This window comes from Mus musculus, chromosome 14, assembly GCF_000001635.26.
Source record: "Mus musculus strain C57BL/6J chromosome 14, GRCm38.p6 C57BL/6J".
Taxonomy (NCBI): Eukaryota; Metazoa; Chordata; class Mammalia; order Rodentia; family Muridae; genus Mus; species Mus musculus.
In genome coordinates, this window is record NC_000080.6 from 86,396,830 (window position 1) to 86,468,918 (window position 72,089).

The following is a 72,089-nucleotide window of genomic DNA, read 5'->3' on the forward strand; positions in this document are numbered from 1 at the left end:
TTCCAGTCTTTTTTGTTTTTGTTTTTGGTCTTGTTTGTTTGTTTGTTTGTTTTTGTTTTTGTTTTTTTTCCAGACAGGGTTTCTCTGTATAGAGCCCTGGCTGCCCTGGAACTCACTTTGTAGACCAGGCTGGCCTCAAACTCAGAAATCCGCCTGCCTCTGCCTGGGATTAAAGGCGTGCCCTGCGCCACCACTCTGTGCTCAGTCATTTTCTTTGAACTGGCTTCTTTCATATGTTAATCTTGAGGGCTTTCTCTTGTCTCAATACTCCAGCCATTAGAGAATTCTGGCATTGGCTCTGCCCTCCAAGACCCACAGGTACAAGGGGCTATCAAGGTCTCTCAGCTCCCAGGATGAAAGCTTTTATGGCTAAAGTAGCTAGGCAAGGCTTACCCTCCAGCAAAATAGAGAACCCCTGTTTTTCACACCCCCCCCCTTTTCATCTTCTGAGCAGCCAGTCAATGTGCAATAGCTCTGGAGTGACTCATAATGGCAGAATAACCAACACAAGTCTTACAGAGCTGGTCATTTGGCTACATATGCTTCCTGCTATGGAATTCTCCTCAGGAGGCAAGGTTAGCCCACTAAGCACAGAATCAGAACAAATAGAGTCTGGGGATGTCCTGAAAGGGCCTTTCCATCCATCACAGTATCCTGAAAGTGTAATGTCAGAAATATAGAATACATTTATGTGTTTCTCTGAAGCACACAATGTATTAAATAACAGCAAATACTCAAGCTACAGCAGTTTCAGCTGCAGTCATTTACTAGATATCCCTGTTTTCCTTGGTAACATAGATTCTTTTATCCCAATTTTAATTGCTAGTGTTAATTTTCAAGTCACTATTGTGCATCACATAGTAAATCTGTCTTTGTATGTATGTATGTATGTATGTATGTATGTATGTATGTATGCATGCATGTAGTATGTGTGTGTATGTAAGTTACAGAATGGTTGTAAAGGATTAAAGGGGAAAGCAAGAATTTTCACAAAGCCCCGAGAAGCAAAGCTGGAAATCTGACACTATGCAGAAGTCTGTATTGGTCAGATAACAGACCTAAGCAGGTTCTGTTATCCTGAGTCTCTGGGTCAGCAAGGTTTTGTTTGTTTGTCTGTTTGGTTTTTGTCTTTTGTTTTTGAGCAAACCTTCAAAGCCGAGTCCAGCCGCAATAATAAAAGAGTAGGGATGGGGCTGCTGTTAGATAAAGAGACAGACAGACAGACAGATTGAAAGCGGTTTACATAGGCAAACAGGAATATGGATGAACAACAATTGAGCAGGCACATTGTTGGGAGCCGCCCCCACATTCGCCGTCACAAGATGGTGCTGACATCCTGTGTTCTAAGTGGTAAACAAATAATCTGCGCATGTGCCAAGGGTATTTTACGACTACTTGTACTCTGCTTTTCCCGTGAACGTCAGCTCGGCCATGGGCTGCAGCCAATCAGGGAGTGATGCGTCCTAGGCGAAATATAACTCTCCTAAAAAGGGGACGGGGTTGCCGCCATTCTCTCTCGCTGGCATCTCTCTGGCTCTGCGCGCCCTGCGCTCGCTCGCTGCCTAAAGATGTAAACAATAGAGCGCGCTCTGCGCTTTGGCGGCGCCGGAGCTCTGGCTCCTAAAGATGTAAGATAGAAGGGGCTTTTCGCTTTTGGGGCTGGGGGTTTGCGCTCCTAGCTCCTGAAGATGTAAGCAATAAAGTTTTGCCGCAGAAGATTCTGGTTTGTTGCGTCTTTCCTGGCCGGGCGTGAGAACGCTATTAAGAGCACATCAACAAGGAACAAGCTCAACTGAAGACCCTGGGAGAGTGGGAAATTCTCAGCTTGTGGGTCCATCCCTTAACATAACAGATAGTCAGATGACAGGTCAGTGGGGACCAATGTCACCACAGAGTGTCTGCTTTTTCCTGCAGTCTAGGTGAGGGAATTACACCCCTTTCTTTGTCTGTTGTGCCTTTGGGCCTAATTTGCCTGACAGCTGCCCATGTGTTCTCATAGCCCCGATTCTCACATATAAATCTATAGAATGGCACCCTTTATCCTATCACAAATGGCATTAATCAGTCTCTGCCCTGTAGATAGTTCCACACAGGTAGAACCAGACAGATAGTGCCCTTCATATCCCCACCCAAGTGCAGAATCATTGTCCTCAATGTGAAGTCAATAGTTGGTTGTACAGTGGAGTCTCTCAGGGCAAGGCACAGCCTGAAAAGAACTATTTTACCATATGGACTAAGTTAACTCAGATTAGATCAGGGCACAGTCTGACTTCAGCATTTAATTATTTTATTCTGGGGGTGCCTTGTCTCTCAATCTGATTCTCGTTTACATCAATTCGTGACAACGTAGACACACCAATAATGATTGATTTCTACCTATTTCTTAATCTCTTAAGGTAGCAGCAGAAAAGACTTGGTAGAAGTTTGAAGAGTTGTATTAAGTCAAAGATACTCTCCTTGGTCAAACTCACACCAGGCTCTCTGAGCTTTCTTCTTAACTAGGTCCTCGGGTTGAGAGTTGGTCTCTCCATCACTCAGCTGAGCTAGGATTCCCCCTTCTTCTGTGTCTGATCACCCTGGTTATCTTAGCCCATGCTCAACAAGAGTCCTGTATGTTCAGTCAGGAATCCCGAACCCTTCTCCTTGAGGCTTTCTCTCAGTAATTTTCTATTTAGGGTCTCTCCACCCTGTCCCTTGTTCTGAATTCCTACACTCCTTTACTGCATTCAGAATTGAGTCCAGTGTATCTTGCCTACTGTGAAACTAACTCCCTTCCCTAGCTCTCTGCACCTATTGTGGTATTCCTGAATAAAATCTATTTAATTGTTCTTGAACATGCATTGCAAATATTTTTTTTATTAGCAGGCTCTTGTTTTTAAACTTTATTATTTTACTTCTGAGGATTTAAAAGCATATACATGAAATATGATATCTACTCCTCTACCTCCCTCCATAATCCCCAAATATGCTTTCCTCTCAATTTCATGTTTTTTCCCCATATAACCCACTAAGTACAGGAAGCTTATATATGCATGGTTGCGGGCCCATCAGCTGTAGCATGGAAAACCTATCTATGGCCATATCTTCAATAAAGAATGACTCTCTCTCTTCACCAACATCCTCTGCTCTTCAGTATGGCATGGAGCCTAGAGATGCCATACCCCATCTATCAGCGAATCGGGGCTGTATTGATCATGTGTAGGTCTTCTTGCAACTACATGTGCACAGAGAAGCTTCATTTTACAGTAGATATTAGTCAGCGAAGAGAGACTTATCTGGACAAAGTGCTGAGGATAAAGAATTTGAGTGTTCAGTCCTAAACGGGACATTGATTCCACCTCCACCAAGATCACAGAAGATGAGGTGCAGTAAGGTAAGAGCTGGAGGATGAGAAGGAAAGTTACGGAACCCTGTCATCTGGATGCAATGAAGTCCTGATTTTTCCACTTGCCGTCCCTTACACAAATCACTTAATTTCTCTGCAACCTGGTTTCCTCTCTTTTAAGATGAACAAAGAAGCTTCTAAGATTCCTTTTAGTCTCAGCGTAAAAGAAATTAAAACAAGAGTTTAATGGACAGTAATATCATGCAAAGTGGACCACTTTGAAAGGAGGTGAGTGAAGGCCAAGGTAAATGCAGCAGAAATTCCTCCCTTCAGTGCTTTGTCATCCATCACTGTAAGCATATGTCACTAAACCTGAGCCAGTCTCTAAATCTGTAAAAGACAGATACCAACAAATGTACCTGAGGGCTCTTAGGAGAATTAAATGCAGGGTTCTGAAAAGTATTTTTGCAAATTACAGATTTTGCAACCCATTGTTACTAATGTGTTAATTGAGATGAGATTTAAATTACAAATATTAACAAGTAGGATGCAGTGGAATGTTCCTTTTATTCATTGATTTCCAGAGGAGGGAAGGGAGAGAGGGCCTGCCTCCAATGGGATTTAGTCCTGTCTAGAAATATTTTTGATTGTTACAATAGGAAGGTGGTACTTCAGAGGAAAGGAAAGAGTTACTACTGGCATCCACTGATAAGTTGTGGCCAAAGATGCTGCTAAATGTTCCACATAATACAAGAAGAGTGAAAACAAAGAATCACCCTGCGTAATGGTAAAGTTACTATTCAAAACCCATCCTAAGGACAGGAGTTGGAGCCCAGTGGGTAGAGTCCTTACTTAGAATGCACAAAAAGTTCATTATGTCCCCTAGCATGGCAGAAAGTCTGGTATATGGGTACATTCCTATAATCCCAGCATTCAAGAGGTAAGAGGCAGGAAGATCTATGGATGAGGTTAACTTCAAGATACATAGAACATGTGAAACTAGCCTAAATTACTTGAGACCATGTCTTAAAAAAAAAAATTCACCATGCTAAATAATGACTGTGTTTTCCCAAGGAGTAACACAAGTCCTCTCTAGGCTGAATAATTAGACTATCAGAAACTTCCACGGCCTGGATAGAGCTCCAGCCAAAAACATCCTCCCTCAGAGATATTTATCACCAAGCATTTGGCTACTGGAGTATGGATAGAGACTGTGCGATGAACAAAGGTCCCCGAAACACATGTGCAGACTGAAAGGGCCATTGTGCTTAAGTGGATGATGGGAGTTGGAAATGGAATGTGTGAAGACTATCTCGATGTGTCATCTGTCACATGCTGCTAGCTCATGGGATCTGTGTGTATTTCATTTCCAAGCACACAGTTAGGATGGAGCTGTAAAGATTAACCTTTCTGGAAATCTGTGAGTCCAAAGCAGTGCAAGGAACACCCGTGGTATGGGGATAAATTGTCTGCTACAATAGATATTGCTTTTAGTTATCTCTTTTAAAGTGTTGGCTCCCTAACTGGGTGTCACTTATTGTGAGGCATGGCTGGTGCTGTGGGTGTCTGGGAGCCTTGGCTCTGGAAACACAGCTTGTGAGGCAAGGTGTTCACTGCAAGTGATTCGCTTAAGCCTTTTAGTGGGTTGATAGTCTCAGTCTCCTACTTGTTCCATTCTTGAGATGTGACAAACAGATTCAGAAGCAAGAAGCATTTATCTCACATTTAAATAACAATGCTTTGCTCAAAGGGGGAAAAAATCCTTTAAACTCATTGATATTATGTCTCACTGTAACCTGTAAGGAGGATGTCACAATAAACGCCTTAACAAGGTTGCAAGGAATAACAATGCTTTGAAGAGAGAATGGAAACTCTTAACCTATAAGTTATTTAAACTCAGACCCAGAAGCCTGGAAGTACAGCTGTTACCCTCTACCCGTTCCCCTCAAATCTGTTTTTTTTTTCCATATTCCATGCAATACCAATATTTTCTCTAAAGGAGTTTGCATTGCACAGAATTGGTAGGGGGTGGTTTTACAAGGCTTGACTGTATGGATGTGATTTGCCTGGTTCATACATTTATCTATCCTGAGCCAGTTTTGTTAAGGTCTTGGAATTCTGATATCTCTGAAAGAAGCAAGGAGTCTTCTCTTTGCCTCTTGAAATGCTGTAGGGGCACAGCCAGGGACTCCCTCTGCTGGGATAAGAGCCTTGCAATGCACTAGCGAAGAAGAGGTGAAGCCCTTAAAACACAGAGCTCAAGCACAATCGGTTTACGGTGAGCAGAGGTTACTGTCCCTAAGAGTCCAGAGAGGTGGCACTAATAACACCTACAGAAACCTAGGTTTTGTATCAGGTCAGTAATTATAGTCCCTTTGTAAGAACATTTATGTAGATAATATTCCAGACTTTCTCTGTGACTGAATACAAGTTTCACACTATTGAAAATGTTATGAAATCTGTCAAGTCACCAGGGTGCCATTTTTTTAAATTACTATTACAATGAACTAAGTGGCCCCTCACAGGATTTACCCTATGTTCAACTCTGTTCTTATAATTAAAAGATAAAACCATTAGACAAAAATCTTAGAAATAATTTAAATTCTAGAGGAATCCAACTATTGTGGGCCTGTGGTTTTTTGTTGGCTTTTTTTGATTTTTGTTTTTGTTTGTTTTCTTTTTCCATGTACTTTCCTCAAGACGCAAATGAACTCTAAAATCTTCTTTTTTAAAAATTTATTTTATTTTTATTATATGTAAGTACATTGTAGCTGTCTTCAGACACTCCAGAAGAGGGAGTCAGATCTCATTAAGGATGGTTGTGAGCCACCATGTGGTTGCTGGGATTTGAACTCAGGACCTTTGGAAGAGCAGTTGGGTGCTCTTACCCACTGAGCCATCTCTCCAGCCCCACTCTAAAATCTTCTAATTAAGAATTCATTCTAAGCCAGGCGGTGGTGGCACACGCCTCTAATCCCAGCACTCGGGAGGCAGAGGCAGATTTCAGAGTTCGAGGCCAGCCTGGTCTACAGAGTGAGTTCCAGGTCAGTCAGGGCTACACAGAGAAACCCTGTCTCGGGAAAAAAAAAAAAAGAAAAAAGAATTCATTCTAAGAAATTCTTGAAATGTATTATTCTCAGTTCATTGTCAAGCACTTGTACATGTACACACACACACATACATTCTGTATAGAATTCTTATCTGGGGTTTCTACTAAAGGACAAGCCTAGCTTCAGGAACTGGCTTTTTGGATTGATACACGTATGAGCTGTCTTTTCAGATCAATAGATTATTGCTATTCAGGACATGATATTTGAGTTCAGAAAAGTAATGGCTGCAGGCAAAAACATGAAGGGATTATTCTCTAAAACCTGGCAATGGTTAGAATGGAAGAGGGAGGTTTTCATTAGTTCCTCGTTTACAGAAAGTTAAATAAACTGCCAAGGATCTTTCTATAAACAACCGAAGCTTCCACATGGTGGGTGACTTAAGCTAGGCGACCCTGCTTACACTTGGCACTGCAGAGCTTGAAAGCCTTCTGTCCAGACTCCTCAAACTGCCAAAGCCAAAGGGAGAGAAATCGTCTGACTAAAAGTAGTGCTTTTCCAAAAGTATTCCCAGAACCTTTGTGTACTTCAAGAAGAATGGATTTGATGGTCTTTTTCTTTGACATATCGAAGAAATTGAGGTTCTCACTGGCGGAGCAGCTAAGGTAAGACAAGCTCCATAGGACCTGGCCCAGCACCCACAAGACTCCCAGCCTTCACTTGTGCGCTGGGTTAGAATGGGGGCTCTGGAACAAGAAATCAGCAACCATTCCTGTGATGTCGATCTAGGATGAGAAGAAAACACCAGCAGCAATGTATCAGAGCCCATGGCACCCCAGAACCGGTTGCCTCATTCTTACTCAAGTTTTATACGGAAAATAACTACTGATGTGCCACTTGATTGAAAAAGTATTTCAAATTGGAGTAAACAATTCTAAGAAACAAGGAAAAGACAAGAAGATATATAGTTACTCTTCTGCTTTTTTTTTCCCCTGTAGACTTAGGCTAAAGAGTTCCCTTTCTTCCAGAGACCTAAAATGTTCCATATTGATTTATGTAACTAAAATATTCATTTAAAAATAAATATTCAGAGATACTGAGATACCCTCATTTTGTTTCCCCTGACATGAAATCTATGTGATACTTGGTGTTATCCAAGTTTATCCAAGTATATTCAAATCTATGCTATCCTGGTGAAATGTTTAAGGTCAAGCAGTGTTTGATAATTTTTTTTCATGATTCTCTGAGGAAAGCCATGCCTCTACCCCTGTCTTTTCATTTGCCACCTTTCTCCCTCGTAAGGAACGCCATATCAGAACAAGCCATTTTAAAAATACACAAAGCTCTGTGGGTAACTGGTCTTAGCCTGTGACTAGGATGAGATGAGAACCATCTTTGGCTCAGCCTTACTTTGTGTTGTTTTCCAGGCCTAGTGCTTCACCCTCTCCTCCCCTCCCCTCCGCCCATGGAAAACACTCACCAACAAAACAGGAAATCTGTCTTTCAAATGGCCCAGAAAGTTCCTTTTCAACATGAATATTCACATGATCTCTTTGGGTCCTGTTGACTCTAACTCTATTATTTTGATTGGGAACAGATACTGTTGTAAAAATAACAGAAAGAAAAAATAAACATAAAAAAATACTTTTTTCAAAATCTTCATTTAGATCACTTAGACATAAACATCTATAGATAAATGCGGGACTAAAGTAATAAAACACACACACACACACACACAAAACAGAACAATTCAGATATAGCTTATTCTTACAATGTGTTTTATCTTCTAGAAAAAGAAGCAATCAATATTGCCAAAAATTGATTGTAAATTAATTACAAAATTCTATGACTTAAATCAAATAAGAAGTTATGACAAAACAGGTACTGTTCCATATGAGCAAAACTAGTTATATTTGTTTTTTACTCAGTGTTAGATATATATATATATGTATATATATATATATATACAAATTAATGCCACTTGTTTTAGTACACGTTTGCTTTTGTTTTATATATAAGGACACAAAAAATTCAAACACACATAGTTCTATGAAAACATCGAATATTTGATGTATTACCTAATAGCAAATGACAGGCAAAACACTTTGTGGAGATAAGCAAATAAAATGATGCATCTTAAAGTTTTGATTAAACAGTGACATCCATGACCCACGCAGAGAGCTTCTTCTTGAGATGCCAGTGGGCTACGGCACAGACTCTTTTCACTGAGATAAGAGCCTGGCAGAGCAGTAGCACAGTGGAGATAAAAACCTTTCTAAATCACAGGGCTCAGAGCTTAGACAGAATGGTTTGAAGGTGAAAAGGTTACGGCTCCCGAAAGCTCAAAGAGGTAGTAGCATTGACAATGTCTACAGAACTCTCGGCTTTGTGATATGTTAGTATTTATAGTTTCTGTAAGAAGTAGCTGATTATAATCTTTGTAGTTAACATCCTGGATTTTTCTCTCCTGTCTAAGTATACTGAATTGACCAATACAGAGAATGTTGAAAGGTTTCAAATCAGTATGCTACACTAAGACCAATTGGATAGATGTCTATCCAAAACCAATCAGTATTAAAGCCATGTTAATGGGTCATAAAACAAATAAGGTATAAGCAATTTGGATTAAGCTATTAAGTACTTAATAATAGTTACAAGACATCTGAGATGGCTTTTGGTTGTCAAATTGACTATATCTGGGATGAAATTCAATCCAGGAATGGAGGCCACAACTGCGATCCAGATCTTGAATCTGGAAAGCACAGGCTTTGGTTCAGATATCAAAGCAGGAAGACACACCTTTAATCTGGGTCACACCTTCTTCTGGAAGCCTATCTAAGAACAATGGAAGAAAGAAGGTTTTGTTCTTTGCTGGATTGCCCTTGCCTTGCTAGCATAAGCATTCCTTCATTGTCATTGGCACCTACTTTGGGATTTCAGCATATACAGAAGACCGGCTGAGACACCCAACATTGTGGAACTGCACAACTACTAGCTTCTTGGATTTTCTACTCACATCTAGTTATTGTTGGACTAGTTGGACTGCAGCCTGTAGGGCATTCCAATAAATTCCATACACATGGAGAGATCCATACAGTAACTTTTGTGACTCTAGAGAATCATGACTGATACAATGTCTAACAGGGGAAGTTTGAAACATGCTCTAATATGAGAAGGATTTAAAGAGATACCAAAGATCAAGGCCAACTGTCCTGGACAGGATTCATCTGCTTCATCTCAGCTCTGCTTCCTGTAACACCCAGCCCTCTTCTTTATATTAAGAACAACTTGAAGGGTTTAGAGATTTTGATGTACAATCAGGAGGAGTTGATAAGAAGCCAGGCATGGTCTCATGGACATCTGTAATCCCCGCACTGAAACAGGCAAGAGAGAAGAGGATAGCTTCAGTTTGCTGTTTGTCAGCATAGCCAAAGAATACAAACCCTGGGTTTAGGAAGAAATTCTGCCTCAAAGGAGTAAGGTGAAGAATGATAGGTGGGAACACCAGACACCTTCCTTTGGCCTCTACATATACAAACAAGTATGGGGACCTGTGTACACAAGCATGTATACACACCACACACACACACACACACACACACACACCTTAAATTTTGTGCTCTTGAAAAAAAATTTAAAGCTTTAAAAAAATGTGAAATAATCAAAGAGACACATCATATCTTAGCAAAAAAAAAGTGAGAGGTGGTAATAATATAAGGTTAAAAGTAGTTCCATATCTGGTCTATCTGATAGGGATATGTCCCATTAAAGTATTTGTAAAAGGAATGGTTATTAGAGATGGATTTATGTGGTAGCAAGTTGAACCTCAGAAGTTATTTTTTTCAGACACAAAAAGACATCTAGGGTATCTAGCACAACTTTTTTATTTACAGATTAAAAGAAAAAAAGCAAACAAACCAGTGATTTACTTGAAGACAAATGTTTGCTCTAAGTTCACACAGTGAGTCACTCTAGGCAGGTAGGCTTGTGATTGTGTGGCTGTGTGTCCATCTTCCCCATTGGTGTGGTATGATCATAAGTATGTTTCTTATTGTCTTTTTGTTTCTACTCTTTCATATGGACTGAGACGGTTGTAGTTATATACTTACATGTGTCATGATTTGAATGTGTGTGGCCCAGGGAGTGGCACTATTTGGAGGTGTGGCCATGTTGGAATAGGTGTGTGGTAGTGGGTCTGGGCTTTGAGACCTTTGTCCTAGCTGCCTGAAAGTCAGTATTTGGCTAGCATCCTTCAGATGAAGATGTAGAACTCCCAGGTTCTCCTGCACCATGCCTGCCTGGATACTGCCATGCTCCGGCCTTGATGATAACGAACTGACCCTCTGAACCTGCAAGCCAGCCCCAATTAAATGCTGTCCTTATAAGACTTGCATTGGTCATGGTGTCTGTTCACAGCAGTAAAACCCTAAGACAATATGTATATATAGTATATATTTAAAATATATTTTATCATATACATACATATATATATATATACATAAAACATACATACATACATACATACATACATACATACATACATACATACATATAAATCAACTATTAGAGAAAAAGACCATGCATTTGAGAGAAATCAAGAGAGAAACGCATGGAAGCAGATGGAGGGAGAAGAAACAAGGTAGAAAATTATGTAATTGTAATTTCAAGAGATAAACAATTATTGTAAAATACATGACTTCATGTTGTCCTTGTTTTTAATAGCTGAGTAATATTTCATTGTGTAAGTGAACCACATTTTCATCAACCGTTCTTTAGTTGAGGGACATCTAGGTTGTTTCCAGCTTCTGGTTTATTACAAATAAATCTGCTATGGACATAGTTGAGAAAGTGTCCTTGTGGGATGGTGGAACATCTTTTAGATATATGCACAGGAGCAGTATAGCTGGTTATACCACATTAGGTTGAACTATTCCAATTTTCTGAGAATCACCAAGTTGATTTCTAAAGTGGTTTTCCAAGTTTACACTCTCATCAGCAATGTAAGAGTGTTCACCTTGATACTTAATTTTTTAAAAATCATATTAATCCTCCTAGTATACCTTACTTTAAAAATATTTAGTTTTTATTTTTTTAAGTTTTGTGTAAATGTGTCCATTTATGTGTACATGTGGCTGTAGGCCCCCAGAAGAGCCCAGAAGTGGGCACTGGATTCCCTGGAGCCAGGCTGATAGGTGATTGAGTGCCACCCAATAAGGATTCTGAGAATCCAGCAGTCCTCTGGAAGAGCAGTTTGTACTCTTAGCCACTGAAAAGTCCTTCCAGGCCCTTGGACTTAACTTTTTATATAAAATGTATTATAATACTTACCTGGCAGAGGATATATGATCATGTAGGTGTCCCCATGCCGAGACTTACTTTTGACACTCCAGGATATGCTGACTCCTGGCATTTCCTATGCATAATTTGTGGTAGTGGAAAGACTGCATTCAAGGCTTTCCTGAAAGAAAAAGAAAGAAAAAAAGAAAGGCAGGCAGGCAGGAAGGAAGGAAGGAACAAACAAAGGTTATTCTATGAAGTCTTTATTTTATCAAAATATGTTCTCCTTAATGGAAGTATGTAACTGAATTAGTTACATACTCACGAAAGCTGCTCTAATTACACTGGGTTCAAATACCCCTGACTTTCGATATGATGGACCAGAACAAAAGAGATCATCTTCCTGAAGAACTGTCAATGTGTCTGTTCATTTCTGGGGTTGTCAATGGTCTGTAAGTGACAGTGCACTTTGCTGAAGAACTGCAAAGCCTGTTATCACTTCAACTCAAGTGGTCAGGAAGTTCCACCCAAAGCCCACAGAAAAAGGCCACCACACTTACCAAAAACACCACCAAAAGTGTAGCTATTAATATACAAACTTTGCACTCATTCCTCCTGAATTCTTGTCAGAAAATAGACATTTGTAAATAAAAGGGATCCTTTCTTTGGACCATTTTTGTATTGACATATATTCTCTATTATTAACTTAAATAATTAACACTTATTTCCTATTAACTTCATTCATAAATTTTACAAATGATTAAATTAAATAATCTATTAAATATTAAGAGATCCATTCTAGACTTATACTAAATACAGTCTCTATCATATAAAAAGTAATATTTTTTTACCTTCAGTGCAAAAATTATTAAATCAAATGAGACATTAGATATTCTGTTATAAAATGGGCTTTGTGCTAGGTGATGTTTTTCCAACAGTACACTAATGAGAGGTTCTAAGCACACTTAGGGTGATCTGGTCTAAATTGTCCTGGTTATATAGGTCCATGGACGAAAGACAGATTCAGCACGCTATATTTTGAACTTACAATGAGTTCATTGGATACAATTAACGTCATCATAAGTGAGGAAGTACCTGTGCTCAGAGCACAGATGATGCTGGAATTCCCATCCCAGTTTTATTTGGTACTGTATGCCTTTCTAATAGTTATAAAGATTCAATTTAGTACATATGAAGTGATACCTCATTTATTTTTTTCAATTTTCTTTTTCCCCATTTTTATTTTGAAAATTTTTATATATAATATATTCTGATTATGGATTCCCCTCTCTACTCCTCCAAGTTCTTTCTTATCTTCCCTCTTATCCAAGTCCACCCCCTTTCTGACTCTCATTATGAAACAAGCATGCTCCTAAGGAGTAATAATACCATATAGTACTGTACTGTACTGTACTGTACTGTGCTATATAACAAAAATAACACATTGGAATTGGGCAAAACAAACAAATCAAACAAAACAAAATTAGGCACAAGAAACAGAGACCCAGTGGTTTTACATGAAACTCTAAACCATAATATATATGAAAAGAACCTGTAGTGCAAAAAGAGAGAAGAAAAAGATATAAATAAAATAAAGATAAGATAAAACTGTTTAAAAAGGAAAAGCCCTGACATAACGTTATGAGACAAGAAACCTTCAAAGATGCCTTTGAGTTTGTTGGAAAATCTTTTTTATTTAGTAATTGGTTTCTGTTTTTCTGCAAATTAAGTTTAAAATTTGAATGCTGTGTTATTCTAAGGTAAAAAGTCACCCAACATTTTAATATCATCTTTGAAAACCTGAATGCGCATTTAATGTCCCTGACACCTTATAATTGCAGCATACCAGGTGGCGGTCATAACAAAGTGACACTGTCTGCACATTTGTCCCCCTGAGGTACCTACATCAAAATTCAGAAGTGACAGCAACTTGAAAGCAAATTGCAGAATCAATAGCGTATTACTCTTTTCAGAGTTGCTCTATCACAGTGATCTGAGAGGCACGAAAGGGGCAAACTATACGGGAATACGCATGCCCAGACAGCCTGGAAGGATTGCAGGAGACTCTGGACTTTCAAACATTTACCAGTTCATTTTACATATAGTTTTGCTTTTTGGTGATGCACAGGAATGATGTGTATTTAAAAAATCATATCCCCACATCTAAAAACTAAATATATATTTCCACTATTTATGTTATTTAGGATCGGGCACATCCGTGGACAGCTAGAAGCATCACAGGCAGTTCCCAGACCCAGTGGTGTGCCACCATCTCTAAGTGACTGCATCACTCGTGTATATGTCATCTCTAGGCAACAGCATCGTCACTCCTGCATCTGTCCCTTTGCACATGCTCCATGGCCCCGCCGCACATCCCTCTGTGCATACACCACTGCCCAGATAAAAGACTCACGCTCCCTGACCCCTCTCTCTTCTTTCTTTCCACCCTCTTCCAGAGGCTGCCTCTGCCCTTCTCCCAATAAAACTACCACATGAGACCTGTCTCTTGGTGTGATTTATCTGGGATTGCATAGCTTATTCTAACAATTTATTTTCACCGGCTTAATATAGTATTGTAAATATTAACAATAGCAACTGAGCAATAGAAATAAATAAAAAGCAAGCAGATTAAAAAAAGACAAAGAATCCATAAGTGAAAATCACGTGAATTTATAAATGGAAAAAAATATAAATATGCTATCAAAGAGCTGTTAAAACTGAAAAATGAATTCACTAAAGTCGCAGGATACAAAATCGACATACAGTAACAATTTTATTTGTCAATAGTGCACTTGCTGGAAAAGAAATTAAAAAATGAATCTTATTTTAAAAGGTTACAATAACATGAAATATTTGTGAATGTGTTTAACCAAATGTTAGGCCTAATTTGGCCAAAAATCTAAGGCCCTAATGGAAATCCCTGAGCCTGGCTAGGGCCTGGGAACCTGCCTTGCTCACTTCCATACTAGAGTGACTCAGCACAGCCCACTTTTGCCTAGCTACTGCTGATGTAAATAGCTTGATTGGCCTTGGCAATCACCCTATACCCTCCATTACCCTTCCCCAACTCCTACCCTACCTCCTACATCATCTCACCCCACCAAAAAGTCCCCACCTTCTCCCTCAACCCTATATAAGCAAGAGGCTAATTTAATAAACCGAGTTCCTGCTTTAATAAGACTTCCAGCCCAGTATGTTTCCTTTTTTGACGTTATTTATTTATCTATCTATCTATCTATCTATCTATCTATCTATCTATCTATCTATCTATCTATCTATCTATCTATTTATTATTAGATATTTTCTTTATATACATTTCAAATGCTATCCCAAAATTTCCCTATACCCTCCCTCCGCCCTGCTCCCCTACCCACCCACTCCCCCTTCTTGGTCCTGGCATTCCCCTGTATTGGGACATATAAAGTTTGTAATACCAAGGGGCCTCTCTTCCCAGTGATGGCCGATTAGGCCATCTTCTGCTACATATACAGCTAGAGACACGAGCTCTGGGGGTACTGATTAGTTCATATCATTGTTCCACCTATAGGGTTGCAGACACCTTCAGCTCCTTGGGTGCTTTCTCTAGCTTCTCCATTGGGGGCCCTGTGTTCCATCTTATAGATGACTGTGAGCATCCACTTCTGTATTTGCCAGGCACTGGCATAACCTCATACGAGACAGCTATACCAGGGTCCCTTCAGCAAAATCTTTCTGGCATTGTGCAACAGTGTCTGGGTTTGGTGGCTGATTGTGGGATGGATCCCTGGGTGGGGTAGTCTCTGGATAGTCCATCCTTTTGTCTTAGCTCCAAACTTTGTCTCTGTAACTCCTTCCATGGGTATTTTGTTCCCTATTCTAAGAAGGAATGAAGTATCCACCCATTGGTCTTCCCTCTTCTTGATTTTCTTGTGCTTTGCAAATTGTATCTTGGGTGTTCTGTTTCAGGGCTAATATCCACTTAACTTATCAGTGAGTGCATATCTAATGACTTCTTTTGTGATTGGGTTACCTCACTAAGGATGATGTCCTTCACATACATCCATTTGTCCAGGAATTTCATAAATCCATTGTTTTTAGTTGCTGAGTAGTACACCATTGTGTAAATATACCACATTTTCTGTATCCATTCTTCTGTTGAGGCACATCTAGGTTCTTTCCAGCTTCTGGCTATTATAAATAAGTCTGCTATGAACATAGTGGAGCATGTGTTCTTATTACCAGTTGGAACTTCTTCTGGGTATGGCCATCCTGCTCAGCCCCAGACAGACCCAGCTGGTCCAAGTTCTCACCTCTCACTTAGACCTGCCGGTAAAGAGCTGACAACCAAAGTAGTAAAAGATCTCTACAATAATATTATTTAAAAATAATGATAGAAACTATAGAAGACATAACCAATTGGAAGATTCACTCTTACTACTATGCATGTGGTCAAAGGAGGCATAATCATTATATTAAAGAGTTCCCAGCATTCCTATATCTATGACAATATCATTCATAGTACACAACGCACAGATTCAAACAAGGTATCCATCTCAATGAATGATGAATATAGAAAGTGTGATTTATTGCATCATGAAAAATAATGGAATTCTGACATTTTCAGAAGCACTGATGAAACTGGAAGTCATTGTTTGAGCAAAACAAATCAGAAGACATTGAAGATGAATAATACAAATCCCCACTCATCTGTGAAAATAAGCAGTTGATCTCAGAAGAAAAAATGAGATAGTGGACAGAGAGATGGAAACATTATAAGAAATGAGGTAAGGGGGGCCAAAGCAGAGGAAGCAATGAAAAATTACCTCTTACTTTTCATGACACAGTAGGGTAACTGCTGACCACAACATCCACATAATTCAAAATGATTGAATATATAAAGGTTCCCAACATACAGAAAAAAGTTTAGAGTTTGTGAAAATAGAAGCCCTATGGCGTAAACATGACCGTTACCTATATACATGTATCTATTTTCATACTGTGCTTAATTAAGATTTGCAAATATTATTATGAACAAAATTTGAACTGACATCTACGATACTGGGGCATTATTTTTTATAAATATTTTTTATTACGTATTTTCATCAATTACATTTCCAATGCTATCCCAAAAGTCCCCCATACCCTCCCCCCAACTCCACTACCCACCCATTCCCACTTTTTGGCCCTGGCGTTCCCCTGTACTGGGGCATATAAAGTTTGCAAGACCAATGGGCCTCTCTTTACAGTGATGGCCGACTAGGTCATCTTTTAATACATATGCAGCTAGAGTCAAGAGCTCCAGGGTACTGGTTAGTTCATATTGTTGTTGCACCTACAGGGTTGCAGATCTCTTTAGCTCCTTGGAAACTTTCTCTAGCTCCTCCATTGGGGGCCCTGTGATCCATCCAATACCTGACTGTGAGCATCCACTTATGTGTTTGCTAGGCCCCGGCCTAGTCTCACAAGAGACAGCTATATCAGGGTTCTTTCAGCAAAATCTTTCTAGTGTATGCAATGGTGTCATCGTTTGGAGGCTAATTATGGGATGGATCCCTGGATATGGCAGTCTCTAGATGGCCATCCTTTTGTCTCAACTCCAAAATTTGTCTCTGTAACTCCTTCCATGGGTGATTGATTCCAATTTTAAGAAGGGGCAAAGTGTCCACACTTTGGTCTTCATTCTTCTTCAGTTTCATGTGTTTTGCAACTTGTATCTTATATCTCGAGTGTACTAAGTTTCTGGGCTAATACCCACTTATCAGTGAGTACATATCATTTGACTTCTTTTGTGATTGGGTTACCTCACTCAGGATGATGTCTTCCAGGTCCAAACATTTGCCTAGGAATTTCATAAATTCATTCCTTTTAATAGCTGAGTAGTACTCCATTGTGTAAATGTACCACAGTTTTTGCATCCATGCCTCTGTTGAGGGGCATCTGGGTTCTTTCCAGCTCCTGGCTATTATAAATAAGGCTGCTATGAACATAGTGGAGCATGTTTCCTTCATACCAGTTGGGAAATCTTCTGGATATATGCCAAGGAGAGGTATTGCGGGATCCTCCAGTAGTACTATGTCCAATTTTCTGAGGAACAACAGACTGATTTCCAGAGTGGTTGTACAAGCTTGCAATCCCACCAACAATGGAGGAGTGTTCCTCTTTCTCCACATCCAGGCCAACATCTGCTGTCACCTGAATTTTTGATCTTAGCCATTCTGACTGGTGTGAGATGGAATCTCAGGGTTGTTTTGATTTACATTTCTCTGATGATTGAGGATGCTGAACATTTTTTCAGGTGCTTCTCAGCCATTCAGTATTCCTCAGGTGAGAATTCTTTGTTTAGCTCTGAGCCCCATTTTTTAATGGGGTTATTTGATTTTCTGGAGTCCACCTTCTTGAGTTCTTTATATATATTGGATATTAGTCCTCTATATGATTTAAGATAGGTAAAGATACTTTCCTAATCACTTGGTGACATTTTTGTCTTATTGACAATGTCTTTTGCCTTGCAGAAGCTTTGCAGTTTCATGAGGTCCCATTTGTCAATTCTCGATCTTACAGCACAAGCCATTGCTGTTCTATTCAGGAATTTTTCCCCTGTGCCCATATCTTCAAGGCTTTTCCCCACTTTCTCCTCTATAAGTTTCAGTGTGTCTGGTTTTATGTGGAGTTCTTTGATCCGCTTAGATTTGACCTTAGTACAAGGGGATAGTAATGGATCAATTCACATTCTTCTACATGATAACAGCCAGTTGGGCCAGCACCATTTGTTGAAAATGCTGTCTTTCTTCCACTGGATGGTTTTAGCTCCTTTGTCAAAGATCAAGTGACCATAGGTGTGTGGGTTCATTTCTGGATCATCAATTCTATTCCATTGGTCTACTTGTCTGTCACTATACCAGTACCATGCAGTTTTTATTGCAATTGCTCTGTAGTAAAGCTTTAGGTCAGGCATGGTGATTCCACCAGAGGTTCTTTTATCCTTGAGAAGAGTTTTTGCTATTCTAGGTTTTTTGTTATTCCAGATGAATTTGCAAATTGCTCTTTCTAATTCGTTGAAGAGTTGAGTTGGAATTTTGATGGGGATTGCATTGAATCTGTAGATTGCTTTTGGCAAGATAGCCATTTTTACAATGTTGATCCTGCCAATCCATGAGCATGGGAGATCTTTCCATCTTCTGAGATCTTCTTTAATTTCTTTCTTCAGGGACTTGAAGTTTTTATCATACAGATCTTTCACTTCCTTAGATAGAGTCATGCCAAGATATTTTATATTATTTGTGACTATTGAGAAGGGTGTTGTTTCCCTGATTTCTTTCTCAGCCTGTTTATTCTTTGTGTAGAGACAGGCCATTGACTTGTTTGAGTTAATTTTTTTTCCAGCTACTTCACCGAAGCTGTTTATCAGGTTTAGGAGTTCTCTGGTGGAACTTTTAGGGTCACTTATTTATACTATCATATCATCTGCAGAAAGTGATATCTTGACTTCATCTTTTCCAATTTGTATCCCCTTGATCTCATTTGTTTTCAAATTGCTCTGGCTAGGACTTCAAGTACTATGTTGAATAGATAGGGAGAGAGTGGACAGCCTTGTCTAGTCCCTGATTTTAGTGGGATTGCTTCCAGCTTCACACCATTTACTTTGATGTTGGCTACTGGTTTTTTGTAGATTGCTTTTATCATGTTTAGGTATGGGCCTTGAATTCCTGATCTTTCCAAGACTTTTATCATGAATGGGTATTACATGTTTTCGAGTGCTTTTTCTGCCTCTAACAAGATGATCATATGGTTTTTGTCTTTGAGTTTGTTTATATAATGGATTACGTTGATGGATTTCCATATATTAAACCATCACTGCATCCCTGGAATAGAACCTATTTGGTCAGGATGGATGATTGCTTTAATGTGTTCTTGGATTCGGTTAGTGAGAATTTTATTGAGGATTTTTGCATCAATATTCATAAGAGAATTTGGTCTAAAGTTCTCTATCTTTGTTGGATCTTTCTGTGGTTTAGGTATCAGAGTAATTGTGGCTTTATAGAATGAGTTTGGTAGAGTACCTTCAACTTCTATTTTGTGGAATAGTTTGTGCAGAACTGGAATTAGATCTTCTTTGAATGACTGATAGAACTCTGCACTAAACCCATCTGGTCCTGGGATTTTTTTTTTTGGCTGGGAGACTATTAATGATTGCTTCTATTTCTTTAGGGGATATGGGACTGTTTAGATCGTTAACTTGATCCTGATTTAACTTTGGTATCTGGTATCTGTCTAGAAATTTGTCCATTTCGTCCAGGTTTACCAGTTTTGTTGAGTATAGCCTTTTGTAGAAGGATCTGATGGTGTTTTGGATTTCTTCAGGATCTGTTGTTATGACTCCCTTTTCATTTCTGATTTTGTTAATCAGGATGCTGTCCCTGTGCCCTCTAGTGAGTCTAGCTAAGGGTTTATCTATCTTGTTGATTTTCTCAAAGAACCAATTCCTCATTTGGTTAATTCTTTGAATAGTTCTTCTTGTTTCCACTTGGTTGATTTCACCCCTGAGTTTGATTATTTCCTGCCATCTACTCCTCTTGGGTGAATTTGCTTCCTTTTTTTCAAGAGCATTTAGATGTGTTGTCAAGCTGCTAGTATATGCTCTCTCTAGTTTGTTTTTGGAGGCACTCAGAGCTATGAGTTTCCCTCTTAGAAATGCTTTCATTGTGTCCCATAGGTTTGGGTATGTTGTGGCTTCATTTTCATTAAACTCTAAAAATTCTTTAATTTCTTTCTTTATTCCTTCCTTGACCAAGGTATCATTGAGAAGAGTGTTGTTCAGTTTCCACGTAAATGTTGGCTTTCCATTATTTCTGTTGTTATTGAGGATCACCCTTAGTCCATGGTGATCTGATAGGATGCATGGGACAATTTCAATATTTTTGTATCTGTTGAGGCCTGTTTTGTAACCAATTATATGGTCAATTTTGGAGAAGGTCCCGTGAGGTGCTGAGAAGAAGGTATATCCTTTTGTTTTAGGATAAAATGTTCTGTAGATAACTGTTAAGTCCATTTGTTTCATAACTTCTGTTAGTTTCACTGTGTCCCTGTTTAGTTTCTGTTTCCACAATCTGTCCATTGATGAAAGTGGTATGTTGAAGTCTCCCAATATTATTGTGTGAGGTGCAATGTGTGCTTTGAGCTTTACTAAAGTGTCTTTAATGAATGTGGCTTCCCTGGCATTTGGAGCATAGATATTCAGAATTGAGTGTTCTTCTTGGAGGATTTTACCTTTTTTGAGTATGAAGTGTCCCTCCTTGTCTTTTTTAATAACTTTGGGTTGGAAGTCAATTTTATTCGATATTAGAATGGCTACTCCAGCTTGTTTCTTCAGACCATTTGCTTAGAAAATTGTTTTCCAGCCTTTCACTCTGTGGTAGTGTCTGTCTTTTTCCCTAGATGGGTTTCCTGTAGCAGCAGAATGTTGGGTCCTGTTTGTGTAGCCAGTCTGTTAGTCTATGTCTTTTTATTGGGGAATTGAGTCCATTGATATTAAGAGATATTAAGGAAAAGTGATTGTTGCTTCCTGTTATTTTTGTTGTTAGAGTTGGCATTCTGTTCTTGTGGCTGTCTTCTTTTTGGTTCGTTGAGGGATTACTTTCTTGCTTTTTCTAGGGTGTGATTTCCGTCCTTGTATTGCTTCTTTTCTGTTATTATCCTTTGAAGGGCTGGATTCGTGGAAAGATAATGTGTGAATTTGGTTTTGTCGTGGAATACTTTGGTTTCTCGGTCTATGGTAATTGAGAGTTTTGCCGGGTATAGTAGCCTGGGCTGGCATTTGTGTTCTCTTAGTGTCTGTATAACATCTGTCCAGGCTCTTCTGGCGTTCATAGTCTCTGGTGAAAAATCTGGTGTAATTCTGATTGGTCTGCCTTTATATGTTACTTGACCTTTCTCCCTTACTGCTTTTAATATTCTCTCTTTATTTAGTGCATTTGTTGTTCTGATTATTATGTGTCAGGAGGATTTTCTTTTCTGATCCAGTCTATTTGGAGTTCTGTAGGCTTCTTGTATGTTCATGGGCATGCCATTCCTTAGGTTTGGGACGTTTTCTTCTATAATTTTGTTGAAGATATTTGCTGGCCCTTTAAGTTGAAAATCTTCATTCTCATCAACTCCTATTATCTGTAGGTTTGGTCTTCTCATTGTGTCCTGGATTTCCTGGTTGTTTTGAGTTAGGATCTTTTTGCGTTTTGTATTTTCTTTGATTGTTGTGTATGTTGTGTATGGAATCTTCTGGACCTGAGATTCTCTCTTCCATCTCTTGTATTCTGTTGCTGATGCTCTCATCTATGGTTCCTGTTTTCTTTCCTAGGGTTTCTATCTCCAGCGTTGCCTCACTTTGGGTTTTCTTTATTGTGTCTATTTCCCTTTTTAGGTCTTGGGTGGTTTTATTCAATTCCATCACTTGTTTGGTCGTTTTCTCCTGCAATTCTTTAAGGGATTTCTGTGTTTCCTCTTTAAGGTCTTCTACCTGTTTAGCTGTGTTCTTCTTTATTTCTTTAAGTGAGTTATTAAAGTCCTTCTTGATGTCCTCTACAATCATCATGAGATATGCTTTTAAATCTGGGTCTAGCTTTTTGGGTTTGTTGTGGTGCCCAGGACTAGGTAGGGTGGGAGCGCTGCGTTCTGAGGATGGTGAGTGGTCTTGATTTCTGTTAGTAGGATTCTTATGTTTGCCTTTCGCCATCTGGTAATCTCTGGAGCTAGTTGTTATAATTGTCTCTGGTTAGAGCTTGTTCCTCAGGTGATTATGTTAGCCTCTATCAGCAGACCTGGGAGACTAGCTCTCTCCTTAGTTTCAGTGATCAGAGTACTCTCTGCAGGCAAGCTCTCCTCTTGCAGGGAAGGTGCCCAGATATCTGGTGTTTGAACCTGCCCTCTGGCAGAAGTTGTGTTTCACTCACCAGAGGTCTTAAATCCCGTGCAGGGTCCTGTGAGGACCTTGGGGGTGTCCAGAAATTCCTCGCGTAAGGAACCCCGGTGCTGGGGTGGACCGGAAGGGACTTGTGCCCCTGATCAGGCCGGGTTATCTGCTTCTCTAGTTAATGTAGTCCCAGGTCCCTTGTGATTGGATTGGAGCAGACGCTGTGTTCCACTCACCAGAGGTCTTAAGATCCTGTGGGGGATCCTGTGTAGGTCCTTGCAGGTGTCCAGAGACTCTGTGGGCAAGGAAGCCTGGTGATCGAGTGGACCGGATGGGACTTTTGCCCCTGATCAGGCCGGCAATACTGGGGCATTTTAACCTTATATGCCCAGTGCATACAAAGGGGCTCTTGGATTGATGTCACTTAATGAGTACCAAGACTTTTAACAATGAAGTAATAACTGGCCCTAAATCAGCGCTCTTATCATAAACAAGCATATCAGGAGTCCAAATACACATAAGTAAAAGATCAGGGGTCCTTATCAAAATGAGCTTGTGAGCCTCAGACCAGGCCAGATGTCTGCCCCCTTGGTAGAGGTAGATTTCCATGATATGCTTGCACTACAACTCACTGCGCTAAAATCAGATTTTGTCTCCATTAAAGAATTAGAGTGGGAGTACATAAAACATATGGAATACACAATACAGGATCCCAGAAGAGCTCATGTGGAGAGGAGACTCACAAAATTTAAGACAGGCTCTTCACAAGAGTGCTTAGCTAGGGGCTGTGCTCCTTATGACCAAGTGAGGTGTTTTAGGGCTTACCAGAGTGCAGGTGCTACAAGGAGCAATGTAGAGCAGAGCATTTGTGACTAAATCTCACTTGTTGACTGTTAATACCATGGATATTCTCCAGAGAAACGCTGCTTTTGAAAGGACCATGCCTGATTCCAAACCCATAGAGCCAAACCAGATACAAAAGCTTAACAAAATCTGCAAGTAGATAGAGTTCAGAAGTTCAGCTCTATCAAATTTCGGGGTCTGGAAAACACCCTGGCTTTCCAGACATCTTCCCTAACAAAGACTATAAGTAAGGTTAAGGTAACATAATATAAAGAAATAATTGGACTACATACAAATAGTTTTCAAATAAAACCAGAAATCCCCAGAGGCTTTATAATTCATTATCCAAAACAATTGCTATATATTCAGATCTGTGCAAGGTTATGAAAAATTGAGTCATGTTCAATAAAAATGTTACTTAAAAAACATACTAAATATAGACTACATGTTTAGCAAACTAAGATCAAATATATGTATATACAAACGCACACACATTATTAAGGAAAAAAATATATATGCACATGCATGTATTCAAGGGGCTACAGAAAACAGTGTTCAATAAGTGAAAGAATTGTAATATGGAATGAACAGCATATGCAATGTGCTGTTAAATTAGTTAAAAATATTAACACAGCCAAGATGATCCTGAATTTTTCAGTTTGGATATAGAGACTGGAGATATTAGCTAGAGGTAGGAAGAAAGAGAGGGAGGGTGGAGGGAGGGAGGGAGGGAGGGAGGGAGGGAGGGAGGGAGAGAAAAGAATGGAGGGAGGAAAGGAAGGAAAGAGGAAAGAGAAAAAAGAGAGGGAGATAGAAGGAATACATAAATATTTGAAAGGATAAGTGGAGAGGTAAAAAAAACCTCTATTTTCAAATTATATAATCATTATACATAAAAAAACCTTAAGACTCTACAAAAATTGTTACATTAATAAATTATTTTCATTAACTAATGGGGTAAAATTTCAATATGCAAAAATAAGTTGTGTCTACATACTTCCAACTAATTGAAAAATAAAATATTTAAAAGATGAAGATCATCATAGGCCATTAAATATGATCGTTTAAGAAGAGGATGGGCAAGAATCTTTGTAAAGTTGAGATAGGCAAAGGGTATTACAAAAACTGAAAACACACACAAAATTATAATGGAAACAATGCAAATACAAAAATATAAAGACAAAAAAATAACCAAATAAAAGAAACAAAATTTTGTAAAGAGGGTTTCATAAATATTAAAAGTTTCTGGCAGAGCTAGTATCAATGAAAAGTGGACATTGCCATTTTGTACATGACTTTTAAATCTTGTATTTATTTTAATGTGCATAGTTACTTTTTCTGAACTACATGTGTTCAGTGTTGGTGAACCACATGTGTACCTAGTGTCTGTGGAGGTCAGAGGTCAAATAGGATTTCCCAGGAATTAGAGTTACAAACTGTAATGAGCCACCATATGGGTGCAGGCTCCCAATGAGGCCCGAAAGGGACTTGGGGTGCCCTGGATCTGGAGTTACCAGTTGTGAGCCAACCATTATCCAAGCTGGAAACCTGGATCACTTGGAAGAAAAGGAAGTACTGAGATATCTCTCTACCTTCCAAGTCAGAATTTAAAGGTTACATTAAAATGGTAATTTTTAAATCAATGTTTGGAGTTTTTGTCCTCTGTATTAGTTTGCTTTCTATTGCTTAGATGCAACACTAACCGAAACAACTTGAGGGGTTTATTTAGTTTTCATGTCCCTATCACAATCCATCACCAAGGAAAGTGAGGGCAGGAACTCAAGCAGGAAATTGGATGCAGAGACTGAAACAGGGATCGGGGACGAATGGTAGTTACTGGCTTGCTTCCACGGTTTGCTCAGTGTGGTTTCTTATTAAACTCAGAACCACCTGCCAAAGGGTAGCACCACCCACAGTGGACTGGACTCTCACAAATTAATCATTAATCAAGACAGTTGGCCCTATTGATTTGCATGCATGTCCATGCAATGGAGCTATTTTCTAAGTTGAGATTTCCTCTTCCAAACGACCTTAGTTTTTCTTTCTTTTTTTTTTTTCTTTTTTTTTTTCCAAGTTGACAAAAAGCAAATAAGGAATCAACCAGCCATTCTTCAGGTTTGGAGCTAGAAGAGAGTGGCTCACAGCCTCTGGCCCTGACTCTGGTTTTTCCACATGCTCAACTCTGCATCTTCAACAGGATCTCCTGGCCCTTACTCAGTTCTTCTTCCCTTCACTGGAACCTGAAACCTCGCTGGTCAATCGGGTGGGACTCGGATGGGCTTACCTTATCTCTTCTTAGGAATAATCCCCATAATCCAAATGCTAGACATCATTACATCATTGTTTTGTCTGGTGTTCCAGTTGACTGTGAAAGACAGATAATTCTTTCTCAGGGAGCTGAATGTGAAATCACTTGCAAGAGCATTTTCATCTCAAGTGTTGGTATCTTTAAAGCTAGGCGAATGTGACAAGAATCCTATGTATCCTAGCTAATATCAATTTCAAAGAGAGGGCTATGGAAACATGCCCATTGTGTTATATCATTTAATCTATATTAACATTTTGCAGGTGGCCTGGAGAGTGGGTTTGTTTTTGTTTTGTCACAGCTGCTTTAAAAAAGAAAGTATAAGATGTCTTTAAAAAAGAAAGTATAAGATGTCTAACTGCACTGGGCTGAACTAACATAAAGGGTTCCAGCGTGTGACTCAGACTGAAATATGGTTTATAACTAAAGATCTTGGATGTTTTGGGGTCCCCCAAATGATATCGGTATTTCTATCCTGCAGAATTGTGAAGGCGTATTCCCTGTGCATAAGAGAAGCTCAAGAGCATTTAAAAGAGCCAATTTCTTTTTTAAACTGGCTAAAGCAACCCCAAAAGACAGCTAATCATTATTTTTTAGTTGAGGAAAAAAGAAGCATGGTCTAAGCTCAGACGAAGAGGGCCAGTGGATCTGAGTTCTATTTGCAATTTTAAGTTCATGGCAACCTAATGAACCCAAGAAGGAGAGTCTAGAGTCCAGAAGGCAGAGTCGGTATCTTTGCCTATGCTCAGACCCAATCGGGCATCATTTACCTTTGTTAGTATACAAAAACTACTGACCCTCCATTAGTGAGGGCTGCTGCTTTATAGAGAAAGAGTGCACTCTTATTCTATTGTTATCAGAGTCTGTATTTACCAAGATACAACAATTACAAAACAAGTTGGGGGTGGGTATTTCTACTTATAAACTGTTTCCAAAGGGGTAATAGGTATTATTTAGATTAATTTTGATGAAGAAAATTATATTTTTATTTTCCCTTATTGAACAAAAGGAACAATCCTAACACTGTTGTAAGCTGTGTTTGCTGCTACACCAACATCAAAGAAACAGCTACCAGGCAAAATATAAGAAAAGGCCCACTCATTAAAATGGTTTCATGTCTTCTTATCCTTGCAGAGAGTGTCAGTCAGCCATCCCTCAATTGTGATGCATTTTATGATAGAGACACAGGGAGCTAGACAAAGATCACCAGTTAATTTCCGTCCTAACAAATGACAGAACATATCATGAAACACAATTGCTTGAGCTAGGAAGCCTTGGGTCATGGCTTCTACATCACCCCCAAGCAATGGCCTTTTACTTTCTGGAAACTGCTTTAAATTTAAAATAGATCCAGCAGCTACTGCCCCCTGGTCACAGATTTTTGAATCAGAGGTCTCTGTGGTAGGGTGTAGAGGAGATTTGTAAGAAATTTACACAAAACTAGCATAGTGGACTCAAAGATAAACACCTCATACATTTTCTGGTTATTTAGACAGTTATGCCTTCCATATATGCTTTATGTCAAATATACTACTTCTGAAAAAAAAAAAACTATGTGCTTACCCAAAATATGAAATTATTTTTAATAATATATTTATACTTTGAAACTTTCATACACTTATATAATATGTATTGATCATATCTACCCACCATTACCTCCTATCAACTTTCTAGCATCCAGGGCTCCAGGAACTTGAAGAAAGTGGGAGTAGAAAAGATATAAGAGCTTGTTGGAAAGAAAACTTTGAAATGCTAACTTTTGGATTTGACCCAGCTAGTACACACATTCATCCAAGGCAAAAGTTGTTATCACAAAGAATTTGAAAAAGGTCAACCCAGTTAAAATACCACAATATATGCAGAAGGAGCCCAAGACCTCACCCCTATAGACAGCCACTCATGCTGGTGAGAGAACATGGGTCTCTTAGTGGCTTTTCAATTTCTTTGCTAAAACAACCCTTAAAAGAAAGGATTTAATATGGATCTTACAGTTTCAGAGGGTTAACGTCCGGTCCGTGATGGTGGAGCCAAGGTACAGCAGCTTAAAGAGATAGAGCTAACATCTTGATCTGCAGGGTGGAGGCAGAGGGAGACACTGGGAATAACACAAATCTTTTGAAACTTCAAAGCCCACCCTCAGTGACACATCTCCTTGAATAAACACAAACACCTATTAATTTTTCCCAAGCCATTCTGCCAACTGGAGACCAAGTATTCAAAAATATGCATCTATGTGAACCATTCTTATTTAAATCACCACAGGGATTCTCTCTCCTTTGTGGAAGTGGCCACTAATAGGTTGCTGCTTCCCCCGTGAATGGCCACACACCCATGGCATATGGCTATCCCTATGTGTCTGGCTTTCTTTAATAGCATATTAAAGCATTATAAGTAAAGGGAAATTATGATAATTATATTAAAATATTTTATTATTTATAGTACACTAGATCCTGATCTGAATTCTGAAGAGAATATTAGGACGATTTTGTTTAACAAAGAGAAGATAATCTCGTTTATTAGTTCTATATTTCTATAAAAACAAAACATAAATTGAACAAAACAGGTTAAAAACAACCATTTATTATAATATATAAAGATTTTGTGGGATGAAGGGCATTTCTGCAGATCTCACTTGGATTCTTTGCATTAGTAAAACAACGGCTTATCTGGTGATAGGCATTTCAGTGGCCTGAACTGTCACTAGTTTGCAGCCTCTGCTGAGATGTCTAAAGTGACAAAGATGGTCAGGCTTCTTATTACCACATGTTCTTTCATTCTGGACTCTTTCAAATAATGGCAGAACCAATTCAAAGAATAAGCAAATCTACGAGTCCCTTTGAAACTTGCATAGCCTCAGAGGTAATATGATCCATCCGTCAATGACGAACAAAGTTAGACCAGATGCAAATGTCAGTAAATATTCTTCTTTTAAAAGTTATGAAGAATTCATAGATATATGCAATCTAAGACTTCATATCTCAGGATCTTAAAAACAACCTTTGGAACTTTATTATTAATATGAATAACAGGAAGGAAAGGCATTACTGAATGCTAATACAGGGCAGTTATTTTTGTCATTTTTGTACATGAAATCTAACATGATATTCATTATATTACTAAGAATTATCATGAGTTAATGATGTTTTATTGTTATATATGAAGTATACAAGACGTTAAGTAATTTGCCCAAGATTGTGTAGTTTGAAGCACTAAAGCAGAATTCGGACCCAAACAATACATTTTGAAATCAAGTTTCTTGAATACCAAGAATTGTATAGTTTTGTATGCAATAAAGTCAGAATACTATATAAGCTATCATAAATCATATATCAATTATCATATATTCAGTGATTGCAAACAAAAAAGCAGGTATGTCACAATGCGAAATTCTAGTAAACTTGTTTGATTTGTCTGCTGTGAGATCCACAGTCAAAAAATAAGGCTTAGCTATTAGCAGAAGCTCTGGGGAGGATCCACTTCTAAATTCTTCCAGATTTTTATGTATCTGGAAACTGAAGTTTTGGGGACCCATTTTCTTCTTGGCTGTCAGTTAGACAAACCCCACTGCAACAAGAAATCTATACATGTGGATTCTTGTGAATATTTCAAGTCCAGCAGTGATGCATCAATCCTTTGCACACTTAGAACCTTTCAGACTTTCTTTTGGCAGCAGCTGACTATACCTAGAAGTCCACTACCTATAAGGGTACACATAATTAATGGACACAACCCATATGATGCGGGATAAGCTTCTTATCTTAAGTTTTGTTACCTTAATTGTACATCTAAATTCCTTGTTTAGCTATAATATAGCACAGCTTAAGTTACAGGGACTAAAACATATACATATATGTAAATTGCCCTGCTTACTATAGACGTTAAGTGCTATTGGAGTTAAGGAGAAAAAGAAAATTTGAGTTATCAAGTGTACATAAATGTATATTTGAGTTGGATTTTAAGCACAGTATATAAGACATTGCTAGTCACTTACTGTGCTGGGGAGGAAGAAGGATATGCCTATGGGCAAGCTGGTGCAGGTAAGCACCACCGATTACACAAAAAGGACACAAAGGATAATAGGAGGCATTGGTGGTGAGTGATAATGATTAGAATGATGGATTTGTGAGAGCAAACTATTGGAGACCCATGCCGGAGTGCAGAAAAGGTGAGCGGTGGATAGCCATAAATGCCGCAGAGAGGAATCTGGGGCTTGTTCTGCAATCAACAAGAAACCATTATGTTTTGGTTGAATGGGTGAAAATTAAAATGACTTCTTTGGAAAATAAATTCAACCGGTAAAGAAAGACAGAAAGGAGGAGGGTGGGCAGTTAGTCATGTGCAATAGGAGCTATCATAAAGTTGCTTAATGATTCAGTTGCTTAATGATCAGATTGCTAGGAAGGAAAGAAAAGGACAGAGAGATGCAAGGAAGAAACAGTTGGACCATAGAACTGACTGAATGCTGTTCGAGAAAAAGGAAACTGATTCTGGGTTAAGAGGGTGGGAGGGATGAGATAGAGTCTGCTACAAAGAGGAAGCTAAAACATCAAATGGGTAATCACAACCCAGAGATCCCTGCTTTGCCTTAGTAAGGAACAGGCAAGGTCTTCCAGCTCAGCCTTCTTGTCCCACTGCATTTCTGCTTACTGTAAATAATGGGTTCCTCCAGAAAGCAGGCTCCCTACTGGGATCCTCTAACTTCAAAAGACACATCCCTAGACACAGAAAAGAAGATGCCCTTTTCCTATTGAAAAGTTCCTTTTAGTATCTGGGGTTATTTTCCAAACAGTGGTTTAATTAGTGTTATTAATTTCTATATTTAATGAAAAATTTACAGCTTCATGGTTGCTTCTGAGGATTCTGTGCATTTGGAAATGAATAAGTATCTTTTTCCTTTCTTCTCCTTTCTAAATACAAGGCTTTCATTGACTCAGAATCTTCTGAACTTTAATCTTCGAGGGGGCATCTCTGCATCTCAGAATTGATGTATGAAATAATGAAAAAGCTCTCTGACTGAACAAGAGGGTGGATTAAGAGGCTGGGCTTGAAGGTGCTTGTTAATAAACAATCTTTGGCAGGCCTGAGATTTACAGAGGGCATCATCAAAGTGGCCATGTAAATGGGGACATATTGACAGTTTTCCTCCTTAAAGGGAGAGGCAAGCAGAATTTATATGCTTCAGCTACCACTCTCTTGGGAACTCCACAACGGGCTTACTTTGTTTCTCTTTTAATAGCTGCTTCTGGGTACTTAATGGGCCAGTTCTCTCATTGCAACTGTCTGATCCCAAGACATAAATTAATTTTAGATGTACCTTTTATCCATCTTGTCTGATACTGCAATATCCACCATTTGTTTGGGTTGCCATGGAGATAATTGACTTCCTGCCATGGTGGAAGTCTTGTTTAGGGTTATTAAAAGAGTTTGGGTCCAGAGATTATTTCATTTTAACACAGTAAGGAAAGCCATCTCATCAATGAAGCTTTTTTATACATCTCCCACTTATAATTGGAATAATTTCTTTTATCGCCTTGTGAATTTTCTCGTTTTATTTTTTTATTATCCTCTTTTTATGTTTTTAACCTCTACTCTCCAAGATGTTGACTAAAACCACAGCCATCAGCAAGCAGTCTATTTACTATTTGGGGGTAGCATGGTTGGGCACAGCATCCCTGCACAACAGTTTCTGAAAGAAAAAAAAACAAATGTAAGAATTTGAGGTGGGGGAGGAAAGGGTGAATTATAAGGAAGGTGGTACATTTTATCAAGCAAAAAACACTTAGACCATCAATTCATAAAATCAATCTCCCAGTAACAGGTCAGGCTATTAAACATTGAGTGCCTCTGAAGTTGGTATTAGTCTTAATGTTTGCAAAGGTGATTGTTGGATTCTCCTATAAACTGTTGGAACAGGCAGACAAAGTGTCCCTCTTTAGTACAATGGAGAAAAGATAAGTATCAGTGTTAAAATCATTCTTTGGAAGGTATACAGATATCAAGATGATATATTTGTATGCATTCTTTCTTACCTTGATAAGTTTAACTACCACAACCAATTGTGAAAATTTTCACAACATACTATCCGAAGATTGATTGCATTTAATGTCATTTTGAATCATAAAGATCAGAAAAACATAATAGTTACACTTTATCTCTGAGAATTATATATATATATATGTTTAAGATATTTTTTGTATTTCAAAAAGGTATTACTAAAAGAAAAATAATAAGTCACGAATCAAAATGGCAATTCTTAGGAGCAACAGTAGTGAAGAAAATACTAAGAACCCACTTCAATTCTTTAAAGTGCACAGCACAAAATCAATTTGCAATGACCCTGAGAATCGGTCTCCCTCACCACGTGACAACAGAAGAAATAGGGGATGAAAACAAATTAAAGTAGGTCCTTAAACGTCTCTTTTGCCTTCCAAAGGTTCCAGGTACCACTGAGGTAGGAAGCATTCCAACACATCTTCGGGATGTTTATGAGTGTCACTGGGGCATGTTTGTCAACGTCACTGCAATGGCTTTTAAGTGGACCTTAGAAGGTCGTGGTTTCTTTTCTGATTTCTCTTGCATTCTCATTGCTTCTTCAATCAAAAGCAAATCTGTTTTGTAGGATGTTTGTTCCTGTAACACCTTGCTAAGCAATTGAGAGAGGAAAAAATAATTGATACAATCTTGACAAGTATCAAGGAGAGAATAATACAAAGTGCGAACTGGATCCATATCCAGAAGAAGAAGGGGTAAGACACACAGTTTCAGGCCATACTTTTTTCTCGCATCTAACTAGGATATCTTAAAATGGATGGCAGTGTACTACTTCCTTTTACTGTCAAGGAAGCTATGGTTTAAAAGAGAATTGCAATAGGCAGGTACTCTCACCCTACAGGTCTCCATTTCCCAAGCCAAGCACTAACCCACTAACTTCCAAACCTCATTTATTTCAAACATAATAATTGACCTCGATGATGACATTTAAATTGAACCAGAAAGGATGTAAAGGTTTGTAGAATGAAGAAAGAAATTCTGGAGAAACAAGGCACGCATGAATGACAATGCATGACTCCCTGAGATGACACAGACAACAGTGTAATACGTAATAATATGTGAGTCTTACGTAGCTAGCACTATGCTAACTGCTCCCTACACATTAATTTATTGCACCTTCACAATATCTTCATTTCAAATATAATTATTTCTATTGTGGAATTATTTCTATTATTTCTATAAATGTGGAAAGCAAGGCTCAGAGAGATCAAATATCTGGTCTAAATTCAAGCAGCTAGCAAATGATAGAGATGGCCTGAGTGTCCTGGTCTTCAATCCAATGCTTCTGCGGTCTCCTATATCCTGGACATAGACCTGCCTGCATGCCTGGGGTCCGATTATAAAATGCAGGAGCAGAGACAGGGCCAGGAATTTATTGATCACTGTACAAAAGTAACTTAGTCATGATGAGAAGTCATCTCTTCTAGACTTTGGGGGTTATCATTATTACTTACTTTTTCATGGGAGGATAAACTAAGTTCACAAAGAACTTTAAAAAAGATAACTCTGGAGCAAAGAGGAGTGTGAATTGGGGGAGATAAATTCTCAACGCACTTTTGTTTTACTAAGAACAGACTTATAAGTAAACAAACATGTACATAAGCATATCAAAAATCATAAATATTATGTATACACATGTATGCAAAACACATACATGTATAAATGACACAGATCACATACTCTCATATAAAAATCATATAATCATATACAAATTTAGCACATATATATATATATATATATATATATATATATATATATATATATACATATATATAAGAGAGAGATCTGACTATTGCAACAGTCTTTTAAAATGTAGCTTCCATGACAGTAAAAGAAAGCAGTGCACTTCCATCCATTTTCAAGATAGCCTAGTTAAATGAGCAAAAAAAAACCTGTGGTCTTACCCTTCTATTTCCTCACTTTTTCTTGTCTTCTGGATTGAGATAATTATATATGTAATACTTAGGCCCCTCTACATTTAAAAACATACATATAAACCACACATACACATACAATCCCGTATACATTTACCACTCATATGCCTGGAGACACACACACACACACACAATAGTTCAAGCAAGGAAATGGATACACACAGACACACACATATATATGAGGAGTGTGTGTATGAGTGTGTATCCATTCCCTTGCTTTGAATATGAGACACAAACTCAAAAGCAATGATCATGTAAATGTGTTCGTATGATTTTCTTTCTGCCTCCCCTCTCACACAGAGAACATTGCCCAGCATTCTCAGCCTTCAGAAGAATGCGTCACGCTTTCATGTAATGGTCTGATGTTAGAAGGTCTGGACTCATATGGATCTTCCTCCAGCTCGAAATCATGCCAGGTAAGCTGTTTAGGTGTGAGGGCAGTGTTGTCCTCAACTTTTGCAGATGATGTTGTGACCATTTATGTCTTAAATTAGGCAGTACATTTTGCTTTCCTTGCTTCCATTCAGCTTCCTAGTAGAAATCATCTATTTTAAGTGTGGACAGTGACAGTGCTCTGACCATGTTGGACAGCTCCAAGACAAAGAAATCAGCAAAACCACATGGAGACCTTAAGTAGACTTCATGCTTAATTTTATACATTATTTTGAATAGTAAATGTAGAAACATAAAACTGATTATTTGTAACAATAACATTGTATCTAAACAACATGAAAATATTTATTCTTGAGTCAAAATGACTGCCACCTCAATGCTTAATTATACCCAGAGCGTGGTTTGTGTTCATAAATTCCTTTTAAGGCTTCAGGAAATTCTGGAAAGCAAAACCACATTTCTGAGCAAACATGGTTTAAGTTTCACTGAGGGACCGTGAAAACTACATCCTGTGGAACACACACGGGGTATTTACAGGAAATGTGCTCTGCGATACTGAGCCTGTTTGGTCTGAATGGAAGATCACATTTTCATATTTTAAGGTCAAATTACATCAGCTTCTTTCCAGTAAAAAAGAAAAAAGAAAAAACAAAGCATCATCATAGAATGTTAATATCTGTAAAGCCTCAGCGCTTCCCTACTGTGATCTCTCAGGATAATTCACTGAGGACCGGACAGATGAGCTGCAGTACTCATTTAATACCCAAGTTGTGCTGAGGAGAAAGGATTTCCAGGATAAACCATTTGCAGGAGAAATTCAATCTACAGCCTTTGTTTGCAGAACATACACTTAAAGTAGAAGAGAGAACCCTCCACCACACACAAATTCATATTCCCCCTGTCATCTATGTATTTCATATTATTGAGCTAATTTGGAACTCTGGCCTTTGTGATTACATAAAATCATTTCAGTGAAAGAAATGACCAAAGTGATTCATCTTGGTGTCCTCTCTCCATACTTTTTCTCATCCTCACTGTGGAGTTTGTGCTATTGTTATGGTTACAGGACCACACACAAAATATATTCAATAATCATTTCCTGAGCCCCACTGCCAGGTTAAGAATGAGACAAAACACCGCAGGAGTTTTCACATTTGTCTTCGGTGTGTGTAAAATCCAGCTAGAGAGAGAAGGTACTTATGGGACTAAGAAACAAAATCACAGTCGGATGAATGATCAGGGTGGTACCCATGACTTTAAGAACACAAACTGGAGTTGGAAAGACTCTTGCATCCTTCCAACAACAGGAAATGAAATTCCCATTTCAGGGACATAAACTTGAATTCTGTTGAGGGACATTTTGGCTGCTGTAGCAGATGTTTGAGACCCCATGCTACAAATAAGGAGTGTTAACGATTACAGGTGGTTATCACACCAAATTGACAAATAACAGTAACAACAACAAAAAAATCCATGAAAACTTGAGTGGCTTCTGTGAGGTTTGCTGGCAAATTTTCAAACTGCAAAAGGTTGCTCATAAATTATCTTCCAAGTTGATTTCTTATTTCTTTGTTTGCTGGTGAAATGTTTTAATGAGCACCGACACCACCTTGATGCAACTGGGAGCTAGTGTTATTTGTGGAAAACAGGTTAGGGTACTGCTCAAGGACATACCTTCGTGAAAGATGTTTCCACCCCAGCAAAACATCAGTGAACTCACAAATCTTCCGGTGAATTGGGGACAGCCACAGCAACGATCAAAGCAGGGAGGTTTGGGTCCCTGGAGACCTTTCCTCGCAGATTCATACAGATGACTCTTTTGAGGTCCTCTGGGCACGTTCTAAACAGTCATCCTCCTTTCTCATTCTGCGAGCGTGTGCAGCCTGAGTCTCTTGCGCGAAATCACATCCATATCTGTCATGTGCAAGGGTCAAACTGGATGATAGACAGCTCTCCCACCCACACATATGGAAAGAACACCACTGTTAATATTCCTGCTGGAGACTGAGCAACCTAGATCTATAGGTTAAGTAAATGCTGTATCAAACTTGCCAGCCTACAGGGGAAATTGCAGTATAGTACCATTTGCAGCATACCTATGTTGTCCTCCTTTTTTTTCTTTTTTTCAATCCTGAAGGATTAACTATTGCAATTTTTCCCCCCACGGAAATTCAAGAGGCTAAATAATCCACCCAAGGCCATACATACAGCAAGAGGGAAGACTTTAGGATTCTATATCATTGTTCTTCTTTGATCTAGGGTTGAAAATAGTTCACAGGAGTTTCAATTTTCAATTTAAGCAACATAAAAACATGGTGACTGTTTAACAAATAAGCAGAAACTGTATTGAGTTAATACTGAAAGATGTTGATAAAAACCAAATGCTCTTTGGAAGTCCAGCTGATATTATTTTGGGTGTGAAGAAGCTAAGGAAGGCGCCCCGAGCACACTTTGGAATTTCTTTTAAATAGTACAGCACCCGACCTGAAGTGGACTGTAATACAGAGCACTGCTCCCTCTAAGGTAGTAATTCCACACGCGTGCACACCTTCTCAGAACCTCAGTCTGGAATTTGATCATTTGTCCAGCCGTGCACAGTACCTTCTACAGTGTACTGAGTGAAAATCGGAACCCAGTTTTATCATATATCCATACGCTTCCTTGGTGAGCAGTTAGTCAAAAGTCAGGGGTTTCAGGTAAAACATTCAAATCCACTGCGCTACACTTAAGAATATAAATGTTACTCAAAAGCTACTAAAATCCCATGCCCTTGAAACGGAATGAAGAAAAATGAAAGGGGAAAATATTTCTTTCTTACATAATATCAATCTTACTCTATTCCAATTGCAGTTTGAATGCAGTGTAAACAAGACTATGAAAAATTCCCAGCATTTTACATGAACCATCATGTTCTTCTTTTAATTTCTCCCTCTTTCATTCCTCTCTGTGGAGGCATTGGTTTCAGAGTAACAGGAATTGAGATTGGGACTAGTGTTGACAACTTGACAGAATCAAGAGCCATCTAGGAGAGGATTCTAGATATTGCAATGGGGGGTTATCTTGGTTATAATGATTGAGGTTGGAATACACACCTACTGTGGGTAGACCCATTCCCTCCTGAAATTCTAGATTACATAACCTGATAAAAATGAACTGAATAGCTGCAAACATTAGTCATTCTCTGCTGCTGTGGTGGCTGCTTTCCCTTTTGATTGTTTTATTTTTAGCTATAGGTGTGTGTGTGTGTGTGTGTGTGTGTGTATGGTGAGGGACATGAACACATGCACACTGAGCCCAGACAAGGAGTATCAGCTCCCCTGGCACTGGAATTATAGCAGTGAGCCATCCGATGTGGGTGCAGAGAACTGAATGATGATCTTCTACACGAACAGTATGTGTGTCATCTCTCCAGCTCCCCTTCTGCTTCTTGACTGCTTTGTGCTATGCACCCTCAAGCTCCTCACCCTGTGATTTCCTTGTCTTGGTGGAATATAACCTGGAACTGTAATCCAAATAAACCCTTCCTCCCTTGAGATTCTTTTCTCTGAGTATTTTATCACAGCAAAAAGAAATGTTTGGTAACAAAGGAGAGAGAGCAACTTGTTCATTCATTCATCTAGAGAATATCTGACTATCTACTTTTTTTCCTGAAGGATATTGTTAACCAATCAAAAATCCTCATCCTTATGATACGCCTATTCTAGTGATGGGAAAGATGGCCAAAAAGAAATAAAACGGAGTATGTATTAAACAGTTGGCAATAATAAAAATAGAGATAGTTAACTACCTGAGATGCAATTTGAAATGTAGTAATTATTTAACATGAGAGTTCATGTAGTCCACAGAATTGCTACAAATTTCCTGGAGGTCCATAATGAATTACAAGGCACTAGGTGTCTGGTTGTCTTAAGTTTTCTTTGCTTGTAGGTAGCCATGTTCCCATGTCCAAATTTCTTCCTTGTTGTTTCTGGGTTTTTTTTTTGATTCATTTATTTTATAAGTACTTTGCCTGCATGTAAGTATCTTTGTATATTCTCAGTTTGTGTGTCTAGCACCCTCAGAAGTCATAAGAGGGTGTTGGATATCCTAGAACTGAAGGTATAAATAATTGGGAGTCACCAAATGGGTGCTAGGGATTAAGCTCTGGTCCTTTGCAAGAGCAGTAAATGCTCTCAACCATCTGAGCCATCTCTTCAGCCCTTAAATTTCCTCTTTTTGTAATGTCATGGGAAAAATTAGCCTCCTTTTCCCATGACCTCATCTTAGTTTGATCATCATAAAGGCCCTATTTCCAAAAAAGATCACATTCATAGGTAATAGTGATTCAGATCTCACCGTCTACTGAAAAGTCACAACTCAACCTATAAGAAAAACAATTAAAAGTCCTGAGAGTACCTGGTGGAGGGAGGAATCATTAAAGGGTTGATTGCTTCCATCAGGGAATGGTGATGGTTCCTGCTTCTATATTTAATAAAGGCTAATTTCAGGCCTACAAACATCCATAATGAATTATTTAATGTGAGCTGGCAAAAAAAAATGTGCCTATTGAACACAGATGTTGTTTTCTGCTCCTATTGCATTTGGCTATAAAATAAGAAAGGAATTAGTACTCTCTGGGGACGCAAGGCCACACAAAGTCATGCAGGCGAAGGTGTCCTTAGCCTATCCAGAGTGAAGCTGTCTACACTGAGCTAGTACCTATGCTGGGGTGGCCCAGACTCAACTGCTTTTTTTTTTAATTAAAAATAAGGATAGTATGTATCTTTCCATGAAGAAAACAGAAAATATTATCAAGCTAAATTTTCCCCTCTGCCCATAAGATAGGGATAATGGGCATCATGTGGATTAAGCTGATGACATAAATCCCAGCTTTGAAGCACAATATCTGAGCGTTTCCCTGCTGAACACTCCTTTTCTGTATGAATTAAGAATGTCTAAAGGGGGGCTTATTAGAAGGAGACTATCAAAGCTTTTTACTAACATGCTTCCTCTTTTGATCTATATAATTTTCAAAAAGTGTTAGACATCTCATGATTTCTAGCACAACTGGAATTTTAAATCCAAGAAATCAGAAGGAAAAAAATGCAAATAGAAAAGACATGGTTCTGAAGTCCCGTCTATTTTACCACAATTAGTCATTAAGCACAGGAAATGAATTTCAGAAAACAGCCTACTTTATTTTATCAGCTGAAAAGCTCCAGGGGAAAAAGGCATTTTTAATATCTCCTAACACAAATTTCCAATCTATTAGCCACAGAACTACAATAAGGTGAATCTTAGCTTTCTGATTGGTTTTAGGGAGCAAAGAAAAATTACATTTTGGTGAGATTTTCCTCATATAATTTGGTTTTACATGTCAATTTCCTGTTTATTAAATATTATCTATGTGAGTTTTCAGCCTTACCCAAGAGAAAAACATTTAAGTCACATATGATACTTATAAATATAACTACTTTGAATATATATATAAGCCTTAGAGATGATCATAGTCTTGGGAAGGCATACTTGTGGATCACTGAGCCAGAACGGGTCTGAAATGACTATTTATTCCTGAGACCTCTCTTCAAGTATGTTAATATTAAGATCCAAATATTGGGAAATTGTTTTTCAGATTCTATTAAAATCCTTGTGACAAAAGTTCTGGTATCTCCACGGAGTTGAGAAAAAAACCAGAGAGTAAAGACAATGTCCTTAAGATGCCTGGTTTCCAACATAATTCTAACTACATTCTCAAGAACCTTGCACTCACAGACAACTGTAGTTCTCACTTGGCATCAAAGAAAAAGCCACTCTTTTTTTCAATGTTTGGAGACTGTTACAGAAATCTACAACCTGTCAAAAATACAGACAACATGTGGCCAGGAGGTACCAAGCCTCAATTGGTGCATCTGCCCTACACCTAAGGTTCAGGCAATATCATGGAAGGTGGAGTGGGAATATTAAAACAGACAGAGAATCAAAATTCCTATTTAAAGATAGTGTATTATATATAGTAGGGATACTGCACCCAGGAAATCTCATCAATATGGTTACCAAAACAAGACCTGCATGATGACTGTCTCAGTTGCTGTGTCAACATGGATGGAGGGAATTTCACAAAGCTTTGTCCCTAGATGAAGAGTGTGGGAGGGACACAGGAGAATTGGGATGGGGAAGAAGGTGGGGGTGGAGATGATATAAGTATAGTACTTGTGTATGAAAGTCTCAAAATAAAATTAAAATTAAAGTACATAAATAAAAATAAATTTTATGGAACAGAGCTACTCAGTTTTCCTGTTTCATTGCACATATCTTTGAGATTAGTGGTTGTAGCATCAGAGTGTCTGCATAGATTAATAGATCATGGTCTGTGTGTTTATTTTCTTGTTTGTTTTTAAAAGATGCCTGGTTTGGTGTCTTAAGAAGCAGTAATAGAACAATGAAATAATAATTGGTTTTCTCCTCTCTCTCTCTCTCTCTCTCTCTCTCTCTCTCTCTCTCTCTCTCTCTCTCGGTTGATGTGTCAGGACTACAGAATATTCAAAAAAGACCAAGGCACCTCTTCAAGGTAGCTTGAATGTCTCTAACCAAATGCAACAGACTAAGTCACACAAGCTGCTGAGTTTAACTTTGTAATAGATCTGGAGGCCAGAAGTCCCGGATGAAGTTGGCTGAAGAGTAGTTTCCTCTGAGGACTGTACAGGACATCCTGCTCTAAATGTCCCCTTTGACTTACAGATAATCACCTTCTCATTGTGCCTTTACATGGTCTTTTCTTAGAACTCACGAAGTTAGTGTCTCTCTATGTTCTATTTTCTTATCAGGACATTAATGAAATTTGAGAGGACTAATAACTTCATTTTGCTTAATTACTTCTTAAAAGCTCCCGCCTTCAATAGAGTGACACTCTGTGATGTTAGAGGCTAGAGTTTCAACATAGGAATTTGAGAAGGGGATGGTACAATATGTCCCACAACTGTACAATAGATGATATGGGTATGATGGTGTGAATAGAAGTGGTCCCCATCGTCTCATATACTTAGGTATTTTGGTCCCAATTGGTGGAACTGTTTGGCGGCCTTGTTAGAGGAGGTTTGTTACTGATGGTTAGGGGGTCAGGCCTTGAAGTTTCAAAAGCCTATGTTGTTCTCGTTTTCAATGCCTCATACTTTTAGATCAAGATTTGAGCTCTCAGCTACTGCTCCAGTGCCATACCTGCCTGCCTGCTTCCATGGTCCCCATGGTATCTTAACAAGCAACACAAAAGTAACTAAGACAGGTGAAAATGATTGGTTAGGCTTGGTAGTCATGGTTCATCATCCTGAACTGTTTCATATTCTTTCTGCTTGAAGGATAAAAGTAGACTTTGTCTTACTTGTGAGAGCCACAAAGCTGTCTTCTCCCTTAATGAAGAAAGAATTAACAAAGCTCAGATTATAACATCCATATTAACCTCCTTCTGTGCTTGAAAGTTGCCAGTCTTTCCCTCCCTCCTTTCTTCTTGGATTGAAAGCTACATGAACTATAAGATAAATCTTTAGATATTGTAGCCTGTATGCAATCTATTTTCAGATTTCAAAGCCTTACACAGCACAGATAAGAATTATTTTGGTTGATGTTTTGTTTATGTCTTTGCCATGGGAAAGTGCTCTCTGTATGAGTGGGGTTTATCACATGTAAAAGGTTTCTCCAGGATCTAGCATGCTGATGGATAGTCCTCAGTTGTCTAATTAAACCTTGTTGAATGAGTGAATGATCCTTCATAGAGGGAGAGTTCTAGACCTAGGACTGCTAAGACAAAGACGAGTTCTGTGATTACAGAGTCACTGCCTTGGGCTTTTCTTAATTTAGATGTTCTACCCATTCAAGACAGGAGAAAGGCAGTTTGATGCTATCATAAATCGCAGTTATTTCATTTTTTCCCACTTACGAATACTGGCTTTACATTACTTTCTTAGTTAGCTGAGGAATATAATTCTGAATATGATTGATTTTTCCGTTGATTAGATTTTTCTTTGGTTTAATTTGTCTGAATTCCAATCATGAATGAGCCTTCCTATAAAGTAACTGGTGATAAGGGTGATAAGTAATAGTTTCTCAAACTTTACATGGCACCAAAAGTTGTTGTGTCTTCTAATTAAGCTGCATTTCATTAAAATTCTCCCAGAAGTGATGCAAGTATGCTGTCCTCCTGGTTTGTGAAAGAACACTTTCTTGCCCATAATATTGCATGGCTAAAAGGAGATAATATAATCTCTAGTGTGATCCTTTGAAAACGCAAAGTCATTGTGTATGCAAAATCCTGTGTATTAGAGTAAGGATTCCTTAACACATCTCTACTTGCCAAGAATTCCAGGAAAAAAAAAAGGGGGGGGCATTCCAGAGGCACCAGAGGTGTCACACAACTTCAAGAGGAATCTCAGGGTCAACAAAGCTCTCTGTCTTTCACTTTTTCCCAGCTTTGTGGTAACAAAGGCAGTCTGCGTTACTAGGTCTAATGATCCCAGCTGCATGGGTACCAGGAGTAGAAAGTTCGACAGGAAGCAGTGGGAAAGACTGGGTGCAGTTTCTCAGGATAGAGATTACATTGCCTAAGGGGAAAATTCAACCAAAAAGTTTAGCTTCCAGGAAGCTAAAAATCTCATAAACTGAGTTTTTCCTGAAAAGCATCAAACCTTGAACATTGCCCACTCAGGAGAGTTTATCTGCAGGGATTCTTGCCTATGGCTAGGCATTAGGAAAGGAGGTAACTCTGCTCTCTTCCTAGCAAACACAGAAGTGGATGCTCACAGTCAGCTATGGATGGATCACAGCGCCCCCAATGAAGGAACTAGAGAAAGTACCCAAGGAGCTGAAGGGATCTGCAACCCTATAGGTGGAACAACATTATGAACTAACCAGTACCCCGGAGCTCGTGTCTCTAGCTGCATATGTAGCAGAAGATGGCCTAGTCGGCCATCACTGGAAAGAGAGGCCCATTGGTCTTGCAAACTTTATATGCCTCAGTACAGGTGAATGCCAGGGCCAAGAAGTGGGAGTTGGTGGGTAGGGGAGTGGCGGGGGAGGGCATGGGGGACTTTTGGGATAGCATTGGAAATGCAAATGAAGAAAATACCTATTTTTTAAAAAAAAAAGACATAGTCCTGAAGTTCTCCCTCAGTCTTCCTCTGAACTCACTCTGTTTATAAACTATGATATAAAACTATGATATAAAAATATACAAACTATGATATAAAAATTCTGATACCATCAGCACAAATGAAGCAATCAAAATGGGATCTTCACCCATCTGGACTTCCATATGCTTGTATACTGTTTATAGAGTAATGTGGTATGGATAACAGCTATGCTCTGAGCTTCTTTAGACAAGTGTTCTTTCTAGTCAATAAACCTTTGCAAGAATTAAAATATAATCAGTCCAAGACTTAAACTGTAATCAGTTTGAATTATCTGTCCTGAGTTTGACCATTCACTGCACAGACTTTCTGGGCTTACCCCAGTCTGATTCTTTATCCAGTAGGTCATGTGAATCAGTAGGAGAAACTTGATAAGTGGAAATGTTGGTTAAGTTTAGCATGATGAGGTTGCTGGATACATGAGCAGGCAAGCAGTTCCTGGAAGATCAATGCAAAGAAATGGGAACCAGACTGTAAGTGGGTGGCCTCACAGGGTTGGTTCTGTCATTTGATGATCAGCGAGTCTTTGAAGTAGTGTAAGAAATTTTGTTTGCATGAATTGTTTTCATGAGTGGACAGTGGACAAGGGCAATAAATGATGAGAGGGAGACAAATCTATTGGTACTGTTTCAGCGGAGACTTGAAGACAAACTTCAGCAATGCCAAGCATGTAGAATGGAAAGACCAGATTGGGGGTCAGGCTTGCACACAGGGAAAATTACCCTCTTCCCTTTGAGGAAACTCAGCAAAATCAACTCCCTATGAGAAATATTCCCTCCTTTGTTTAATGACATAGTCTTACTGGTCTAGTGCTTGCTATATAGCCTAAGTTGGCCTTAAATTTGTGATTCTCCCACCTCTGCCTGCCAAACACTGGAAATACAAGGCCATCACATCTGAACTATGAATAATAATATTAAGGGGACTTTTTGGATGCTTATTGAAGATAACTATTAGAAAGGAAGTTCTTAATATTGTGCATAGGCCTTCCTTATCCTATAGGACAGCAGCCTTTAATACAGTAATTTCTCATCTTAACATATACATTGCCTCTTTATTATTTTTAAATGCCAGACTTTTCTGTGTCCTAATTTATTCTTTTATGCTGGATATAAAACATGCCCTTGATTTTTTTGTCCCTTTTCATTTCATTTCTAATAGTGCCTCCGAATTCCACCTCTAAAAGCTCCGGTAACAGCCTTGACCACCAGCCCTATAATACACTTCATAATGAAATGAAAACTAAATGGATTTCAATGATCAAGTTTAAATGATTCTATGTCCTCTTATACAGACACCCTTTCAAACTGAAGAGCACATGTTGGCCTTTGTGCCAATTCCTCAAAAAGAGACATTTAGGAACATATTTTTCTCCTAAAAATGTAACCCTCATGTTAAAATACCACTAATGTTACCTGAAAGAATTTAAAAGATTTGTGACTCAGCAGGCAGGATTAAGAAACAAACACTGTCATATAATTTACAAAAACAAAACAAAACAAAAATGCCAATACTAACAAAAACTCTTGAATGATCTCCAGGAAGAATAAAAAAATGTTCCAAAGACCTTCACCTGTTAGAAAGGATGGGACGACTGAGCTGAACACTGGTTGTAGGTCAGAAGGTTCAAGATCAGCCCTTAGACGCAGCTTCAGAAGAGCCTCAGGGTGTGATTTGAATTAGCTAGATGTACTGACCTTAGCCAAGCTTGCTGCTGGGGCTCAGGGATGCGCAGCTGGGCACTGAGGAAGGCAGGATCTTACACATTCGAGGTAAGTGGCAAGAAGCGTGAGACGTGTTTTGAAGAGAATTGCCAGTTCCTAAAGAATACATGAAAACCATCTAATATATTCAGTGAAGATTCTCAGGCAGCTTGGACACCAATTCATTTCATCGGAGAAGCGGGCATTTCTAATTTCACGTTGCTTTCCCGTCTGTTCTGAAATAGATCGTGGGGCACAAAAGAACTCCTTTTGTTAGACCACACTGTGATATGGGAGCGGCAGCTTCAGAAGCCCTCACCTGTATTCATGATAGGCCGTGCTCAGCAACAGGCTCTCAGGAAGCAAACAAGCTTGTCAGCTCACCAAAGAAGCAGCAGACCGGCTGTCACATCATTGCACAACATTTAGCTTTTAATTTTATTCCAAAGACATGAAAACAGGAGTCCAATACCTGCTCTAATTTTTCATAAGTAGCACAATAGAGCTGAGATTCTCTGAGTCATGAAATAAATGTAATCACAGTAGCTGCAGTAGAAAAACATATATACTACATATATTCTCATATGCATATTCTCATATACATGCATTTACATGCCATTATTTAAGTTCTCACAGGCACACACACCAGCCACTCACTCAAGGCCAGATTTTCAATGGGCCTTCTTAATTGTGTCTGCAGTCTCAAACGCCAGCTTCCATTTACACCAGTATAAGACACATTTCAAAAGCAAATTGGATACCTGCATGAACAAGCAGGCAGTTAGGCAGCTAATTACTGTTTGCAATTCAATTACCTAATTACTGTGGGCAAGTGCAGGTTGTTTGTGCAAGCAAACAGTCCCACCCACAAATATTGCTGATTTGATTAAGAAGGCTTAGGTGCAAAGATTCATGCTCACACTAGTGCCTTAACAGGCTCAATAGGTCCCCCACCCTGGGCCCAGAGAGGTCCTGGTTAAACACTCTTCCAAGACTGCATTAGAGCAAAGCTGGTCTAAGCAATCCTCACCAACCCCTTCCCATGCCAAGCTGAAGGCTATCCTAGAGCTCCATCCACCTTGCTACTCAAAGTGTGGTCTGGGGACCAGCAGGCAGCGTTAGATTCCTCTTGGGAATTTGGCTAAAAGGCAGAATCTTGAATTCTTTCCTAGACACGCTGAATTAGAATGTGTCTGATGGCAAAGGGCACTTAGGTAAAAACACATGGATCTTTGTGTTTGAGGAGCTTCTCCCTAGAAAGTTGCTCAAGAAATGAGGTTTGCTTGGCACAGAGTTATGCAGAGCTGTTTGTGTGAGGATTATTCTGTTTTTCTTTCAAATGAGAGAAAGGCTAGACGAAGCGAGGAGATAGCACTTCTCGGCTATAATGAGCAAACTGAACAAATTCCTCTTCAAGTGAAATCCCAAATAGCCTTTCAGGAACAAATCCTATAATGCTAAAAGTTCTGACGTGTGTGCGAGGAAGAGAAAGTGCAGATGAAGTGACAAGCTCGAGGCGGATCCACAGGATATCTTTCACATTCTCCACTTATTGAGGGCTTCATGTCATAGTTACCTTCATCTGTTACTATGGGCTCACCTACAGAGTCACCCTGTGGATAATCCCAACCAGGGCTTGGATTCCAATTAATCCATCCAGCCTGTCTCCAGAGAAGAACAGGGCTATCTCTGGGCTCTTCAGAGATAGGCTACACTGATCCACTTGCCCAAATAATACCGAAAGGATCCCTGTGCCGCTTCAGGGACAGACATTTTCTATGCCCAAATAGACTGCTTCAATGATATCATCAATCTCTCTTGCTTTTGCATGGTGTAGAACCTGAGCCCACTGCCACTTTGGGCAAAATTGTGCAGTTTGTCTTCATGATGTAGAGGGAAAGGACGATATAGGAATCAAGGATCTGGCCCCACCATTTACTAGTTGTGTGATATCGGAAAATGCCCTTAGGTTTCTGTCTTTTTCCCTAAAATGAGAGAGTTGAATTGATACCTTTCTAATTCCCATCCAGTTCTAGCAATAATTTGTCTACAGTCTACAGCTTCTAATTGTATTGTAGCTGCCAGGTGTGTGTCTTTCAAGTGTGTTAGGGCCTTCTGATTTCACAGTGTGGAATTTATCAACTACTGCCTCCTTACATGTCCCCACTGTAAATTATATCTAATTTAGACCCTCCTTCAGCTAGAGTCCCCATTAACAGCCTTCCCAAAAAAACGTGCAGAGAGTATTAGGGGATAATTTAATTGTGTTACTTTCCCATGGAAGTTTTGGATTTGAATGGGAAACTCTTTCCATAGCAAAGGACACTGACAAAATGTTAAACTTGCATTCCTATTAAGGAAAACTATGCCATTTCTATAAATAACTGAAGCCCTACTCATGAAACCATAAATAGCACATTTCTCTCTCTCTCTCTCTCTCTCTCTCTCTCTCTCTCTCTCTCTCTCTCTCTCTCTTTTCAATTTCAGCACGGAAGGTCCAGAAATTTTAACTCACTTCACCAAGGAAGTGCAACTAAAATTAGAATTAGGATGTCCTTCACTTGAGCTGTCTGTAAGGTCCTCTCACCGTTCTCATTACACTGCAGTTTGTGGTACATATGACCGATCAGCATGACAATGAACTTTTGTTTCCTGAAAGGTGAAGGGCAGTCCAGATCTCTGACAGAAGAGTCGGCATGTCACTTCAGGGTTCCTTCCATAAAGAAAAAAAGAGAAAGTGCCTTTCCCAATGACCCTTTGTAGTCCTAACCCAAGCTAAAACTAGTGGGCTCTCTCACAAAAGCAACCATTCAACAACTCAGAAGAGACAAAGCTGCAGGGAGCACAGAAATTGTTGCCAGGGAGGAGGGGTTGGGGCAGGCACTGAAAGATCAGCAGCTCAGCTTCCAAAGCTCACCAGGTCAATGACTTAATGCCATTCTCCTGGACAAAACTGGACTCAACTTGATGTCTTCTTGTGGCCACTAGATTCTGAAAGCCCTTAGGGAAAACAACAACAACAACAACAAACATGCATGATCTATGAAAATAATGAGTCCACAAGTAAAAGCCCCAGGTGTGGATCCCAACACAATGGCATAAATATTGTTTAGAAGCTGATAAAAAAAATTTTAAAAATACAGAAACTATTTTTTGACTTAGAAATGGCTAAACTTCAGTTCAGGGAGCACTCTAATATATTCATTTGAATATAGGTTAAGTAAAGCTGTAAGTATACATGTTGCTTGGGTAGTCCCCCACCTAGCATGTTAACACTCAACTTTGATACCACACTTAAGATGAACATGAACAAGGAAAAACAGGTCTGCAAGAAAATCTGTTGAGCAGTGAAGAGATTTGAACCTTGACACATGTCCTCACAGGACAGGGTGTGAAATGCTTAGTCCTTGGAAAAACACAAAGGCCCCAGGTGACCTGGTGCCAACCTGGAGGGCTGTCATTTTCTAGAAGAGTTGGCTTATTTAGTATAATCCCAAAGAGCAGAGGCAGCATCAGCGTGAGGGAGATGCACAGTGCAGGGACTTCATCCAAAGGCTGAAGAGCCTCCTGAGGTCACTCAGCAGAGCAGTTCAAGCCCTTCTGTTTGTTCTCTGGAAGTGGTCCAAGCATCTGATGAGAGAATGAACAAGGTGACCCATACCATCTCTTTCCAGCTCAAAGTCCATGGAATGGAGAAAAAAGCCAGGCGAAGTGAACAGGGGACGGGAGCAAATGCCAGGTGGTTTTTGCAGCTTTAAACAAACCCTTCCTGTTCCAGCAATGGCAGTGAATCGTTTAATTTTTACAGGAACATATTTTAGTAGATATCGATAACGTGCGCAGGAGCCACTGCCACAGAATTTCAACCACTTGGGCCTTCTCAGTGAGATCGAGGCAAACTTACCATTACCTACTAGTGAGTTTTATTTTCTGCTAATGAGATAAAAATATTTTGTAATTATAGCTAGAAAACTCTTTTTGTTTTTCTGCACCTAATATGTGAACTTTTCCCACGCCTCTTCTTTAAGGGCAGTCATAAATTAGCAAATTTTATTTTTACCAGCCCAGTTAGACATACATTGCATTAATGACAAATCTCATAATTAAATTACATGAAAAAGCATTGTGTCCTTGTATCATTGCTGGTTTCTCTGCTGTTGTTAGTGTAACTTTCATTTATTAAGATGTGACTGTCTTCAGTAATGTGGCCATCTGTGTTACTAATATAAAAAAAAAAACCTGTTCTTTTATTCTTACATACACCACCTCCCTCCAAACATCTAACCATCAGCTTATTCTGACTTGCCCGAGAGACAAGAACTCTTTCCTCATTTTAAAAGTACTCATTTTAAGAATTTTGAGGTTCTCCTTTTCTCTGTAGACCTAGAGAAAAAAAAATCTCTAAATTTCTGACAATAAACATCATAATCAAATGTGCAGAAGTCCACAGCTATTAGTTAGCAAAGATACTGAGATTATAGAGAAAATGTCCCTAGGCAGTTTGTCTCGCTATTGTGTGCTTTGAAACTGTACAATGCTACTTACCACAGGGCTGAGGACAAAGGGAAGGAAGATGTCAGACTCTGCAAGGCAGTGATCATTTTTCATACATACATTAGAACACCACACTACTAATTCTGTCCCTAGTATTTATGGAAAAACAAAAGGTAAACGTTTTTTTCTTAACAGTTGAAAGGCAAAGTCAGATTTCTGTACTCTCAGGAAAGAACTTATGAAAGAGATAACTCTATGGAAAGAGTATAAACAGAGATATAAAGATGCCAGGATCCATTTTGTAACCTAGTTTGAGTTTTATCTATGTTATATTTAATCTAATTACTAAAGAAAGTGACTAGGCTAGCTCATACTTGATAAAGAGGAAGAAGTACTCTATTCTGGACCAATAAGAATGCCTTTCATATAATAACTTCTGAGAAGTATATATTGCCGTATAACTCTCTCCAGAGCCTCCTATAAGTGTTTGCTGAATAGTTGTTGTTTCCCAGGGAGTTTAACTTTTTAAAGACTCACAGTTTCAAATTTGCCTGCCTCTTACGACAACAATTTTTTTTCAACCAGGCATTTATGAGTACCTTACGGAAGGAGGAGGAATACCCAGAACAAAATAGTCAAGCAACAAGTCCGTGCTCATTTGAGAGTCCATAGGCTTTCCCTGGGACTCTTTACTCCTAATTACTGATGTCAGAAAAGCAATCATTAATGTAGACAACCTGTTCCAACAGCCTCATGTCAAGAGGAGACTGCAGCTGGGAGGCAAATGTCCATACCACAACCCTACAGTCATCATGAAGAGTCCATGAAAATAAATTAGCCATGGACCAAACCTTGTTTGTATTGGGAGGATGGCACTTTTGTGCATTTCACTGCATGGGATTCTTCAAATGCATTTCTTCCAGTTAGCAAGAGAAGAAATCAAAGTGCAAAGAAGTTGGACCTGTGCCCATTTTGCCTGGCACTCAACACTAAGAATCAAGAAGGTTATCAGTTGATTAACACAATAGGATTAGAACTTGATAAAAGATGTTTAGTGTTGTTTGGCCAATACGCATCCTCTCTCCAATACCATTTTATTCTCAAGAACAAAGGGTATTAGGTCCAAGAACTGTTCTGATCCAGATGAGTCAGTCAAGTCCCTGAGAAATCGGAACATCAACCAGGTAAGTAAAGAATTAGATTGGTGCTGTGGATTATAATAGAAGTTTGAAAGTGATAGAGGGGGAATGCACAGCAGGGACTCCCACTGTGGACTGCAAGTGGAGAAAATGTTTAAATGACTTCTTAAGACATAGATCAGAGTGCTTGAAGCAGAACAGCAACACACACACACACACACACACACACACACACGGTAAATAAAGAAAAAGAGAAATGAAGAAAACTGGAGCCTAAGTAATGGTCAGTAATTGAAAGAATGAGTAATGATGGAGCTGGGCAGTGAAGGATAGGTGAAGTCAGGAAATTGGGATTTAACTATTCGGGTCAATAAGAGCTAAGGAAGTTTTGGATGTTTTGTTTTAGAGCTGATTAAAGACTGTTGTGAATACTTAGTAAGGGTACCACTCAAGGTTACAAGTACCACTTTCCTGCCATGCTGGCTAGAAATGAGAACAGCAGGGCTCCTCTTTGCTTATTCTAGCCTGCCTTTGCCCAAGCTGACATCACCATTCACCTGCCTTTCTAGGGGATCAAGGAGGCATCAGATGTAATTGAGCAACCATAGCAAGTTCTGTGTTGGCAGTGAATGGAGTCATTCATTCTGGCTATGGGATCTTCATTACAATTGCATGAGGCTTTCACTGCAGGCCATATTATCAGAGTCTACTCAATTCTGGCACAAGGAGAACTGTCTGGTGGAGCCAACTACAAATGTCATGTCCAGCTTTTACGCACAAAGGAAGTGAGAGCTTTTATATATATATAAAAGTCCAACACCCATTATCACTGATTCATCTTCCCAGCAGCTCCAGGATATCTCAGATTACATTGTCTGACACTGGCAAAAGGGAACGAGGACAAAGTTGAAGGGGAGGGATTGCCACTGGGAAGTCAGAGGCTATCATTTTAGGTTCCAGCTGCAGACAGCCATATTCCACACTGGAAGTCAAGCCAAGGTCTTACCAAATGATGGCTGAAAAGCCTTTATAAAACAGAATGTGAGCCCTAGAGTCTCCTGCTCCTGGCGGGAGCTGAGAAAGGAAGCAATAGGGGCTGGCTGTGATTTTTCTTTGTCTGTGATGACAGAGCAAGAGAAAGAGGTGCCACAAACATGAGGGAGAGGAAATGAGAGATCTTTATGCTGAGCCACTAGAGTCACCAGAGGGGTCTGAAAACTGCAGAATTTGTACAAACACCTGCATGTGCTGATGCGCTTGTGCATGCACACACACACACACACACTTCCCTGGGGGTGTTCCAGAACATAAAATGCAAGGATTATTATTTTCAATGCTTGTTTTGATCTTGCCCCAAAATTTGAATCTATTCTGTGAAGCTCTCCCTAAGTGTCTTCATTGGAGAGGGTCCAGCCAGGAAACAATTATCACAGGTATGTAACTTTGCAAAAAAAAAAAAAAATGTAGGATCTGGTCACCATAGGACTATTTGTTTTACACCAGCAGCTGGGATTTAATGTCTACAGGGAAGGCAGGAAAAGGGAAAATGTCAAATGGGGTAGTAGGGCTAAACTAGAAGCCCCATGACTCTCGCTGGCATCTGTAAGAGAGCTTTCTTCATAGGGACCATCACACACCTTGATCAGAAGCTCTGAGAAGTAGAAGGGGAATCCAGTAGAACATAGAACAGCCCCATTCTTAACTACAGCTTGATGCCAACTAGGTGCGGAATGTGTAATTGAATGGGGAGATGATAGGGCGGGGAGGCAGCCATATAAACTATCCACAAAATTGTCTACTGACTTGGCCCCTCCAGCTACTATAGTTGTGTACCAAAACACTTACAAATATGTCCCTATGGTATACCTTAATAAGACACAAGGAAAAGAAGCCCAGTACAGTACAGTCAATCTGTGTTGCAAAGCTGCCCCATAGGCCTTAAAAATTAATTTTCATAGCTTCATATGGGAGATATCTATCTGGTCTATAAGTACGGTAATGATTTCCCAGGGCATATGAAACACCATAGACTCAGGGCTTAAAACTACATATTCTCTCATATCACAAAAGACTAAAAACCCGAAAATCTATATTTTATCAGGACCATGCTTTCTCCAAAAGCCCCTCAGAGCCAAAGGGAAAAAAATTGTCCTGAAAGAAATATCTGGTGACTGCCAATGATCAGTGTTTCTTAGGACACAGATCCTGGCTCTATTTGCCATTACATGTGATTACGTGTAACTTGTGACTCTCCAAGTTTTTCTTGCTTCTTAGAAAGGTACTAATCCCACTACCCTTTGTACCTACCCTAGTTGACCTGACATTAGTATAATCATATTTGCCATAACTTTATTTATTTATAAGTGCCATTGTTCTGACAGCATATGTTCCCAAGGAATCCATTATGAGTTAAAGTTTGGTAGATGGTGTTGCTATATGCTATATAGAAATGGTGACGTCATTTGGAGATTGGGCTTAATCTATGAAGCTATACAGAAAGTCACTGGGGGAGTTGCCTTACATAGGGTTTCTCATGAGACTTCTTTGGTGTTGTCCAAAAAGGATTGTTATAAAATCCCAAGTTAGATGCCATCAGTTTTCTCTATCTTCAGATAAAGATGTAATCATTTGTTTGCCTCTATGCACACTCTCTAATTCTTTTCAGTATGATATGTTATGACCAATGAAGACAAGGTAATACCTTTGTACTTCTACATTATGAGATAAATAAACCTTTTCTCTTTATAAAGTTAATTGTGTTTCATTGTGCCAAGGCCAAGCATATTTGTGGCTGAATTAAGTCATACCCCAAGGTTCTGACATGTGATAAACTGTGAGGGATCTACTGTCTATTTCAAATGCTAAAGGGGAAGTCTGGAATCAGAAATGAATGTGTGAACAAATAAGACAAATTTTCACTTCAAAGAACCATATGCTTGTTTTGAAGTGTGGTCATGATACCAGAAAGAACTTGCACTGATACCATGCTTGTGCTGATATAAAAGTAGGGGATAGCAAAAGGCTGGAAGGCATGTGTTCACTGTTTTCTCATTCATTTCATCATGGAACACTCTATATTGTTATTTAAACAGAAAAATCTTGGCTCAGAGAGATTAAATATTACTCCCCAGATGTGCCATCAGAAATCAGTGAGGCTGAGACCTAAAGCCGGGATTATCATATTCCAGAGAGTAATTTTTAATTCCCCATATTCTATAATATCTAATGCTAGTGAAGTAAGCCTTCACAACTTTCCTTCATAGGACATGTCTTAGTCATCCTTTAATGCTTTTATTTAAGATTACCTACTCTCTGAAGTTTTCTTCAACTCACATTGACAAATTGGGCCTTCTTTGACCTTGCGTGTAATGACTACTAGCCTACCATTGTATGCATGCCCTTGTAATAAGCAATCTACTTGTACATCTGTTTCCTGCCTCACACACTGATGTCATAGCCCCAGTACCCACCCAGGGCCCATAATGTAACAGGAATTCAATCTATCTCTTAACTCTAACTCCCAAGGAAACAGATCATCATAATAGCTTTAAAAAGATAAAAGGCAAGGGTAGGGATCTTTGGGGCTACTGCCTCAAGGCTCCCTGATATCAACTGTGTGGTTAATCATGACTGAGCTCGATTGGATCTGGAATCAACTAAAAGACAGACATACCCCTGGAAAGTCTCTGAGGTTATTTCCAGGGAAGGTTATCTGCAGGGAATAGACCCTCCCCAGAGTTGGCTGCATCTTCTGCCCTAGATCTACAGATGCCGCAGGGGAATGTAGTGCCGTTTGCTTGCTGGCACATGTTGCTGGTGTGTCTCTACTGCTAATGCCATTGACCTCGCATATCAGACTCCAGTTCCAACCCAGGCTGAAGACTGAAAGTTCTCTAGGAATCTTTCAGGCTTTTATCTCCAGACTGGGGCATTATAGCCTCAGGAACCAGAGCATCTACCAGAAGCTCTCAGCCTCTCTAGCATGTGAAGAGCCATTACTGGACTATGAAGCCCTTGTGTGTAAGCCAATTTAATATGTCCTTTTTATAATATATATTAAATATCAGATCTGTTCCTCTGGAGAAGTCTATGATCCATGAAACTTACAACAACCAAATCTTATTCTTCTTCATTTAACATTGCTTTGTGTGCTCTGTCTTCCTCTGTAATCCACAGGATGGGCTATAAAGTCACAGATGGCTAATTTATTTCAGCTATCTGGACATCTCTTACTTCTCTAAATGTTTTAATACATGTCTACTATGTCCTTTACCTTGACTTCTCGAAGGATGCTTCTAGATCAACTGTGGGAGCATCGCCCAGGAGCCTGATTGAAATGCACAGTCTTTGGAACTTCGTCATAGTTACTCCCTCAGACTCCACATGTGGGAAGTTTTCTAGTTAATTCACATGTATATTCATTTTCAAAGTGGCACATCTGTGGGTACTGGAAATGGCTGTGCCTTAGAGGAATGAAGACCTAGGCTAGAAACTTGCTATGCTAAATTTCTCTCCTTGTGACCTTTAGAAAAGTATTTTGCATCTCTGACTCTCAATATCCTCAACTACTATGGAAACTGTAAAGTGATCCAAGAGTCATTGCAGCAGATTCTTAAGTCTCCCTACAGTTACTAAATCAGATGCTCTCAGAAGGTTATGTTTTTAACAAGTTCCCCAGCTTATCCTTAAGCACACTTTTACTTAATAGTCAGTACAGCCAATCAATACAAGGAACAATCTTTTCTGTCTTCTTGTCATTGCCAGTGACATTAGAGTAACGCAAAGAAGAGGAGCGATTTGAATAATCTCTTGGAAATTCATGTTCATGCCATATTTTGCCTTCCTTCTTTAGTCTACACCACACATAAGGAATTGGTAGTTCTCCCTAAAACTAAGTTGTGGGAGGAAATCATTTTATGCAAGACCTTTCATGGTAGGCAAGCAACATTCACAACATTCTCCCTCAACAAAAATGTATGGTGTATAGTAGGTGAATACTTCTATCAGTGGCTACTCAATGACCTTCTGACTTGGAGAGGAATACCCATAAGGTTGCAATGAAAAGTAGTTTCTCATTTTCTAATTCTCAGATGTTTCTTTGCCTGTCTGCTCATTAAACTGTGGAATATATCAAGTACTTTCTTCTAACTGTGATGGATGTAGTCTTTGCTAATCAAAGTAATCCTTTCAACAGTGTCCGAAATCTTAAATTAGGAAAGAAATGATGGTGACAAACATTTGGTGAGCCTCTGCTCTATGGCAGACACTACAGGCTATCTTACACTATAGGCACCTCTACGGCTGCAGACTCAGGAAGTCCCTTCTGACTTCCTAAGATGCAAATGTTGACCTGTTTCATTCTATGTGAGGATGAGCATTGGACACATTGTTTGCATATATTCATATATATGTGTGCGTGTGTATATATATATATATATATATACTATTCTGAAGTTCATTTACCCCAATAGACCCTTGAAGCATGCAGGCACACACATGTGTGGATAGACACACACACACATACACACACACACACACACACACACACACACACACACACACACACACACACACATACATACACCCCCTTAAGAATTGATATGTCTAACTTGTAATCTTTTCAGCATTTTAGTCCATTCACCATTTTTAACTTCACAGTATCATGAAACTTAGTTCATAAGATATTGTTTAGTGCCTTTTCTGTTCTTTGGGGCCCCAATACACAAGGTTAGGGAGAATTACTCAGACACTAAATGATGACAGTGCCTATGAAGACTGGCTCACATTATTCTTTAGAATGAAGCCTGTGCAAAGAAATATATTGGTGCTATGTGAGAAACAAGAAATATGATGTCAGGAAAGGGCTCTGGAATTCCCCAAAAGGAAGACTTGGTATTTGGCTGAAGGAGACAGATAAGGTATGGAAAGGACCTTACTGTTTTGCAATGGAAGATCAAGCAGGCGAAGCATTAACTAAACAAAGGAGAGGAGACAGGAAACTCTGGAATCTACCCAAACAAATGGATTGCTTGCAAACCAGGGACTGTGTTAGAAAAAGCAGGGAGTCAAGATTCTGTCAATATTACCAAAAGCATGGAATGTCAGGCTGAGGTCCATGTCATATATTAAGAAAGTTTCAGAGACATAATTTGCGGAGAGTACTTAGAAGACACAAAAGCCAGTGGTAATAAACAGGAAAGCTGCCAGCAAACCAAAACCCCTGAACAAGTGGTGGAGGGGAGGGGAAGCTAATGATAGCATTCCATGATATATGTGCTCATTTCAGAAGACTGTGCATGGGCAGGAAGAAAAGCAGACACATAACGAAAGGCAGGAAACAGAGTAGGCCACCTAGAATCCTTGCTATCACCAAGGACTACTGCTACATCTTCCATTCTGCTTAGTCTCCTAACTTTGTTGACTCTGCAACCTTACTTGTGATGGGATGAATAATATCACAGGGGATCTCAGAACTGACTCAGTGAAATTGTAAAATGCCCCATTCCAACCAGTATCTTTGTATCCAGATCTCCTTTTCTCTCCCCAAGTTCCTGCTACTCAATGTGTGATCAATGTGCACCAGCAGGAGCACGAATGAGGGGCGAGGGGGGAGGGAGAAGTTAGAAATTAGACATCCAGGCTTCTTCCCAAGCTACAGAATCAGGTTGATATGGTCATCAAACATTCATGCTCCCCCAAAGCTTTGGAAGCATAGCCCATACAATCTTGAAATCTCCCCACCCACATCCCAGACTTCTCAGCCTGAACTTCTCCATGGTTTTCCTACCTTCCTGAAAAGAAGGAAAGAGAAAACACAGGAACGCATAGAACATAGCCCTGACTAGAAGAATTGCCTATGACTGTAACACAGCAGCACTTTTTTTTTCTTTTTGCTAAAACTGTCACTAAAGAGCATTTTGAAGACAGTTTTTCAAAGTGAATTTCAAAAATGTTCGAAGAAAAATGACTTCCAAAGACAATTCAGTTGGCAGTTTTTTCTGCTGTGTTTGTATGGTTGGGACTGTCTCATTATTTCATTGGCATACCCATAGTCAAGCTTTTAAAATGATATGTAAAGAAAAAAAGGCACTGTGCTGGTGACAGAAGTAATCCAATTTTAAGGCAACAATCAGGACCTGTGGCTGAGAGAAGAGAATCTTTGATTCTGTGGATTAAGGATCAAACTCAGTCCTGAACACCTTTTGCATGTGGCCACCATTTCAATCAAAGCCTTTAGGCCCTTGACATCATAAAACAACAACATAGGAAAGGATCAAAGGATGGAGAATTCTCTGCAAGGAAGGATGAGTTAAGATGCTGCCAACACTGGTATTCTCGGCACAACATCAGCAAGAATGGGATGCTGGTAAGTTTGTGAGGCAGCAAGAACTGGCATTCCGATTCTGAGCACAGAGAAGACAGCGAGGTGATCTCTAAGGCCTGTGCTGTGAAGGGGCATTAGTGATGAGGAAACGAGAGCTGGAAAACAAACACGCCCGGATCAACACCTCAGATGTTCATCCACCATGGACTTAAGTCTCTTCATAACAGTCTTCAAAATACTTCACAAAATCTGCCCAGAGATACCCTCTTGAATTCCCTAACCTTGATGAGAACCAGTGACTGTAGAACATCTTCTGATGTTATTTCAGCATAAATAAGTGAGAAATAGGTAGATGTAAAAAAAATAATAATAATATGTGGGTGTTTAAATAGTATATTATACATATAACATAAACTTACCTTGTTTATTAGCAGTATAATTATGATAAGGAAGAAGCGGGGTGCTGTGACTTAACTAGGTCCACTGAGATCTTAAAGATACATTCTGAGTACTTATAAAGTCTCAAAAAATGAAAAAAGAAGTGCACCCCCAAATGCACTTATATGGAATCAAAAAAGACACACACATACCCTAATAGTCAAGGTTATCCAAAGCAAAACCAAAAATTATACTGGAGGAACTAAAACACAAAACAATTAGCTACAAACAGATCAAAGACTTCAATTTGAAACCTAAATTTCCTAAACTTCTAAAAAAAAAAACATAAGCCACATCCTCTAAAGTTTGGGTATAGGAAAGAATTTTCTGAATAGAACTTAATTCGACTTGAAATTAAGGTCAACAATTGAAAAGAGGGACCTCACAAAACCAAAAAGCTACTGTACATCTGAGGAAACAATCAAGGAAGCAAAGAAGAATCTTACAGAATGGGAGTATCTTTTCCAGCTATACATCTGACAACGGACTCAAAAAATATTCAATTTAAAATGAGCTACGTTGTCTGTAGTTGTCTCTGTTGCAAAGAGTAGTTTCTTTCTCTTTTTTTTTTTTTGGTGTTTCTTTTTTTTTTTATTTTGTATTTTCCTCAATTACATTTCCAATGCTATCCCAAAAGTCCCCCACCCCCCCCACTCCCCTACCCACCCATTCCCATTTTTTGGCCCTGGCGTTCCCCTGTACTGGGGCATATAAAGTTTGCCTGTCCAATGGGCCTCTCTTTCCAGTGATGGCCGACTAGGCCATCTTTTGATACATATGCAGCTAGAGTCAAGAGCTCCGGGGTACTGGTTAGTTCATAATGTTGCACCTACAGGGTTGCAGATCTCCTTAGCTCCTTGGATACTTTCTCTAGCTCCTCCATTGGGGGCCCTGTGATCATCCAATAGTTGACTGTGAGCATCCACTTCTGTGTTTGCTAGGCCCCAGCATAGTCTCTCAAGAGACAGCTATATCACGGTCCTTGCAACAAACGCTAGCTAGTGTATGCAATGGTGTCATCGTTTGGAGGCTAATTATGGGATGGATCCCTGGATATGGCAGTCTCTAGATGGTTCATCCTTTTGTCTCAGCTCCAAATTTTGTCTCTGTAACTCCTTCCATGGGTGATTGTTTCCAATTAGCCAGGTGTGGTGGCGTACGCCTTTGATCACAGCACTCGGGAGGCAGAGGCAGTCGGATTTCTGAGTTCAAGGCCAGCCTGTCCTCAAAGTGAGTTCCAGGACAGCCAGGGCTATACAGAGAAACCCTGTCTCGAAAAACTAAAAACAAAACTGAAAAACCAAAAGCAAACCCAAAAAGAGTAGTTTATTTGATGAGAGGTGAAAACTATATGCTTACAGGTTGTTAGGGATTGTGCTGGTTTAGTTAATTAGTGGGTGTAGATTCTCCTCCAATAATCATGATTTCACTACCACTGACTCGTTAGCTAGGTTTCCAGTACAAGGCATGGTATCCCTATTAGCTGTTGGTCACCACCAATGTGTGCATGCCACTACTACACCTGTAGGGTGTGGCATGCTATGGTGATCATTGATGTGATTCAGAAGTTGTCATTGCTGTGTAGGGCTGCCTCTCTCTTTAGGAAGCTTACATGACACTTTCTGGCACCATGAAAGCCAGTCCTCACGGAAGGGCATTCAGATCATTTAACTCCAGGGTCTCTGGGCTCTGTTTCTGAAGTTCATAGTGTCTTCTTCAATAGAGACTTCCCTTATACCTCTGAAGGGCAACAGCAGTAGAAAATCATTGAAGAAAACCACAACCAATCAAATTCAGGTTAGTGGAGCCCAGTTGCAATGGACATACCTACAAAATGCTTCAGTACTTAAATTTCAGAGAAGATTGAAGAACAGGGGCAAAAAGTTTCTAAAAGCCAGAGGATAAGGGAGTAAGCTTTGAGACTGAGTTTTCAAATCATGTCAGGAGCTATGCCCATGAAGTTTCATCAACATGATGTCCCAAACATGAGCTGCACAACGAGGACACAAACAAGCCAAACAGGTAGTCAAGGCACATGAGAGTCAATCCTACACAAAGAACCACAAACAGCTAAGTAAACTTGGAAAAAGAAGAGGTAGTCTTCAGTCTTCCTCCAGAGAAAGCAGACAATTGGTTGTACAGTGCCAAAAAGTCAGCCCTGAAAACACACATGCAAGCAACACATGGTCTCAACAGGTTCTATTTAAGAATGTATATGTATATATAAATACTTATATGCATGTAATAACAATAAAAAATGTCATGAATTTGAAGGGGAGTGGGAAAGTACATAGGCAATTTTGTTGAGAGAAAAAGGAAGGAAGTAATCTCATAGCTAAATTATAACCCCAAACAAACAAAAAATACATGAGGGACTACAATTTTTTATCAACACAGACAATTACAGTGGTTATCACATTTCCAAGTAATATAACTGAATAAAAGAAAAAATATGGCAAAATCTAAAAATAAGTAAATAATGGGCTAGGGATCTTTATATTTTTGTTTGCTTTAGATATTATGTTGATGAATATAGGAGTTCTCATTACAAGAAATAAAAGTGGCTAAGAAATACTTCAAAAAGCATATACCACCGTTAGCAGTTTCATCATCAGTAAGATTGGAATTTGATTTACTACTCTTAGGTGACATTTTGTAAGAACAATTTCTGACAGAAAGAAATTGTTCAATAAATGGAAAACCACAACTGGACTCAATGAAGAGATCAACGGATTGTGGGGAGCTAAGCCCTAATCAATACATCTACATCACATCTCCTGCATCTGTAGCTCAGGGAACACTGAGGAAAAAGGCTCAGAAAAATTGGATGAGATGGAATAAAACCACTAAAAATCTTGAAGAACCAAAATAATAGAAAAGATGAAAATACAATGGTCTCACATTTTCTGTTTATAAGTTGGATGCTAGCATAAAGACAGACACAGAAGCCATCAGAATATAAAAGAATGAAGAGAAAAGCTTGTGCATGCATGACCGGCTGAAGATATACACTAAACACACAGTGAGAAAAGAAAAATCTCTTTAATAAATGCTATTGGAAAAAACTAGATATCCACAAGAAGGAAATCATATTCACTCAAAATGGATTCAAGACATAAATTTAAATAAGAACTGAAACCATAAATTCCTTAAAGAAAATGAAAATCTTCCAAACACTGGTCTTGACAATGATTTTCTGTCAAGACCAATCATTTGACTGAAATCATAGTCAAACAAAACAAAGCTAGAATGAGTCTGCATTTCATATGCTGAAAGCTTCAGTAAAGCACAGAAAACATCCAACAGAGTGGAATGTTGACCTGCGGGATGGAAGAAAATACATGCAACTACATTTCTGACAGTGGATTGCCATCCTAAATACATAAAGGACTTCATCAGCATAATATCCAAAGCAAACAATCAAAACCAGTTAAAAATAGGCAAGATCTCACCAGATACATCTCCAAAGAAGATATACAAATGGTCAATATCCAAACTAAAAATGTCCATCCTCATTATCCATGTTGGAAATGTAAAACCTCAGTAAGCTATTGCCTCATGCCCATAAGAAATCAATCAGTCTTCTTTGTAAAAGAGAAAATAGGCGTTTGCAACAATGTGAAGTCACTGAAAAGAGTTGAGCACTGATGGAATGTGTGATAATACAGCCACTGTAGAAAACAATATGAAGGTATTCTATTTAGTTTTGTTTGTTTTTGTTTTTGCTTTTTGTTCTTACAACCGGATACAAGCTAGCGTTATCTGGGAAGAGGGATGTCAATTTAGAAAATGCACTTGTCGGATGCAGGGATGGTTTAATATACGAAAATCCATCAATGCAATCCATTATATAAACAAACTCAAAGACAAAAACCACATGATCATCTCGTTAGATGCAGAAAAAGCATTTGACAAGATCCAACACCCATTCATGATAAAAGTTTTGGAAAGATCAGGAATTCAAGGCCCATACCTAAACATAATAAAAGCAATCTACAGCAAACCAGTAGCCAACATCAAAGTAAATGGAGAGAAGCTTGAAGCAATCCCACTAAAATCAGGGACTAGACAAGGCTGCCCACTTTCTCCCTACCTTTTCAACATAGTACTTGAAGTATTAGCCAGAGCAATTCGACAACAAAAGGAGATCATGGGGATACAAATTGGAAAAGAGGAACTCAAAATATCACTTTTTGCAGATGATATGATAGTATATATAAGTGACCCTAAAAATTCCACCAGAGAACTCCTAAACCTGATAAACAGCTTCGGTGAAGTAGCTGGATATAAAATTAACTCAAACAAGTCAATGGCCTTTCTCTACACAAAGAATAAACAGGCTGAGAAAGAAATTAGGGAAACAACACCCTTTTCAATAGTCACAAATAATATAAAATATCTCGGCGTGACTCTAACTAAGGAAGTGAAAGATCTGTATGATAAAAACTTCAAGTCTCTGAAGAAAGAAATTAAAGAAGATATCAGAAGATGGAAAGATCTCCCATGCTCATGGATTGGCAGGATCAACATTGTAAAAATGGCTATCTTGCCAAAAGCAATCTACAGATTCAATGCAATCCCCATCAAAATTCCAATACAATTCTTCAACGAATTAGAAGGAGCAATTTGCAAATTCATCTGGAATAACAAAAAACCTAGGATAGCAAAAACTCTTCTCAAGGATAAAAGAACCTCGGGTGGAATCACCATGCCTGACCTAAAGCTTTACTACAGAGCAATTGTGATAAAAACTGCATGGTACTGGTATAGAGACAGACAAGTAGACCAATGGAATAGAATTGAAGACCCAGAAATGAACCCACACACCTATGGTCACTTGATCTTCGACAAGGGAGCTAAAACCATCCAGTGGAAGAAAGACAGCATTTTCAACAATTGGTGCTGGCACAACTGGTTGTTATTGTGTAGAAGAATGCGAATTGATCCATACTTATCTCCTTGTACTAAGGTCAAATCTAAGTGGATCAAGGAACTTCACATAAAACCAGAGACACTGAAACTTATAGAGGAGAAAGTGGGGAAAAGCCTTGAAGATATGGGCACAGAGGAAAAATTCCTGAACAGAACAGCAATGGCTTGTGCTGTAAGATCGAGAATTGACAAATGGGACCTAATGAAACTCCAAAGTTTCTGCAAGGCAAAAGACACCGTCAATAAGACAAAAAGACCACCAACAGATTGGGAAAGGATCTTTACCTATCCTAAATCAGATAGGGGACTAATATCCAACATATATAAAGAACTCAAGAAGGTGGACTTCAGAAAATCAAATAACCCCATTAAAAAATGGGGCTCAGAACTGAACAAAGAATTCTCACCTGAGGAATACTGAATAGCAGAGAAGCACCTGAAAAAATGTTCAACATCCTTAATCATCAGGGAAATGCAAATCAAAACAACCCTGAGATTCCACCTCACACCAGTCAGAATGGCTAAGATCAAAAATTCAGGTGACAGCAGATGCTGGCGTGGATGTGGAGAAAGAGGAACACTCCTCCATTGTTGGTGGGATTGCAGGCTTGTACAACCACTCTGGAAATCAGTCTGGCGGTTCCTCAGAAAACTGGATATAGTACTACCGGAGGATCCAGCAATACCTCTCCTGGGCATATATCCAGAAGATGCCCCAACTGGTAAGAAGGACACATGCTCCACTATGTTCATAGCAGCCTTATTTATAATAGCCAGAAGCTGGAAAGAACCCAGATGCCCCTCAACAGAGGAATGGATACAGAAAATGTGGTACATCTACACAATGGAGTACTACTCAGCTATTAAAAAGAATGAATTTATGAAATTCCTAGCCAAATGGATGGACCTGGAGGGCATCATCCTGAGTGAGGTAACACATTCACAAAGGAACTCACACAATATGTACTCACTGATAAGTGGATATTAGCCCAAAACCTAGGATATCCAAGATATAAGATACAATTTCCTAAACACATGAAACTCAAGAAAAATGAAGACTGAAGTGTGGACACTATGCCCCTCCTTAGAAGTGGGAACAAAACACCCTTGGAAGGAGGTACAGAGACAAAGTTTGGAGCTGAGATAAAAAGATGGACCATGTAGAGACTGCCATATCCGGGGATCCATCCCATAATCAGCTTCCAAATGCTGACACCATTGCATACACTAGCAAGATTAAGCTGAAAGGACCCTGATATAGCTGTCTCTTGCCAGAGTATGCCTGGGCCTAGCAAACATAGAAGTCGGCTATTGGATGGATCACATGGCCCCCAATGAAGGAGCTAGAGAAAGTACCCAAGAAGCTAAAGGGATCTGCAACCCTATAGGTGGAACAACATTATGAACTAACCAGTACCCCGGAGCTCTTGACTCTAGCTGCATATGTATCAAAAGATGGCCTAGGCGGCCATCACTGGAAAGAGAGGCCCATTGGACACGCAAACTTTATATGCCCCAGTACAGGGGAACGCCAGGGCCAAAAAAGGGGAGTGGGTGGGTAGGGGAGTGGGGGTGGGTGGCTATGGGGGACTTTTGGTATAGCATTGGAAATGTAAATGAGCTAAATACCTAATAAAAAATGGAAAAAAAATTTAAAGCAACAAAAAAAAAAAAAAGAAAGAAAATGCACTTGTCATATTGTCCTCTAGGCAAGTCTGTGGGATATTGTTTTGATTAATGTTTGATGTAGGAGATCCAACGCACCTTGGATAATGTAACCACTGAGCAGACCGTCCTGAAGCACATAAGAAAGGAAACAGTGAGAGCCAGGGAGAGCAAGGCAGTAGTCAGTGGCCTTCTGTTTCAGTTCCTGCCTTCCCTGCTTTGAGATCCTGCCCTGACTTCCCTCGGTAATGGAGAGTAGCCTGAGAATTGTAAGAAAAAAATATACTCTTTCATACCTAATATGCTTTTGGATATGATATTTTACCACAGCAGTAGGAAACCTAATGAAGACAATTTCTTGAAAGAATTGTAAGTATAGTCTTGAGAGATGCTCTGTCTGGTGATCCTTGATGTGAGGTTGTGGAGCGTAGCCACAGGTAACAGCAACCTAATGTCCAGCATTGGAGGAAAGGATAGGGTAAGCAGACGACAAACATACAATGGAATAGGACTCAGCCTTTAAAAGAAGGGAATATGGCCACATGCTTGAATGAATCTTGAAGATTCCGTGCTATGTGAAATCAGCTAGTCATGGAAAGCACTGAGGTACATAAAGTAGCCAAATTTGAATTAAAAAAACAGTGGTTGCCAGGAACCGGGAAGAGTGGGGATCTGAGAGTTGTTTTCTAAGTATTATAATGTTTCACTCATACACAATGAAAAAGGCTAAGATAGTTATGGAGGATTATACTTACCTACTTTTGGCCTCTGAACCAATAGCCAGCCACAGTCAAAAAACTACATTTGATTTTGTTTTCCAAAGTATACACCACAATTTTTCATGGTCTCTTCCTCCACCGTCCTCAGGAAATTTTTCTTTAAAGTTGTCCTAACTCTATCATGAAATATGGCTATTGTTTTCTTGTCCTAAGTCTAAATGTTTTATTTGGTACTTGTCCATGTCCCTGGGACATTGTGTGTGTGTGTGTGTGTGTGTGTGTGTGTGTTTGCACGCCCGTACACTTGCCTTTTCTTCTACCATAAGATTTTAAAAATGGCCCTGGGACTTTATCATGCTATAAAGGACCAAAGTTCCTTGGCATTGTCTGGCAGATGGATGATGGCTCGAGCTTCGTAATGAAATAACCAGTTCAGCCAACAAGACAGTTACTGCTTCAAATTAAATTTTCTTCCCAGTCTTCTTTGTTATCTCGCCCTTGTCTTTCAAAGTGTCTGAAAGTGAGGTTCAACAAACTTACATAATTCACATAGGACTACTTATATTTACATCTACATTAACTCTGATTATATAACTATCTGAACTTCTTACTATCCTACTCACCAAAGTCACGTCTCATGTGATCAATAACCACCTGAGGCTAATGGCTGTGATACTGGAAGATACAGATATGCATTTATGTCTTTGTGATACTGGAAGATGCAGATATGCATTTATGTCTTTGGAAAGTTACTATGAGTAGCTCTGTTTTAAATGCTGCTCTACCTTCCCAAAACACTTTACTCTAAATACACCGCACTGCCTCATCTGAAACGTGAGAACAATGCTTTTCAGACACTAGAAAGAGGACTGACCCAGAATGATTTTGAGGTTCCTTGGTGGTATGAACATCTCTTTTCTATGAGTCTACTAAGATCTGACCCACTGGTCAGGAAGATGATTCCATTATAATAATGTTTCACTGAAAAAAAATATATCCAATTTGAATTACATCATCCTAGCTCACTGCCTCTGCCAAGAATATAACCTACTTAAGTGCAGGAACTGTTTTCCAACTCCACAAATTCCTTATTGGGTCCAACATGGCAGGTGGTGCTTAAACCATAGCAGTTTCTTCATAGCCCAGCAGGGCTTGAAAACACTGTGATAAGAGAGCCGGCTTCTCAAAGAAGGGTCACAGCATGCATATGAGAAGACATCTGGGATGCAGAATATTCATTTAAAAATGCAAACCACACAGTCTTGTAAGTAATTAATTGGGGAACATAAGTTGTATTTGAACTAAAACGAAACCTCTGATTACACTTAATGTCTTCTGGATGATTAATGTATAAAGTATTTGCTATTTACTAAACAAAGGATTTGTCTTTTCTTTACCATCTGAAAAATCTTGCTTAAAACACTTCTTTTCAGGGATGTGATGATTTCTTTGGCACCTACTGGACTGTTAAATTGAATTCCTGCTGTCCTTCCACATTTCCCAGCCTACTCAGGAAGTATGAAAATGGGAAGTGATGAGCGAGGCCTGGACATGTTTCCACATCCACGGCGCTAACGTTTATTAATGACATTCAGCCCTGCACACAGAACACCACCTGGACCAAGATAAATGGGGAGCAGTATCTTTCGATGCCTGGGTAACTACCCTTCTGCTTAGTCCAAAATAGAGTAAGTTTCGTGACTTGAGATGTTATCCACTTTTATCACAGCCTGATTGAGACGACTGTGTTTTATCAGGAACTACCTAAAATAATCAGTTATGCTTTGATGAAAATAACCTGTAGTGTAAGATATGCTTTAACAGCCAGTATTAGATCTAAGCATTCTTGGGAAGGGAGAATGAGACACACTGTTTTCTTTGTTTTTCTCAGTAAGCTTCTGGGTCTTGGGTAGGGTTCCCTCAACTTCGCTCTGCCATTTGTGTCTTTACGTCCTTGAGAGAAACCAAAAGGTTGTAAGAACAGCTAGAAACAAGTAGCTTTTCATCTTGAGACTTAGCAGCCTCCATAAGGTAAATCTTCAACTGTATAAATATGTACATTGTAGTTCTTATTTCCTTGGGAGAAGGAGTATGGCCCTCCAACTTTTTAAAAAGAGTCCGTGATCCAGAGGAGATTAAAACATCATAGAACTGTTTCAGCATTAAATTATAAACTGAAGGCAAACTGAAGCTGTGTTACTAGGCCAGGCTCGCTTATATTTGGCTCCAGAACAAACTGTCTCTTATTCTGTGTGAAGGAAGAATTGTGGTTTTTTTGTTTGTTTGTTTGTTTGTTTGTTTGTTTGTCTTGAGAGCACTTATCTTTTCTAACTACAGTTGTGTGTATATTAATAGGGTGTTTCCTGAAACGCTCCTAGGTTTTCATAAGACAGGGGATGGAAACTTTTGGAATTGTGTTCCTGCCTTCCCAAGCCGATGGGCAATGTCTGAACTGATTCGATCACTCATTCTTATATCACACTGCCTGTATAATAACCTAAAAGGATGGAGCTCAGAAAACTTACAGAGCTGTGATCCCACAGTGATCACAGGAGGGTGGTACACTCAGAGAAGGCATGGAAGCTCTCAACTTCTTTGCATCCCTCCATTTGCATATGCCTTAATTGCATCCTTTATAATATACTTACTGTATACTCTGCAACACAGGGAAAGAACAGTGGGCACCTTTCTGACTGGCAGCCAGTGGCTCAGAGTCACAGACCTGGGTTTGTGAGTGGCATCTGAATGAGGCCATTATTATGAGATTGAGCCCTTTACCTCGTGCTATCTCAAAGTAGGCAACCCCATAATGGAGTTAAATTATAGGGCAGCCAATTGGTGTCACAGAGAACTGGAAAATGGTTTGGCGTGGGAAATCTATACATGTAGTATCAGAAGTGAAGTATTGAAAGAGAAAGTTGAAGTAAAGCTATTTTCCCTCAGTCGGTTGAAAGTAGGCAACCCTGTCTTAGATGCTGTAGGATTTGCCATACTCAGCCACCAACCAATGGCACACATGTGTCCATTTAATCTTAATAGACTTCATACAGCTCTGATGTACTCTTTATGAGATGAGAAGACTGAGGCTCAAACCAGATAACTAAATTGTTCATATAGTGCCAGAATTAGAGCCCATTTCAGGCACATCTTCCCAGAGTCAAGGAATTAATAACAATTCATAATAACAATGAATAACAATTCAATTTTCTTGCCATTCTGCCAAAGACAGAAGAGGTAGCACAACTCCCAATTCTTTTAGGAGGGTGAAACAAGACTAATTTTAGAAGGAAGAATTAAGGAACCTCCTGTTAGACAGTCAACACAAGTGCTTTTCATTAGCAACAATGAAGAAGCCAGCTTATCCGTAGCCTCCAGTTTTCCTTTGTGATTCTCTGCTGGATTGCCCCTTTAAGAAGCTTAGCCCACCTAGTCACATTCATAGATCCTCTAAATAAAAACTCCTTTTTTGAAAGAACCCCCAGGAGTGATCCCTAACTAGCAAGGAGTAAGACATACCCTTTCAGAAGGAACAGCAACAGAGCAGCTTATTCAAGTGCCAGTACCTTTCAACTGTCGGAGAGGAAGTCGGCCAGAACACTGATTTTCCAGTTTGTGAACCCACAACTTGCTCAACCCAAGCCGACTTTCTCTGACACCTGCTCTACTTGCACAAACTGCTGGAGGAAAGGCAAAGATACACAGAGAAAAAGATGCGTGCCCATCAGCGTCTCGAGGCTCACGGGTGAGGCATGTTCACGCAGGTCTGTACAAGCTGGCCGACAGTCATGTTTGGGAAAACGGACTTGCAGACCAAGTTCAAGAGGAGTACAGGCTAGCTATAGTCATCCTTGGGACTGGGCAAGAAAGAAACACCTGTGAGAAAGCCTGCAGAAAGCACAGGCTCACCTGGTAATTAAACAGGAAGTACTAGGCATGGGAAATGCACAGAACCTGAGGAAAAGTGTGTCTCTGAAAAACATAAAGAAAATAATGGGTTAGGAAGCCCAGGAATCACAATGACAATGGAAAGTTAAGAATAGAGCAGCAGTATACTTGCTAAAGCAGGCTGATGTATGGTATGCAAATTTATCGCTGTCTGGCTTGTCCCATAGACTCTGCCCATTTTTTCCAAGATTTTTTATTAGATATTTTCTTAATTTCAAATGCTATCCCCTTTCCTAGTTTCCTCTCCGAAAATCCCCTATACCCCCCCCCCCCCGCCCTGCTCCCCAACCTACCCACTCCTGCTTCCTGGCCCTGGCATTCCCCTGTACTGGGGCATATAATTTTCTCAAGACCTATTCTGCCCATTTAAAGTGTTGTCAAAAGAACCAGCTCCAGGGGGGAACTAGGAACATCTACGTCAACAGGAGCTCACACCTCACTCTAGACTAACTATGTCAGAATGTGCAGTTTTATGAAATCCTCCGGTAGGAGGTCACAGGCACCTTAAGCGCCAAGAACACCACTATCAACAGTGTAGAGCCACTGAAGGTTTCCAGTGGAGAGGACTGCAGAACCATGCCTTCTCAGGTTTGCTTTTTAGTTGTATTCGCCCAAAAGCGAAGTATGATCTGACAATATTGCATGGAGATATTAAGGAATGAGGAATTCCTGAGTTTTATGGCAGTCTTAGGATCACGGTGCCATCCCTTGCCATCCTCTGCCCTGCTTGGAACAGGCATCCCTTTCATCCAGTCTGCTCACACTGTGTGAGCCGCTTGCCTACCATGAGCTAGCTCAGTCACCACAGTAATTCTTCAGTGCCAAGGCCCAAATGTTCAAATCACTTTTACGGAACACTAACCACAAAGCAGAGAAGCACTAATTCCACTGATTGTGATATTTGTAAGAGGAAGCCAGAGGACACTTCCTTGAACTGAAAAAGAAGAGAGATATTTTGAAGAGACACCACACCCATTTAATGCCTCTTGCAGGGAGGGTAGTGTCAGAACACCTTTACTTACACTAGCTATTGTGATACCCTACTGTGCTGAACTGTAAATTAAACTTCAGGGTGAGTGTGTGTTTCTGTAGGAAATGAAGTATGCACACTATTCAGTATCATCCATAACTCTCAGGAGCTCTTCGGACTTGGAACATTCCGCCTCTCTCAGAGGAGACTACACAACTCTTACTTGTGCTTTGGACACATACATTTGTGACACACTGTGGAGGAGACGGAAGAAGGCCATTTGGTGGGCAGCTCTTCTATGGCCAAATCTTTTATCAAAATGCACACATCTTAGATGATATTGTAGTCAGCTACATCATATCTGACTCTGATGTAGTTAGAATATGAATTCCCTTAATGAGACCTATTTGTTGAAAGGAAAACCAGATTGCAGGCCAAAAATAACTTTAAGTCACTATCTAGAATCTATGTAAACAGGTCGTTTCATTTAGATGGTTTGGAATTTTCAAAATTGTTTGAAATCTGAAAAACCTAGACCCTGTGATATGGGATGATATGATTAATCAGACAGGCTCAATGGCCTCATTCCAGAATAGTCTCTAAAAAACTCATACCCTCCCCCGGCTCCCCAAACACCCATTTTGAGATAGCCAGGATAATTTTCTTCATTTCCTGCCCAGGCAGCTGTGGAATGTTGTAATTCATTGTTAGACAGCTGCACCAATGCTCCTTAGAAAAGGATACATCTTGTCAAGGATACAGTTATTCTCAATTTTTGAGTTTATTTTTTTAACACCGCAAGTACCCGCCAGATGTAGAAATAGTCTAGCCTGAGAAGCCTCAAAGGGAAGCCGGATCTAACATGTGCATCCCCGCTTGGAGGTCAGTGCTACAAATACCCTCACCAGGTCGCCTGTAATCTTCTCTGCTCCAGCAAACAGTCCAACCCACTCCTTCTGGAAAATCCTCTGGACTCCTCAAAATAACTCCTTTCTCGCTGAGTAAACTTTAACCCTCTCCTGGAAGCAGATAAGAAAATGCATCCCGGAAGTGAAGAGGAGTCAGTTTTAATCCTCAATTATCTCCTCTCTCCTCATCCACCAAACAGCCGTGTTAACTTCTGATCTTTACTAGGAAGCTGTGATGAGAGCGAAAGAAAAACTGGAAGATTAAAATCTCTCTGCGTCAAAAGCAGAAAGCAGACTATGAGATGGGAGGCTGAGAGGCAGTGTGGAGTGAAAACAGGAATAATAGGAGTGGGGACTGTAGACCAGGAGATATTAGCAAGAGGAGAGGGCGGTGAGGGAGAGAGGGTGGCGAGGGAGAGATAGAGAGAGGGAAACTAACAAAGTCCACAGATGTATGTATGTGAAGATGACAGGAAGAAATCCATCTCTTTGTATGCTAAGCAAAATAATAATAATGATATACTTCAAGGGATAGAGATACTCACATAAGAATAGAAATTTCCCTCAGATAATGAGAGACATGACTTGGAAGATTCCTAGGATCAGATATGCTTTGAATCAATAGTAGTGTCATGAGAGA

At 39.4% G+C, this 72,089-nt stretch overlaps 1 long non-coding RNA gene and 1 pseudogene across 3 annotated transcripts; one reads left to right on the forward strand and one right to left on the reverse strand.

Annotated features, from left to right (window-relative positions):
* Positions 1 to 6,374: 6,374 nt before the first annotated feature.
* Positions 6,375 to 25,739, reverse strand: Gm32913. Of its 3 annotated transcripts, XR_874876.1 has the most exons (5): positions 25,659 to 25,739; positions 11,749 to 11,830; positions 9,564 to 9,746; positions 7,853 to 7,972; positions 6,375 to 7,157 (listed from the first exon to the last, which is right to left on the reverse strand). It is a non-coding gene; the product is annotated as a predicted gene, 32913 (long non-coding RNA). The 3 variants fall into 3 exon arrangements; XR_874875.1 differs by lacking the exon at positions 25,659 to 25,739 and having other exon boundaries at positions 11,749 to 12,335; XR_383674.2 differs by lacking the exons at positions 11,749 to 11,830; positions 25,659 to 25,739 and having other exon boundaries at positions 9,564 to 9,976.
* On the forward strand, positions 11,693 to 11,832 carry Gm25115 (annotated as a pseudogene).
* Positions 25,740 to 72,089: the final 46,350 nt, after the last annotated feature.